This window comes from Anomaloglossus baeobatrachus, chromosome 1 (assembly GCF_048569485.1).
Source record: "Anomaloglossus baeobatrachus isolate aAnoBae1 chromosome 1, aAnoBae1.hap1, whole genome shotgun sequence".
Lineage (NCBI taxonomy): Eukaryota > Metazoa > Chordata > Amphibia > Anura > Aromobatidae > Anomaloglossus > Anomaloglossus baeobatrachus.
Window position 1 is genome coordinate 199,827,923 of NC_134353.1, and position 60,948 is coordinate 199,888,870.

At 43.2% G+C, this 60,948-nt stretch overlaps 1 protein-coding gene across 2 annotated transcripts; it reads left to right on the forward strand.

The window, feature by feature from the left end:
• Positions 1-6,447: 6,447 nt before the first annotated feature.
• On the forward strand, positions 6,448-52,194 carry LOC142310185 (lecithin retinol acyltransferase-like). Of its 2 annotated transcripts, none has more exons than XM_075347676.1 (2): positions 6,448-7,011; positions 49,273-52,194. In XM_075347676.1, exons 1-2 carry the CDS (start codon positions 6,481-6,483, stop codon positions 49,423-49,425), a joined length of 684 nt encoding a protein of 227 aa, XP_075203791.1. In that variant the 5' UTR covers positions 6,448-6,480; the 3' UTR covers positions 49,426-52,194. The 2 variants fall into 2 exon arrangements, with proteins under 2 accessions (XP_075203791.1, XP_075203786.1); XM_075347671.1 differs by lacking the exon at positions 6,448-7,011 and adding an exon at positions 47,542-48,116.
• Positions 52,195-60,948: the final 8,754 nt, after the last annotated feature.

Sequence of the window (60,948 nt, forward strand, 5' to 3'; positions counted from 1 at the left end):
ACATTGACGATATTGCACATACGCGCTCACTCACAACATCCAGAGATACCACATGCTTCTGGCGATGTGATCCTCCGGCAGGTCCTGGAAGCTCACAGCACAGTATCGCGGCCGAGAAGCAAGCGATATCTCCGGATGCTGTGAGTGTGTGGATGCGATGTGATGTGTGTGTGAGGTGTGAGTGAGAGTGAGTGTGATCTGATGTGTGTGTGTATGTGTGTGTGTGTGTGTCTGTTGTTATGTGTGTGCGTGTTGATGTTCCGCCGCTGCAGGACCTTGATGCGCTGGTAACTATGCTACCATGGTTACCAGCGCATCCCGTCCCCCACTCACACGGGAGCCCACACCAGCATACGGCGGCAAACCCCAGCAATGCGAGGGTTTGTGTCGGCTGGGTTGGCGGCGTATGCTGGTGTGGGCTCCCGGGGGTACAGTACTCACCTGGGAGTCGTGTCTCCGTGTCAGTTCGGGGGATGCGTGCGGGGGGCGGGGCCAGAGCGAGCGTGCATTGCGTGATGGGGGCGGGGCGTGGCAGAGTTGCCAATACGTGCAGGGTGCCGGGGCGAAAGGCCAATCCGTGTGGGGGGCGGAGCCTGTGCGAGCGACCGGCCAATCCGTGTGGGGGGGGAGCCAGGGCGAGCGACCAATCCGTGCGGGGGGGCGGGGCAATGGCGAGGCCAGCGGCCAATCCGCTTTGTGTCACCGTAAGGACACAATTTTGGAGCAAGACAGACAGACAGACAGAATAAGGCAATTATATATATAGATATGGGCTGAAAGTGCACACTCCCAGCTGCAATATGAGAGTTTTCACATCCAAATCGGAGAAAGGGTTTAGGAATCATAGCTCTGTAATGCATAGCCTCCTCTTTTTCAAGGGACCAAAAGTAATTGGACAAGGGACTCTAAGGGCTGCAATTAACTCTGAAGGTGTCTCCCTCGTTAACCTGTAATCAATGAAGTAGTTAAAAGGTCTGGGGTTGATTACAGGTGTGTGATTTTGCATTTGGAAGCTGTTGCTGTGACCAGACAACATGCGGTCTAAGGAACTCTCAATTGAGGTGAAGCAGAACATCCTGAGGCTGAAAAAAAAGAAAAAATCCATCAGAGAGATAGCAGACATGCTTGGAGTAGCAAAATCAACAGTCGGGTACATTCTGAGAAAAAAGGAATTGACTGGTGAGCTTGGGAACTCAAAAAGGCCTGGGCGTCCACGGATGACAACAGTGGTGGATGATCGCCGCATACTTTCTTTGGTGAAGAAAACTCGTTCACAACATCAACTGAAGTCCAGAACACTCTCAGTGAAGTAGGTGTATCTGTCTCTAAGTCAACAGTAAAGAGAAGACTCCATGAAAGTAAATACAAAGGGTTCACATCTAGATGCAAACCATTCATCAATTCCAAAAATAGACAGGCCAGAGTTAAATTTGCTGAAAAACACCTCATGAAGCCAGCTCAGTTCTGGAAAAGTATTCTATGGACAGATGAGACAAAGATCAACCTGTACCAGAATGATGGGAAGAAAAAAGTTTGGAGAAGAAAGGGAACGGCACATGATCCAAGGCATACCACATCCTCTGTAAAAAATGGTGGAGGCAACGTGATGGCATGGGCATGCATGGCTTTCAATGGCACTGGGTCACTTGTGTTTATTGATGACATAACAGCAGACAAGAGTAGCCGGATGAATTCTGAAGTGTACCGGGATATACTTTCAGCCCAGATTCAGCCAAATGCCGCAAAGTTGATCGGATGGCGCTTCATAGTACAGATGGACAATGACCCCAAGCATACAGCCAAAGCAACCCAGGAGTTCATGAGTGCAAAAAAGTGGAACATTCTGCAATGGCCAAGTCAATCACCAGATCTTAACCCAATTGAGCATGCATTTCACTTGCTCAAATCCAGACTTAAGACGGAAAGACCCACAAACAAGCAAGACCTGAAGGCTGCGGCTGTAAAGGCCTGGCAAATCATTAAGAAGGAGGAAACCCAGCGTTTGGTGATGTCCATGGGTTCCAGACTTAAGGCAGTGATTGCCTCCAAAGGATTCGCAACAAAATATTGAAAATAAAAATATTTTGTTTGGGTTTGGTTTATTTGTCCAATTACTTTTGACCTCCTAAAATGTGGAGTGTTTGTAAAGAAATGTGTACAATTCCTACAATTTCTATCAGACATTTTTGTTCAAACCTTCAAATTAAACGTTACAATCTGCACTTGAATTCTGTTGTAGAGATTTCATTTCAAATCCAATGTGGTGGCATGCAGAGCCCAACTCGCGAAAATTGTGTCACTGTCCAAATATTTCTGGACCTAACTGTATCTATCATTCTTTTGTTTATGCACTGCATCTCTATTTAATTATTGTTATACCCATTTTTGGGGACTTATAATTGAGATGTGATATACAATTACATCTTTACATAAACTATTGTCTATCTGTTTGCAATCCACTTGCTGAGCCTTGTGGTGCTTCGGGACTTTTTCATTGCTATCCCTTGCTTTATTGTTTTTAATATGTTTCTCAATAAAAATTTTATATTTTATTAATGTATTGTCTTTAAGGCTACATTTCTTTTGGTTTTGTTTTGACACAGTAGCCTGACTCCATTCTGGAGAGTACTATATATTTATGCGCACATCTCCGAGTGGCGACACAAATTGGTATTGAAAGTGAGGAAAGCCTAACACTGTTCCTCACTTGAGCCATATCCTGGCCTAGGCTAGTCAGAGCACAATGGAGATGCCACCCATGATCCTGCGGTTATACAGGCTGAGTCACGTGGTGTGCCAACAAATCACAGCCAAGCCAACATTCCACATGGTTGTGATGGCTGAGGAAGTGCCCATCGTCGAAAAGCTTGTTGTTTGGCTGCGCTGCAGCTTTTCAACAAATTTTATTCGGCATCCGAACTACAAACTCAAAAACGGACTTCCAAGAGTCACTTAATTAGTAAATTGAGTCCACCTGTGTGCAATTTATTCTCAGTATGACTATAAATGTTCTGTGAAGGCTAAAGGAATAAAATTATGGAGAAGTGTAAAGCAGGGTTAGGTTATAAACAAAATTGACCAAGTTCTGAAAATCTCATGGAGCACTGTTCAATCCAGCATTCAAACATTTAAGGATTATGGCACAACTATAAACCTACGAAAATATGGCCATCTACCTAATTTGACATCCCAAGCAAATAGAGCATTAATTAGAGAAGCAGCCAAGAGGTCTCTCTGGAGGAGCTGTAGAGATATACAGCTCAGGTGGGAGAATCTGTCCACAGGACAACTATTAGTCATATACTCCGCCATGCTGGCCTTTACTGGCTCTTTTCATCCGATTGCCTGATTTTATATGTAAATCATGTCATTTTCCTAATCTTCACTGTGAACACACATCATAACATTGCTAATGATCTTGAGTGCTCCCCCTCCCTTCTGAGATGCTACATCAAAGATTAGGGGTCATTGCTTACATCTTGCTGTTTATGCAAGCCAGCCCCCTGATCATGTTTTTTTGCCAGTTTCATGTTGTATGTTCTCCTTTCTTCTTACTGTCATTCTGCCATGCTTGCTGTACATTCAAAGTTTGTATATGGCCTATCAAGGAGTGTGGAGTGAGAGCTGGAGAAACAGGGTGAGGGACATAACAGATCACATACAAGCTGTGAAGGTGCAGGCAAACAGTTCACTTTGCACATATACACATATACAAGCTGTGAAGGGGCTGGTCCGACACTGCCTCTCTGCTACTGCTCCAGCCTGTTTAATTTCTGTAATAATGAAGAAACTACAGCAAACATTACCATTAGCTCAGTGTCCCCGGCTGACTTCATTGGCAGAGCTGCTAAGCTCAATGATTGGCTGCAGCAGTGATGTGCACTATAGTTGTGATGTCAGCGCTGCAGCCAATAAACCTAGACTGCTGCAGCCGCTGAGAACCCGGGGAGGGTCAATATCAGTATGTTTACTGTTCTAAATATGTGCAAAAATTTAGAATAAAAAAAGTTGTATTCCCAAACACCTGTAACTAACTTTAGTGAAACAAAATAGGCAGATCATCTGATCATTTTTATTATATCTGAGTAAAAAACAAAGTCCACTATCCTGACATAACATGAATATCTGCTTTATTTTAGTTTTAGTTGGCAGTCATACAGTATACAGTATATTTACTTGCATTTATGTAACCTATCCAATATGGAAAAATTAAAACTATAGATTGGTTTCAATAATTTAATATTTGCTCAACTTTAATTTAATTTAATTTTTTTAAACCTGACCATAATATTTTAATGAATACATAGCTAAAGTGTGGGGTGTACAGTGAATGATGATCCAGTATCTTAGAATCTGCATACTGATAGCCCTAATATAATATGATGGTATCTGATATGATTTATGGTATGAAGCAAAGTCCAACTATTACACTGCAAAATATGTCCTTATAAAGAAGCTGCAAACACAAAGCAAGAAGAGACACGGAGAAGGAAGAGACGTGTGGTCAGCAACACAGCCAGCTCCTTGGTAATATAATGTCTCGAACTTTGGGGCATTAAAGGGAGGGTACACTAGGAGGTACTTTAAAGCGTAACACCCATGGTCATATTGCAGCCCTGTATTATGCCTGAATTGTATGGAGCCATAATACAGCACCATTAGATTTAATCTACTGTGCACTTCTGTCCTGATGTCATGTGGTGCCATATTAAGATTTGGCTGATGGCGCATGCCATGATTTTATTTCTTGCATATTCATATTTCATGCTCCCATGAGTAGCCTAACACTGATCTATCCTGCTTTCAGATGAAAGTACCTCCTGATATGGTGCCAACCACTTTGTCTCTGTACAGCCTTGTCACATATCGGAGTCTGAGTAAGGCAAAGTTCGGACAGCTATATTTCACGGTCCGTATACAGCCCATATATGCACTTGGTCAGTCCATGCATTCCAGGGGTGGACATACCATTGGTGCAACCTGTGCAGCCATACATGGAAACAAGAAGCAAGGGGGCTACTACCACCTCCAAAGCAGGTACAATTTTGCTTTTTTAATGAGCGCTTGGGCTCAAAAGCAGACATAGACAGAAAAGGCCCATTTGCAGCCCAAGAGTTCATCAAAATTCACAATTCCACCTGCCCACCTAACCTCTTGGGCCTTTATGCTGCTGCACATGTTGCACCAATGATATGACTGCATCTCCTTGGGCTACAAAGTGCCCATATATTCTTCTTGCACATGGGCCCTTTTCTGTCTGTGTCCGCCAGTGGTGTATTCCATTTCTAATTGTGATACATTTCTATCCGTTTACCCACAGGCTCCTTTAGCGGAATCTTTGGTCTGTGAATGGAGCTTCTCTGATAAAATTGGCACTAGTTTATATACAAATGCCATTTACAAAATAATCTTTCCCAGCAATACATAGGAATAGAGCAGTTGAACATTAAGAGATTGCAGCTTTATTAAAGTGCTCTTGGATTTATTTCAGTAGCTACTGTTGAATACAAGTTTTTATATTTTGTGAATACTCTGTGTGTACATCTAGAACATAAATTTACCAGGTAGGAGTTCTTGATTTGTAATGCTCCCTGGTCAATGCTTCTTGATTTTAGATGAACAGTTGCGAGATAATGGCTTTATATGACAAGAAGCACTGTCCTGCTACTATTATATTATGTGCCTTGATATAAGTTGATTTTATTTAAAGGGAACCTGTCACCTTGTAAAACTCTATTTACCCGCAGTTCTAGAATTAATATTGTTAGAATGCTACCCGGCTACCTTTCTGAAAATGCAGGTGCCAGGGAAAAATAAACTTATGTCCTCCTGGAAGCTATCGGAGTGATTACCATCCCCACTCAGAGCACGCTCCCCACTCACTTTAAGCACACCCCGGCATGTTGCTACAGCTTACTGTACACATACTGTATGTGCTTTAGAGCTGGTGGCTCTAGGAGGAAATATGTTTATTTTCTCCCAGAAGCCTACAGGTTTACCCTATATCTGCATGTAAATAGTGTTTTCCTAGGTGACAAGATCAATTTAAGAGGCGTTATAGGACACACTTGTTTCACTCGTGATATGTATTATTATACTTAATAACTGGTATCTAACCTGAAATTTGTAGTGTTTATGTCTAATATAGTTTTATTTATTAGGGATGAAGATTTCTTTTTGTCTACACATTTATTCTAAAGATGGTGGACAGAGACCGACTATAAAATATGGCATCTACTATTTTACTTTCATAGCTTTTGAAGTGTTAATTGTACACTAGGCATAGGCGTATATTAATTCCTTAATTAACAATGCAGCACTTAGTAAGTGTCAGTCTTGTAAGAGCTGCCTACATTTTAACCAATCCTACAAAGCTGTATAAAGCACAGCTCCCAACCCACATGCCTTCATAAAGTACTGGACTTGCTAAGAATGTGAGCTCATTAAGGCCACTGATAAATCAGCAAGCAACTACTGAAGATGAAAAATCCACTGTTTGGTCTCCTATCTTTTCTGTTGGACAAGATATTATTTTTTATGAGATCAACTCCAAAGTGCATTTCCGTAACTGATAAAAATGGTACAGTGTATGAAACATCGCTCTTTAGAAGAGGTGATCTTCTCGAAGTTCCACGTACCCTCTTTGTCCATTTTGGCATCTACCTTGGAAGCAATCGAGTTGCCCATTTAATTCCAGACATTCTTCCAGCTTTGACTGGCAAAAAGGCTCGCGTTGAAAAAGTTGTGACCAACAAGAGATTGATAGCTGGAGTGCTAGCCAAAATGGCTAGTGTGAGAGTGGACAATGTGCACGATTTTGCTTATGGTTCAATAATATTAATTAATGATATGGACCGACATTTTAAAAATGATCCTCTCTCCAACGAAGAAGTGGCTCAGAGGGCTGAGAAACTGGTGGGAACCACATCTTATAGTTTGCTGTGGGACAACTGTGAGCACTTTGTGACTTACTGCAGATATGGTACTGCTGTGAGCTTACAGACGGACAAGGTAAATACATAAGAAAAATGTAAGAAGCTGGCACAATGTATGTGGGCGTATGGGTCATGTGCGGATGTAGCTGAATGACCATTAACGATATCTGAGCAACAACATGTACTTGTTTTAGGTCCAATATGTGCTATGAGAAATGATCAAAAATTATCTTACGAACTAAGGAGAACCACAACATTTCTCATAGGAGTCCCCAAAACTTGTTTCTCTTTGTATGTTATTGTAGATATATAAATAATATCTCAAATTTCAGAATGCCTTTCTGTTCTGCTTGCTTATATGGGGCAGAATTTACTGGTATGAGTGTTGATTACTTACTTAAGTAGCATTTAGGGTGGAGGCACCTAATAGATGTTCACCTGCATTCTTCTTTACAGACTCACTGTTTGCATTGCTAACATGCACCACAGGATGCTAAGCAGAGATGCTTTTTGTAATGTGAAGAAGCTCTTTTTAGTCTGTCAATCAGCTTTCCAGGGTATACCCTGCCCTGTGCTCTGATGCTATTTCCTAAACATGCCTGCATAATCCAATAGTAGATAAAAGTAAACATTCCCTAATTGCGTTCAAATCCTAATCACTGTATGCTTTCAAGCTAAAGGCACCAAAAACAAGCACTGGTCCAAGAGACTAAACATTCGGGTTAAGTTAGTTAAGCCTAATGTGACTAGAGGAAAACTGATGTTTCTCATTGATACGCGTCAGGCAGGAAACTTCCCAGTTCTATAAAAAAAATGTGCATGCCAGCAAAATTGTAAGGAGTCACATAGTGATTTACCATTTATAAGAAATGTATTCAAACTTTAGTAATAGGTTGAAAAGAGGTTGTGTCATATAGCCCCAACATATAAAGAAATCTCAGTTTTCTCATACCCAACTACCCATGTGGGGTACAACATTTTATTCTATCGTAATATTTCACTTATAAAAGTATTAATCATAAAAATGCAATAGAACACAATTCAAATGACTAAGTAATAACAATATTAAGGGGATTCTCAAAGTGTTATTTTACTTTTTGTCACATAAACAGATAAGTAAATAAGATCAGTAGGCGACTAGGACCCTTTCCATGGATAGATTTTCATGCTTGGGAGTGAGAGGTAAGCAATACAGAAGAAAGTGTGGTACAGAGGCATGCCATGAGTACAGGATAGGCCACTCATGTATCATCACCTAAGGATTTATACTCATCTATGATCCAGGGGAGTTAATTTAAAAAACACACTTATTGCATCAATCTGACAATGAAGAAAAAATAAATAAAACATATATATATACATATATATATATATTTATATGCAGACTTATTAGACAAATGAGTATTTTGATCACATGATCATTTTTATACATGTTGTCCTACTCCAAGCTGTATAGGCTTAAGAGCCAACTGCCAATTAAGTAAATCAGGTGATGTGCATCTCTGTAATGAGGAGGGGTGTGGTGTAATGATATCAACACCCTATATAAGGTGTGCTTAATTATTAGGCAACTTCCTTTCCTTTGGCAAAATGGGTCAGAAGAGAGATTTGACGGGCTCTGAAAAGTCCAAAATTCTGAGATGTCTTGCAGAGGGATGCAGCAGTCTTGAAATTGTCAAACTTTTAAAGCGTGATCACCGAACTATCAAGCGTTTAATGACAAATAGCCAACAGGGTTGCAAGAAGCGTGTTGGCAAAAAAAGCGCAAAATAACTGCCCATGAATTGAGGAAACTCAAGCGTGAAGCTGCCAAGATGCCATTTGCCACCAGTTTGGCCATATTTCTGAGCTGCAACGTTACTGGAGTATCAAAAAGCACAAGGTGTGCCATACTCAGGGACATGGCCAAGGTAAGGAAGGCTGAAAAACGACCACCTTTGAACAAGAAACATAAGATAAAATGTCAAGACTGGGCCAAGAAATATCTTAAGACTGATTTTTCAAAGGTTTTATGGACTGATGAAATGAGAGTGACTCTTCATGGGCCAGATGGATGGGCCAGAGGCTGGATCAGTTAAAGGCAGAGAGCTCCACTCTGACTCAGATACCAGCAAGGTGGAGGTGGGGTACTGGTATAGGCTGGTATCATCAAAGATGATCTTGTGGAACCTTTTTGGGTTGAGGATGGAGTGAAGCTCAACTCCCAGACTTATTGCCAGTTTCTGGAAGACAACTTCTTCAAGCAGTGGTACAGGAAGAAGTTGGTATCGTTCAAGAAAAACATGATTTTCATGCAGGACAATGATCCATCACAAACATCCAACTACACAGCGTGGCTGGCCAGTAAAGGTCTAATAGATGAAAAAATAATGACATGGCCCCCTTGTTCACCTGATCTGAATCCCATAGAGAACCTGTGGTCCCTCATAAAATGTGAGATAAACAGGGAGGTAAAACAGTACACCTCTCGGAACAGTGTCTGGGAGGCTGTGGTGGCTGCTGCATGCAATGTTGATCGTAAACAGATCAAGCAACTGACAGGATCTATGGATGGTAGGCTGTTGAGTGTCATCATAGAGAAAGGTGGCTATATTGGTCACTAATTTGTTTGGGTTTTGTTTTTGCATGTCAGAAATGTTTATTTCTAAATTTTGTGCAGTTATAATGGTTTACATGGTGAAAATAAACAAGTGAGATGGGAATATACTGTATTTTGTTTTTATTAAGTTGCCTAATAATTCTGCACAGTAATAGTTACCTGCAAAAACAGATATCCTCCTAAGATAGCCAAATGTAAAAAAAACCCCACTCCAACTTCCAAAAATATTAAAGGGAACCTGTCATCAGAAATTTAGCTTGAAACCTAAACGTTTCCCCCTCTGTAGCTCCTGGGCTGCATTCTAGCAATGTTCCTGTTGTTTATGTGCCCCCTTTCTGACCAAAATAAAGACTTTATAAAGTGGTACCTTTTTGTATTGAAATCTTGATAATGGTACACGGGGGCGGGCCCCTCTGGTGGCCGTTAGTCTGCCTCCTGTCGCTTTAGGCCGTCCCCCATCACTCCATTCCATACTTCAGGACGCCGCCCACTGCGCCCGAGGTGCCGCGCACGCGAGGACTGCTGGTCACGTGTGTCGCAGGCACGAGATTATGGGCGGCGCTGTGATTGCATCACAAGTGCCCACCCATCATCTCGTGCCTGCCCTTTCCCCTCTGCCTCCAGTGTTCCCCGTAAGCGCTGGCCAGATGACCCGACGTCATCTCTCGTAATCGGTGGTGTCCTGCTCCGCTCCTCCCATCTATTTTCTGCTGCAGGGTAAAATGGGAAAGAGGTGACGTCGGGTCATCTGGCCAGCGCTTGCGCAGAACGCTGGTGTCAGAGGGGAGAGCGTGGCCACGAGGTGATGGGCGGGCACTTGCGATGCAATCTCAGTGCCGCCCATAACCTCGTGCCTGCGCACATGTGACCTGCGGTCCTTGCGTGCGCAGCACCTCGGGCGCAGTGGGCGGCGTCCTGAGATATGAAATGGAGCAATGGGGGACGGCCTAAAGCGACAGGAGGCAGACTAACGGCCACCAGACAGCCCGCCCCCGTGTACCATTATCAAGATTTCAATACAAAAAGGTACCACTTTATAAAGTCTTTATTTTGGTCAGAATGGGGGCATATAAACAACAGGACCCTTGCTAGAATGCAGCCCATGAGCTGCAGAGGGGGAAACATTTAGGTTTCAAGCTAAATTTCTGATGACAGGTTCCCTTTAAGCTTTGATATTTATGAGTCTTTTGGGTTGATTGAGAACATAGTTGTTGATCAATAATAAAAAAGTCCTCTAAAATACAACTTGCCTAATAATTCTGCATACGGTATATATACCGTGTTTCCCTGAAAAAAAGACGTCCCCCGAAAATAAGACATAGCAGAAGTTTTCAGGGATGCCTTAATATAAGACATCCCCTGAAAATAAGACATAGCTGCGGTCAATAATGAAGTGTCATGCAGTGGTGAAAGAGTTAAAGACACTGCAGGACACTTCATTATAGGCAGCGGGCACCCCCAGAAGAGAGAAGACAGAAGAAAGAAGACCCCCGATCATACTCACCAGACGCCGACTGGGAGCAGGTGAGCGCATCAAGGTCCTGCAGCGGTGGAACACACACACACACACACACACACACATAAGAACAGACACACACACATAAGAACAGACACATAAACACACACACACACACCACACACACACACATCAGATAGCATCCACACACTCACAACATCCAGTGATATCGCTTGCTTCTCGGCAGCGATACTGTGCGTTCAGTGACCTTCCAGGACCTGCCGGAGGATCACATGGCCGGAAACATGTGGTATCTCCGGATGTTGTGATTGTGTGAGCGCGTATGTGCGATATCGTCAGTGTGTGTGTGAGTGTATGCGATCGGATGTGTGAGTGTGTTCTGATGTGTGAGTGTGTGTGTGTGTGAGTGTATGCGATCGGATCTGTGAGTGTCGGCAGAGGAGCACGGCGTGCAGCACAGCTGCTGGGACCGCCCACCGGAGAAGTGGGGTGTGTGTGTGAGTGTATGCAATCAGATGTGTGCATGTATACTGTCTGATGTGTGACTGTGTGTGAATTGTAAGCGATCGGATCTGTGAGTGTCGGCAGGAGGCAGAGGAGCACGGCATGCAGCACAGCTGCTGGGATCGTGGGGTGGGTGGGAAGAAGTGGGGTGGGTGTTTGTTTGTGTGAGTGAGTGTGATCTGATGTGTGTGTGTGTGTGTGTGTGTGTGTGAGAGATCTGATGTGTGTGTGAGAGATCTGATGTGTGTGTGAGATCTGATGTCAGCCAGACGCAGGGGAGCACAGCTGCAGGGAGATCACAGGGAGAAGTGTTTGTGTGTGATCTGATGTCGGCCAGACGCAGGGGAGGCATGCAGCACACCTGCTGGGAGATCACAGGAGGATCTAGGACCCATACAGACGCCCTGGGCTTGTAAATATGACGATCCTGGGATGGGGGGGTCTGCTTTTTGTGGGGGGTAAACTTACCCCCAACCATGTCTCCTTGAGAATAAGACACCCCCTGAAAATAAGACATAGTGGTTTTTTCAGGGCAAAAAATAATATAAGTGTCTTATTTTCGGGGAAACAGGGTATATATATATATATATATATATATATATATATACACTTCCATCCATTTCTGGGTGCTTCTTGAAGTATGTTTGGGGTCATTGTCCTTCTTGACGATGTATGACCTAGGACACAGACCCGGCTTTTTGATACTGGGTGCTATATTGTGACCCAAAATCATTTGGTAATCTTCAGATTGCACAAAGTCAAGGCACTCAGTGCCTTGTCAGCAAATCAACCCCAAAGCATTTTTGAACCTTTACCATATTTGACTGTATGTACTGTGTTCTTGTCTTAGTAAGTCTCATTCCATTTTCAGTAAACAGGAGAATAATGTGCTTTACCAAAACGTTTGGTCTCATCTGTCCACAAGACACTCTCCTAGAATGATTTTGGTTTACTCATGTACATATTGGTAAACTGCAGTGTAGCGTTTTTATGTCTCTGTGTCATCAGTGAGGTCCTCCTGGGTAGCCTGGCATAGTATTTCATTTCATGCAAATGTCAATTTATGGATAACGTTGACACTGATGCACCCTGAGCCTGCAGGACAGCCTAAATTTCTTTGGAACTTGATTGGGGCTGCTTATCCACCATCTGGATTATCCTGCGTTGCAACCTTCATCAATTTTTCTATGCCATCCATGTCCAGGGAGATTAGCTATAGTACCACGGGTTGTAAACTTCTTGATTATGTTGCGCTCCGTGGACAAAGGAACATCAAGATCTTTGAAGATGGACTTGTAACCTTGAGATTGTTCATATTTTTTAACAATTTTGTTTCTCATGTCCTCAGACTGTTCCCTTCACCGCTTTCTGTTCTCCATCCTAAATGTGGCACACAGTGTGGCCGAAAGTGTCGGCACCTTACTGTCCAAAAAATAAAGTATTTCTCTCAGAAAGTTATTGAAATTACACATGTTTTCTTATACACTTGTTTATGTCCTTTGTCTGTACTGGAACAACACAAAACAAAGAGCGAAAAAAAGGCAAATTGGACATAATTTCACACAAACCCCAAAAACAGACAGATAAAATTGTTGGAATCTTTCCAAAACTGAGGATAAACAACTTTGTTTCAAGCATGTGATGCTTGTTCAAACACTCCTATGGCAAGTAACAGGTGTGAGCAATATAAGGCGCACTAGGTGTTTTTTTACCGTGTTTTTGCGCATTTTTCGGGTGCGTTTTTGTTCAGAAAACTGCATGACTTTGCTTCACCTGCAAAGTCTATGCGTTTTCATTTGTGCTGTCTGCACACAGCATTTTTTTTAGCTGCGTTTTGTGGTGCCCACAAAAATGCAGCATGTCAATTATTCCTGCGTTTTTCACTGGGTTTTTCACCCATTGAGTTCAATGAGATGTTCAAAAACGCAATGAAAAATGCAAATTGCAAATATAGCTGCGTTTCTATGACTAAAAATGCAGCTATAAACGCAAGGGGTGGGTTGTACAGTCACATGTACAGGAAGAGGATTGTACTCAACCAGCATTCCTTGTGTTGGTAAACACAGAAGAGTGAATTCTCCTGGTACCGCCACCCCTGCTTCCAACTCCCATCTGGCGCCATGTCCGCTCCCAGCTCCTCTCCCGGTACCCGGCTGTATGCAGACTCCCGGGACATGTCCGATCGCTCCAGGACCTGGCTGTGATCAGCTGATTTGGTTACCTGACAGCATCAGCTGACAGTTTAAGTCCAGCGGTGAGGCCGGCTTTTTACCGCCCAGCCAGTTTAAACGATCAGCTGATACTGTCAGGTGACCGCATCAGCTGACTACCGGCAGCTCCTACAGCGATCGGACAGGAGTCTGCACAGAAGTGTGTCATTTTATTTCTACTGATGCATCAGCTGATTGTAAAAAACGGCTTTTAAACAATCAGCTGATGTGTCATGTGATTCAGGTCTTTTAATCTGTCACATCTTCTGATCGCTTTGCCTTCCAGCAAACCGATCAGATGATATTGGATCCGAATTGGACATTGCGGGACCCTCGACCCAGGACTACGACGGAGGGGGGTTCTTTAGTTCATTAAAGATGAAGTCACTAATTGTGTTGTGTTTTATTTCTAAGAAAAATATTTTTCTATGTGTTGTGTTTTTTTTTTATCTTTACTAGAAATTCATGGTGGCCATGTCTAATATTGGCATGACACCATGAATTTCGGGCTGTGTATTATCAGCTAGCCCTAACCCCATTATTACCCAGCGACCCACCCAGCACCAGGGCAGCTGGAGAGTTGTATACAGCACAAGAAGATGGCGCTTCGATAAAAGCGCCATTTTCTGGGGCGGCTGCGAACTGCAATTCGCAGCAAGGGTGCCCAGAAAGCTTGGGTACCCTGCGCTGAAGATTCCAATCCCTAGCTGCCTAGTTGTACCTGGTTGGACTCAAAAATTGAGCGAAGCCCACCTCGTTTTTTGTTTTTTTTTTAATTATTTCATGAAATTCATGAAATAATTAAAAAATGGGCTTCCCTAAATTTTTAGTTCCCAGCCGGGTACAAATAGCCAGCTGGGGGTTGGAGCAGCCGTACCTGCCTGCTGTACCTGGCGAGCATACAAAAATATGGCGAAGCCAACGTCATATTTTGTTTACGTTTTACGTTATTGGACAAAAAACTCCTGCATACAGTCTGGATGGAGGATGTTGAAGCTTGCAGTTCTGCACCCCCTGCCTCTCCCTCCAGCATACAGTCATGGATGGAGCATGCTGAACCTTGTAGTTCTGCAGCTGCTGTCTGCTCTCCTGTATACACTAGTGGATGGAGTATGCTGAGCCTTGTAGTTCTGCTTCCACTGCCTCTCCCTCCTGCATACAGTCCAGGGTGGAGCATGCTGAGCCTTGTAGTTCTGCAGCTGTCTGCTCTACTGCATTTTTTTTTTCTTCACCAATCTTTAATGACATGACATTGTTCACTGCTAAAAAAAACACATAAAAACGCAGTGAACAAAAACGCACCAAAATGCAATATAACACCTGCGTTTTTTTATGCATTTTTGCCACGGATGCATTTTTGTGCATTTTTAGCGGCCAGAAATGCAGCGTTTTTGATGCCACAAAAATGGTTAGGTGCGCACATACCCTAAAAATTACCTCTGAAACCAGATAAAAAGTGGTGCGTTGACCAAAATTTTGCTTTCTGTGTGTGTGTGTGTAACAAGCATGAAGAGCAGAAACAAGACAAGAGAACTGCCTGAGGACTTGAAAACCCTAATTGTTTAAATGTATCAATTAATCTCAAGGTTACAAGTTTATCTCCAGCGCTTTTGATGTTTCTCTGTCCACAGTGCGCAGCATAATCAAAAAGGTTACAATCCATGGCCCTGTAGCTAATCTCCCTGATTGTGGACAGCAGTGAAATATTGATGAAAGGTTGGAAAGCAGGATAGTTGGGCTGGTGGATAAGCAGCCCCAATCAAGTTCCAAGGAAACTCAAGCTGCCTTAAAGACTCAGGGTACATCAATACCAGCACAAACTATCCATCAACATTTGAATTAAATTAAATTAAATACTATGGCAGGAGACCCAGGCTGACACAAAGGGATAAAGGCTAGACTGCAGTTTTCCAAACTGCATGTGAATAAGGGTGCCTTCACACTTTAGCGATGCAGCAGCGATCCGACCAGCGATCTGACCTGGTCAGGATCGCTGCTGCATCGCTACATGGTCGCTGGTGAGCTGTCAAACAGGCAGATCTCACCAGCGACCAGTGACCAGCCCCCAGCCAGCAGCGACGTGCAAGCGACGCTGCGCTTGCACGGAGCCGGCGTCTGGAAGCTGCGGACACTGGTAACTAAGGTAAACATCGGGTATGGTTACCCGATGTTTACATTAGTTACCAGCGCACACCGCTTAGCTTTGCTCTCCTAGCTACAGTACACATCGGGTTAATTAACCCGATGTGTAATGCAGCTACATGTGCAGAGAGCAGGGAGCCGCGCACACTGTTTAGCGCTGGCTCCTTGCTCTCCTAGCTACAGTACACATCGGGTTAATTAACCCGATGTGTAATGCAGCTACATGTGCAGAGAGCCGGAGCCGGCAGCACAGGCAGCGTGAGAGCTGCGGAGGCTGGTAACTAAGGTAAATATCGGGTAACCACCTTGGTTACCCCATGTTTATCTTGGATACAGCTTACCGCAGCTGCCAGACGCCGCCTCCTGCTCCCCTGCTCGCTTCATTTGTCGCTCTCTCGCTGTCACACACAGCGATCTGTGTGTCACAGTGGGAGAGCGCCTTTGAAGAAAACGAACCAGGGCTGTGTGTAACAAGCAGCGATCTCGCAGCAGGGGCCAGATCGCTGCTCAGTGTCACACACAGCGAGATCGCTAATGAGGTCACTGCTGTGTCACAAAAAGCGTGACTCAGCAGCGATCTCGGCAGCGAGCTCGCTGTGTGTGAAGCACCCCTAAGCCGAAATCCTTCTAGGAAAGTGTCTTGTTGACAGATGAGATCAAAATAGAGCTTTTTAATAAAGCATATCATTCTGTTGTTTAACAAAAATGGAATGAGGCCTACAAAGAATAGAGCGTAGTACCTATAGTCATAGGCCAGAGTCACACTTGTGAGTGCCTCGCGTGTATCTCGAGCGAGTCTCTCATTGAATCACCCGGCACGGACTTGCACTCTCCTGACAGGAGCAGGTCGGTTGCATGTATGTCTATGCAGCTGAGATGCTCCTGTCCAGAGAGTGTGAGTCCATTCCGGGTAACTCAATGAGAGACTCGCGCGAGTTACACACGAGGCACTCGCAAGTGTGACTCTGGCCTTATATGGATATATGGTGGAGGTTCAAAGATGTTTTGGGGTTGTTCAAACTGTGGGCAAGGCATCATGAGATCTGAAGATTACCAAAGGATTTTGGGTTGCAATGTAGTGCTCAGTCTCAGAAAGCGGGTTTGCGTTCTAGGTCATGGCTATTTCAGCAGGACAATGACCCAAAACGTCAAGAAGCACCTAGACCCCAGCTTCAAGAAGCACCTAGAAATGGATGGAAACAAAGCTCTAGAGAGCTCTGAAGTGGCCAGCAAAGAGTTTAGATCTAAAGACCCCGTTACACGCAACGACATTGCTAACGAGATATCGCTGGGGTCACGGAATTCGTGACGCACATCCAGCGTCGTTAGCGACGTCGTTGCGTGTGACACCTACGAGCAACCACTAACGATCTGAAAAACGGCAAAAATCGTTGATTGTTGACACGTCGTTCCTTTCCCAAATATCGTTGCTCATTTTGGACGCAGGCTGTTCATTGTTCCTGAGGCTACGTGTGACACCCCGGGAACGACAAAAAACAGCGTTCCTGTGTCCTCCGGCAACGAGGTGGGAGTGACGTTAATGCGGCTGCTCTCCGCCCCTCCGCTTCTATTGGTGGCCCGCTGTGTAACGTAGCTGTGACGCCGCACGAACCTCCACCTTAAAAAAGAATTTATTCGCCGGCCACAGCGATGTCGTTAGGAAGGTATGTGCGTGTGACGCGTACTAGCGATATTGTTCACCACGGGCAGCGATTTGCCCATCACGCACGCACAACAGGGGCGGGTGCGATCGCTAGCGATGTTGCAGCATGTAAAGCGGCCTTAAATCCCATTGAACAACTGTGGACAAATCATAAAATTGCTTTTGGCTGAAGTTAGCCTTCAAATATGAAAGACCTGGAGCAGTTTGCAAAAGAAGAGTGTCCAAAATGGAAGTTGAGAGGTGTAAAGGCCCCGTTACACGCGTCGATTTATCTGGCGATATGTCGTCGGGGTCACGGATTCCGTGACGCACATCCGGCATCGTTCGCGACGTCGTTGCGTTTGACACCTATGAGCGACTATGAACGATCGCAAATAGCATGAAAATTGTGGATCGTTGACACGTCGTTCATTTTTAAAAAATTGTTCATTTTGGGGAAGCAGCCGACATATTGCTCCGTTTGACACCCTGCCAACATCGAACAGCATTCAAACGATCGCCTGGGTCCAACAATATATATCGTTGATCGCTGATGCATCGATTTTGAGATCGTTACATGTGACATCAAATAAACGACCAATAAAAAGCAATTTAGAGTGCACAGCCAGAGATTATATAACAAATTTGAAGAAAAGGGGGGGCACATGTCAAGCAAAACCAACCATGTAGTAAACGAGAAAAGCGCTTGACCAAAAGGCACTCACTCCAAAAATAAGTTTTATATGATTCAAATTTTATATATATATCAAAAAGTTTAAAAACACACATACAAGGTACAACACAGTGCAGACATGTTAAAAAACACCAAAAAACAGTAATAAATGAGACCCAATCTAGGACAATTCTTCCGAAAAATAGTAAATATTATGATGGGAAGAAAAAAGTTTGGAGAAGAAAGGGAACGGCACATGATCCAAGGCACACCACATCCTCTGTAAAACATGGTGGAGGCAACGTGATGTCATGGGCATGCATGGCTTTCAATGGCACTGGGTCACTTGTGTTTATTGATGACATAACAGCAGACAAGAGTACCCGGATGGATTCTGAAGTGTACAGGGATATACTTTCAGCCCAGATTCAGCCAAATGCCGCAAAGTTGATCGGACGGCGCTTCATAGTACAGATGGACAATGACCCCAAGCATACAGCCAAAGCTACCCAGGAGTTCATGAGTGCAAAAAAGTGGAACATTCTGCAATGGCCAAGTCAATCACCAGATCTTAACCCAATTGAGCATGCATTTCACTTGCTCAAATCCAGACTTAAGACGGAAAGACCCACAAACAAGCAAGACCTGAAGGCTGCGGCTGTAAAGGCCTGGCAAAGCATTAAGAAGGAGGAAACCCAGCGTTTGGTGATGTCCATGGGTTCCAGACTTAAGGCAGTGATTGCCTCCAAAGGATTCGCAACAAAATATTGAAAATAAAAATATTTTTTTTTGGGTTTGGTTTATTTGTCCAATTACTTTTGACCTCCTAAAATGTGGAGTGTTTGTAAAGAAATGTGTACAAGTCCTACAATTTCTATCAGATATTTTTGTTCAAACCTTCAAATTAAATGTTACAATCTGCACTTGAATTCTGTTGTAGAGGTTTAATTTCAAATCCAATGTGGTGGCATGCAGAGCCCAACTCGCGAAAATTGTGTCACTGTCCAAATATTTCTTGACCAAACTGTATGTTCTCAATCAACCCAAAAGACTCATAAATATCAAAGCTTAATATTTTTGGAAGTTGGAGTGGGTTTTTGTTAGATTTGGCTATCTTAGGAGGATATTTATTTGCACAGGTAACTTACTGTGCAGAATTATTAGGCAACTTAATAAAAACCAAATATATTTCCATCTCACTTGTTTATTTTCACCAGGTAAACCAATATAACTGCACAAAATTTAGAAATAAACATTTCTGACATGCAAAAACAAAACCCCCAAAAATTTGTGACCATTATAGCCACCTTTCTTTATGATGACACTCAACAGACTACCATCCATAGATTCTGTCACTTGCATGGTCTGTTTATGATCAACATTGCGTGCAGCAGCCACCACAGCCTCCTAGACACTGTTCCGAGAGGTGTACTGTTTTCCCTCCCTGTGGATATCACATTTTGTGAGGGACCACAGGTTCTCTATGGGGTTCAGATCAGGTGAACAAGGGGGCCATGTCATTATTTTTTCATCTTTTAGACCCTTATTGGCCAGCCACGCTGTGGAGTAGTTGGATGCATGTGATGGAGCATTGTCCTGCAAGAAAATCATGTTTTTCTTGAACGATACCAACTTCTTCCTGTACCACTGCTTGAAGAAGTTGTCTTCCAGAAACTAGCAGTAGGTCTGGGAGTTGAGCTTCACTCCATCCTCAACCCGAAAAGGTTCCACAAGTTCATCTTTGATGATACCAGCCTATACCAGTAGCCCACCTCCACCTTGCTGGCGTCTGAGTTGGAGTGGAGTACTCTGCCCTTTACTGATCCAGCCTGTGGCCCATCCATCTGGCCCATGAAGAGTCACTCTCATTTCATCAGTCCATAAAACCTTTGAAAAATCAGTCTTAAGATATTTTATTGGCCCAGTCTTGACGTTTTATCTTATGTTTCTTGTTCAAAGGTGGTCGTTTTTCAGCCTCCCTTACCTTGGCCATGTCCCTGAGTATGGCACACCTTGTGCTTTTTGATACTCCAGTAACATTGCAGCTCTGAAATATGGCCAAACTGGTGGCAAATGGCATCTTGGCAGCTTCACGCTTGAGTTTCCTCAATTCATGGGCAGTTATTTTGTGCTTTTTTTGCCCAACACGCTTCTTGCAACCCTGTTGGCTATTTGTCATTAAACGCTTGATAGTTCGGTGATCACGCTTCAAAAGTTTGACAATTTCAAGACTGCTGCATCCCTCTGCAAGACATCTCCCAATTTTGGACTTTTCAGAGCCCGTCAAATCTCTCTTCTGACCCATTTTGCCAAAGGAAAGGAAGTTTCCTAATAATTAAGCACACCTTATATAGGGTGCTGATGTCATTACACCACACCCCTCCTCATTACAGAGATGCACATCACCTGAATTTCTTATTTGGTAGTTGGCTGTCAAGCCTATACAGCTTGGAGTAGGACAACATGTATAAAAAGTATCATGTGCTCATTTGTACTCATTTGCCTAATAATTCTGCACACAGTGTATACATACTGTATAAGTCACAGGATGGATAGAACAGCAACAGCTCCCATTACAGTTGCAGACCAATCCTATCCCACATATGCTTAACGGGAGACAAGTCTGGAGACACTGCAGGCCATGGTAGCACTTTTAGGCCAGACAGGCTGCTCAAAGTATCATGAGCAAATGCAGCCTGATGTTGTCATGTTGAAAAACGACTCTTCAAAAACTTGGCGAAACAACCGTACCACGGTTTCCATGGGTTCTACGGTTGATCCATTTTGTACTGCTACTGAATTTGAACTTTACATAACCAAGCCTAAGACATCAAATAATGTCTACACAAACTATCACCTTGAGGCATTGGCTTATGAGATAGACCACCAGCTATAGTTTTTCCATTGACCTCATTCTGCCACTCTCAAAGGCTATGAGGATGAAGAACAAGAGAGTAATAGTGTCACAAGGAAGTTTTTACAAACATCACCAACTGTCATGGCAACATCAGGATCTGTAGAGATTACAGATTCTGGCACTCAGCACAGGTAGACTCGGCCGTTGATCCACAGACTTGTAGTTCATAGGCAGGCTAGCAAGAGTTAATCTCTACTGGGCTGCTTGTTAGTCACCTTTGATGATGTTCTGTGGGGGACCAGTCACATTTGCTCCTCTCCTATTTATAATGGCTGAACACTTCTTTTAATTCCAGCTATAGCTTATCTATACTGGTCTGGTGAGGTGTTGGGATCCAGACTTATTAATGGTTGTACTATTTCATTGCTGTGAGCAGTTGTGGTATTAACCCATGTTTGTCCTTTTGTTGCTGCCTTACTTATATTGCTTTTCTCCTTAGCATCTTACTGTTTGTTCCTGTGAGTTTGCATTGTGTTTGAGGGGTTTTTTTACCCTGTCTGTCTTTATCTGTGTTACCATCACACTCCTGCCCTTTCTTTTCCTGGGGGGAACAGAATAGTTCTGCTCAAGAAAATAGTAATTGACTGGACTCCGGCATCTCCACCATCAGGGGTAATCTGGAGGTTATAAATAGCCTATGGTCCCTTAGTGTGAGGGACAATATAGGAGCCCCTGTCCCTCACTATCTTACAGTCACATTGTAACAAATGGAGGCTGGAATTTAGGTCTAGCCACTTTTGCATGGATTCCCACATTTGTCTTGGATGCTATGAGCCTGAGACTGGGTCAGAGACCACATGGGCAACACCATTAAGAGGCCTTCACGAGGGAGCGTCACACTGGTACTACTCCCAGGATTATCATGTAGGTGACATAATGCATGACAGTTGGACCTCTCTAATCTTCATTCCTGGTACATGAACAGATCTAAGTTACATTGATTTTGTTGTGGAACCAGTGGTATCACCATTTTGCCAAAGTGCCTCAGGAGCCATTTTCTATATGAAAACACTAGGCCAATTGACGCAAGTGCTACTCTGAACATCCTACATGATCTAAACTTGCTAGTATGACCTATCGAATCTATGGATTTGTCTCCTATCATGCACAGCTGGGATGTCATTAGTCATTAATTAAACAGTGAGAAGCCAGCAGCAGATCTTGATGATTTGTGGGACCATATTCCTTCAGTGGGGCAGAACAAGACAGGCTCCACTCAGAACAGGCCTCGCCATGGTCAACCAAAGAAGTTGAGTGCACATGCCCAGCGTCATATCTAGAGATTGTCTTTTTCAAAAACGACAAAGTGTTGCCAGCTTTGCTGCAGAGGTTAAAGGGGTGGGGAATCCGCCTATCAGTGTGCAGATCATACGCCACACACTGCATCAGATTGGTCTGCATGGCTGTCATCGAAGAAGGAAGCATCTTCTAAAAATGATGCACTTGAAAACCCGCAAACTGTTTGCTGAAGACAAGCAGACTAAGGATATGGATTACTGGATGCAAGACCTTTGGACAGATGAGATCAAGTTAAACTTATTTAGTTCAAATGGTATCAAGTGTGTGTAGTGGCATCCAGGCGAGAAGTACAAAGACAGGTGGCATCCATGCACTGCACTGCTTCTCTCTCCTGGCAGGGACGCTGACAGACCCACCGCTGCGACCGCACACATGCTCCTTCTGTTTCGGGTCTCAACGCGGCTTCCAGCTCCCAGGGCCTGCTTCTAGCTCCTAGTCTTCTGGCAACGTGCTTAGGGTGCACACGCAGTCTTCCTGCTTCTTAAAGTGCCAGCATACCAATTCTGGAAGTGTCCCCAGCTTATGGCTAGGAGGCAATGGAGTGCACTGGCACTGTAGGGAAGTGCCTGAGCAATTTTAGTACCTAGTCAGTTTTTAACCAACTAGTATGATGCCAGGTCCCTGTTTCTGAGCCCGTCCAGAATCCTTATACCAGTACCTGTCCTGTGTCTCTGAACTAGTCCTGTCTGGGAACCCAACCCATCTTGTGACCCTGATCCTGTCTGTGTACCTGACCCCATTCTGTGACCCTAAACCAGCTTGTGTACCAGAACCTGTACTGTGACTCTGAACCAGCCTGTGATCCTGAACACAAAGGAAATAAACGTGTATAAGAAAACGTGTAATTGCAATAATTTTCTGGGAGAAATAATTCAATTTCTGAAGCAATTTAAAGGAACCTTCCTGATTGGGCAAGAGGGTGTCCAGTGCCCTGCAGCCCTCGAAGCATGTTATAGAATGTGCTGACAGACTGATGTATTTTAGTAATGTATTGTATATAATGAAGTGACCAGCCAGGGAGGCCTCTGGCTGTGTAGTCGTGGCAGCACTGCATTCAAGGCACATCCCTGGCTTCATCACTTCTTTAATGTTTAGAGAGTGTGTGTCGGTATCTTCATCGGCCGATGCACAAAGAGTCTGCAGGCAAAAGTCCAGATGCAATAAAAACGACATTTATTCACAAAGATAAAACACTCCGGTCAGCAGATTCCGGCAATATTGGTGGAGCTGGGGACAACCTGCCCAAACGCACCCTCTGGTGGGGATATGCCCTAGATACTCTTCTTCTCCGGGCTCCCACTCTCCGGCCAAGCACACACTGGACCCACACCAGCGGAATAGACCCTGAGGTTGCGTCCACCTCCTGTTCTCCGGTGTCCCTTGATGGTCCGCTCACACACACACTTGCCGCCGCAGATGTTCACTGTCTGCTGTCCCGGATCCTCTCTCCCACACACAAACAGACTTAGCCTAGATATCCGGCCGACTCCTCCTCCCCGGTGGCAACAGCCGTCCCACCCGGCCACTAGGGGGTGCCCTAACACATCACATAAAAATATAAAACACTTTTAATAATAACTTTTCCGGGACTATCAGTAGGGGTTATGGCCACCCACTACATGCCTCCCCTCTTAAAATCCGAGCCTCCCGGCAAGGCTCTAAACTTTAAACATTTTAACACATAAAAACCTTTTGGGTCAGTCCTCAACAGCGGCACCAGTTCAGCGGCGCTCCCGGTCTTTAGGGGCGCTTAATGGCGCAGCAGCACTCCCGGTCTCTGGATAGCGCCCGGAGGCTCAACAGCGCTCCCGGTCTTAGATGGGCGCCCGGAGGCTTCAATAGCGCTCCCGGTCTTTGCTGGAGGTGCCCGGAGGCTTCAAGAGCGCTCCCGGTCTTTGCTGGAGGTGCCCGGAGGCTTCAAGAGCGCTCCCGGTCTTTGCTGGAGGGCAACAGGCCCGTAAAACTTTTCAACAACAAGGAAACCTTCTGCCGGTTTGGGAACAACACCGGTCTTTAAAGGTGCTGGAGTAAACAACTTACTCTGGGGGCCAGGCTCTCTTCCATTCCTCCGCTTGAGCCTGGATATAGGCCCCCAGAGATTGTCCCGGCTGGCGGCGGATTCGCCTGAAAGACACAGGGGCGAAAGGCGGCTCCACCGGCACAGCTGCTGCAGCTCCTCTTGGGGGTGATGGCGTCTCTGCCCGAGATGGCGGTGGTGCGTCCAGCATGATGACCGGCTTGTTTGTAACATTTTGCGTTACCGCTACCACGGTTGGAACCTTCTCCGGGTCAGGGGCCGATGCAGTCGCTGTTTCCGGGACAGCAGCCATGATGCGCCGGGGTTGAGAGGGCGCGGGCGGTCTGGCATGGCTCCGGCGCCGCTCTTGCTGCTCCTCCCACTCAATCTCCTCCTGCCACTGCTCCGCTTCCCGGGTGGTTGGCATGTGGGAGACACAAACAGCAAACAGGCCGCGGCTACCTGCGTCCGGCAGGAACTGGACTTTCTCGCCCGGCCACAAAGTATGGAGTCGCTTGGGCAGTCCTTCCACGTCGAGATGAACTCTGTTATAAAAGTAATCATCCCCGGTCTCGACTTCTCGGATGAATCCATATCCGTCCTGCTGGTTGAACTTAACAACCACCCCGGTCACAAACTGCTGTGCCAGCTCCTCGCCACCGGAACCGGACAGCATTTCCCGGACAAGGGTCTCGGCCAGGAGACGTTCCTGGACGGGGTCAGGCTTCGGGGTCGGGACACTGGGGTGCGACTCCGCAGGCGGGGCGACGACTGGGTCCCAGAAGAAGCCCAGGTGATCTTTCTCCAAGCGCTCAGTGAACTCCTCAGCCGGCTCCGGCACAAATGGGGAAGCGGCGGCGTTAAGCTGCGGGGTCTCCCATGGGAAGACTGCAACCCCCGGACGGTTTGGCATGGGTGGGGTGGCATAGGTCGCCTTCACCTCTGTGATGGTGCTCCCGGTTTGAGCATCCCATGAGGTCTTCCAGGAAACTTTGTCCGGCCTGGTGGAACCTCCCGGTCCAATGGGAAGGTCCGCCAACGCGGCCTCACTAGCAGGGGCGAACCGGGGTCGACCTCGACCGAGGCTGATTAGGGCCATAGTCGTTGCCAACTCCGCGGGTTGCCCAAAGGTCTCCATCTCGGTCTCCGACAGTATCGCTGGTAATGGCGGTGATGTCGACGCTGAGACTGGGGAGAGTGGAGGCGGGTCTTCGTTTCCCGCTCTTAAACGGACTCCACCCCCAGCCTCACGCATCATCTTGACTCCTCCGTTGAGGTACTTCTTTTTCTTCTTCAATGCCCTGGAGCTGGCGCCTCCCCTCTTTGGGCGGAGTACTCCGTACTTTCTCTTCGGCGCCGGCCAGCCCCAGGCTCTTCTTTTGGCGCCAATTCTTCGCGCCTTTTCTTCCTTACAGATAACGGCCTCCTTGCCGCCATCTTGTACCCGGTCCAACGCTACGGGTACTGTGTTTTCTTCCCACCAGGGGACTGGAAACCTTGCATCATGGTCCGGGTCCTGTGTTCCAGGCACGACCTGATCTCCAGCTTTTTTGGTTCCTGGCAGGGGAATCGCATCCTGCCGACTACGCCACATGAAGTGACCAGCCAGGGAGGCCTCTGGCTGTGTAGTCGTGGCAGCACTGCATTCAAGGCACATCCCTGGCTTCATCACTTCTTTAATGTTTAGAGAGTGTGTGTCGGTATCTTCATCGGCCGATGCACAAAGAGTCTGCAGGCAAAAGTCCAGATGCAATAAAAACGACATTTATTCACAAAGATAAAACACTCCGGTCAGCAGATTCCGGCAATATTGGTGGAGCTGGGGACAACCTGCCCAAACGCACCCTCTGGTGGGGATATGCCCTAGATACTCTTCTTCTCCGGTCTCCCACTCTCCGGCCAAGCACACACTGGACCCACACCAGCGGAATAGACCCTGAGGTTGCGTCCACCTCCTGTTCTCCGGTGTCCCTTGATGGTCCGCTCACACACACACTTGCCGCCGCAGATGTTCACTGTCTGCTGTCCCGGATCCTCTCTCCCACACACAAACAGACTTAGCCTAGATATCCGGCCGACTCCTCCTCCCCGGTGGCAACAGCCGTCCCACCCGGCCACTAGGGGGTGCCCTAACACATCACATAAAAATATAAAACACTTTTAATAATAACTTTTCCGGGACTATCAGTAGGGGTTATGGCCACCCACTACATATAATGTGTATTCCCCTGTGCAATATAGCCAGCCACCAACAGGTGTCACTGGAGCCACTGGTCACTTAGCGTAAGGGAGTGTGTAGGAAGTGACAGGATGACATGGGTTAAAAGGTGAAGAATAGTCCCCAGCACAGAGGAGATATAGGGAAGACACTTCCTGGTACAAGGCAGTGTAGAAAGAGACAGAGAGTAGTGACAAGAAGATAAGACAGGCACAGAGCGAAGATTGAAAGCAGAAGGAGTAGAGGAGATTGAAGAGGAGAGTGAGCCCCTCAGCTATCGGGTATAATTCCAGTAAAAAGAAGTAGAGGAAAAGGGCGTCCCTTTCCTAGGCCGGCAGCATTGAGTACTCTGTAGGAAAACCAGCATAGTGGGGGCATCAAGAGTCCATCCTTTGATAAAAAGCCAAGCCGTCAGACCAGCCTCATGCTTAGTGACTGGGTCTGGAAGGAGAGGACAAATCGCCCCATGGTGTCCGTAGCTGGGAAGCCGGGTTCTGCGATGAAAGAAATGCTTGTAAATCATCTGGAAGTAAAAACTGCCTTTAAGAAAAGGAAACTGAGTGCTAAGAAAATGTTCAGTAACGTTTGAGAGTTTTAACCGGTGGTGGACTCGATTCTCATGGTCCTGGGTGCATAGCCGATTGTAGTGAACAGGGTCCTGAAAAGCCAGACAAAGTACAGAAGCGCAGCTGCAGGTAGCTGCCACCTCCACACCCATCCCGCACACTGCTCTGCCCCCAGTATCTGTAATGTGCCGGGGTGAGTGGAGGACCGCAACCCTCATCCACGTCTGCCCCTCTCCGGCACTTTACAATTGCAAGGATTAGTCCATGTTTTCAGTGGAGAGGTGGTCTCATGTGTGTTTACTAGTGATGAGCGGACCCGGACTGTAAAAGTCCGGATCCGCACAGTTTCAAATTTACCTGAGTGCCGGGTGTTGATCCGGATCCGGCAACTCAGGAAATAAAACAAAATAAAGGAAAAATAAAGAAAATAGGAATGAAGCAAGCGCTTCACACTTACCGAGGCTCCGGCGAGGCTGTAGCTGTTCCCGTGGCCGTCCATTCACTTCCAGGGTCGCTCATTACCTTCATTGCATATGCACTGCTTTCCCCACCCACCGGCCATCATTGCTCCATAGCCTGTGTAACAGCGTCTTCCTGCAACCAACCACAGGTGCTGTCTGTGGGTCTATATCATAGAGTAAAAATAAATAAATAAAATATTTGGCATAGGGTCCCTCATATTATGCTATCCAGCACAGAGAAAGTATATGGCTACAAGCATCAGGCCCCAGCTGTGTTCTTATCTTGGCTGTGTATCAAAAGGAGGAAACGCATGCAACTTTTTCTTAAAAATATTTAAATAAATAATTAAAAAAAACGGTGTGCAGTCCCCCCCCCCGTCCCCCCTCCGAATTTTGATACCCAGCCAAAATAAAGCTGGTAGCTGGGGGCTGGTATTCTCAGGCTGGGGAAATGCATGCTTATTGAGACACTCCCCCAGCCTAAAAATAGAAGCCTGCAGCCACACAGAATTATCGCATCCATTAGATGCGAAAGTCCCGAAGCTTTACCCGGCTTTTTCTGATCGCCCTGGTACATTGGCAATCGGAGTAATAAGTGGTTAATAACAGCCCACAGCTTCCACTAAGCCCTAGATTAGTAATGGGGAGGGTCTATGAGAAATTTGTAAGTGACAGTCAAAAATACAAACACCAAAAATTGCTTTATTTGAAATACAATGCAAAAAAACCCCTCTTTCACCTATTTATTAACCCCAAAAACACGTCTGCAGGTCCAACGTAATCCACATGAGGTCCCATGACGATTCCTGCTCTGCTACATATCTGAAGTCACAGAGCGCGATCACGGAACATGACTGTTCGCTGTAACTTCAGGCAGAGACTGAGCTGCGCGATCACTGGTGACGCCGCACCGGTGATTTGCGGTCACAGCTCGAGGTTCCCACAGTCCTCTACCTGTGATCACAGGTAACCTGACCTCAAGTGACCTCAGTGACCTCACCTCAGGTATAAAACTGCTTTTTTTTGCCAAGAGATGTATATTTGCAGCTGAAAGTTTGACACCATATTCTTTCACCCAATCTACACCTCCTTGCAAAAAAACGCACAACTACCGCATCTTACCATATGTAGTTTTGATGCATTTTTTTTTTGCCAGCAGGTATAGTTTGGGGGCATGAATATGATGTAAAACTTTCATCACCAAATCTACATTTCTTGTACTACAAATGCCCAAAATAAGTTTTCACAAATTAGTGCTTATATGTTGCAATATGCTGCACTACATTTCAGAACCAAATTTGTACCTTCTGGCAGAAAAAACATATTTGTTTTTGTATTTTTGGGTCAAGAGATGCAAATTTGGTGATGAATGTTTTATTCATATTCCATATTCATACACCTAATCTACATATTACATAATATATTACATGTTACATAATTCCATATCCCACCTAATCTACACCTCCTGGCAAAAAAATGTATCAAAACCGCATGTGTTATGATGTAGTAGTGATGCGATTTTTTTTTTGCTCCAGGAGGTGTAGAATGGGTGCAGGAATATGATGTAAAAATTTCAGCACCAAATCTGCATCTCTTGGCAAAAAAAATGTGTTTTCCTGCCAGGAGATCTAGTTGAGTTCATTGAGTTTAATGAGGTCACTTGATGTCAGGTTACCTGCGGTCACAGGTGGAGGACTTCAGATGTGACAGTAACTAACCTGAGTGACGTCACCGCTCATGGCTGTGGGTCATTCATTCTCTGTCTGAAGCTCACAGCAGGCAGTCATGTTCCATTATCAGGCACTGTCAGTTCAAATGCAGCAGTGCTGGAATCGTCGTGGGACCTCATGTGGATTATGTTGGACCTGCAGGGGTGTTTTTGGGTTAATAAAGTGGTGAAATAGGGTGTTTTATTGTATTTTATTTCAAATAAAGGATTTTTTCAGTGTTTGTTTTTATTTACTTTGACTTACAGCTTAGTAATGGGGGTCTCATAGACCCTCCCCATTGACGTTTTTCACGGACGTGTCAAAGGTGCGTATTGCCCTCGGTGTGCCGTGTGTATGACACACTTGTGTTCTCCGTGTGATATACGTGCTAACACACGGAGAACAGGAACTTTCTGCTCACCTGTCCCTAGCGTCACTGTCCGTGGTGCTGATCTCCGGTCCTGCCGACTCCCTGCTGCTGCTGCTTCCGGCCGCAGTGAAGTGAATATTCAATGAGCATAATGAGCGGCGGTCGGCAGCAATTGACAGCAGCGGCAGAGACAGCAGGGCAGGAGAAGGTGAGTAAGGGTTTGGGTTTTTTTTTCTCACAGACACGTCTTTTCTCCGCTGCATGTCACATGGAACACATCCGTGTGGTCTTTTTGCATTACGTGAGACAGGTTTGTGTTCCGTGTGACACCCGTGATGCCGGAGAGAAAACGGACATGTCGGCGTGAGAAACACACGAACACACGTAAGTACGGAACGGATACACGTTCCGTGCGCAAATACGTGTGTCCAAAATCATAGAAATACATAGGTCTACGTGTGTACGTGTCTCCGGTACGTGAGAAAAATCCCAAACACGTATCGGAGGCACGTACGTGTTAAAGAGACCTAAGAGTGGGATTTTGCTATACACTGCAATCCGATGGTTGTGCATCAAATGATCATATGTTCAAGTTCCCTAGGAAGACTAAAATATAAATTAAAAAGAAAATATAACAAAAGTAAAAAGTATGTAAACTTTTAAATCATGGCCCATAAACCCCTTTAAAGGGAATCTGTCAGCAGGGTTTTGCTATGTAATCTGAAGACTGCATGGTGTAAGGGTTAACACAGAGAATTCATCAATTCCTCACTTGTCAAGGTCAGTGCTGTTGTTTATTTGCAGTGTCTGTTCTAGCAGTAAGATCTTACCATTGCTGTGACTTGCTGACTTCTGCCATGTTGTACAACACACCCCTTCCTATGATTGGCACCTCACAGTCAATGTACAATGTCTATAGAAACCCTGGTGTGGGCGTGACAGCTTTCTCAGCTCTGCTGCATTGCTATATCATAAAACGGCTGCACCCAGTAATCTAAATGATACATCGTTGGATTCAGGGTCTCTTTGCCTACATCATGCTGTTCTCAGTTGAGGTGGCAAATACCTGCTGACAGATTACTTTTAATAAACTTTATGATTATGCATCGAGGTATGTTTTACTCTATTTCAGCATAAACATGAAAAGTCGGGCTATGTTTCTGGTGACTATTCTATGGCCTGTCCCGAGCAGTATGGCCTGTCCCAGGCAGTATTTTCCTGGCTTGTTAGAGTTGACTGACACTCCTTTCTCTATTTATGTACATAGGAAGAGACATGTCAGAACCGGCCTCGGAATAGTCATCTGTGATACATGGTCCCCAACTGACTTTTCAAAGTATTTTATATGAAACACTGCAGCATTTCAGTAAAAAACATACCTGACAGTAATCACAGAGGAAATGTGTTGATTCATTCTATCCCTGGTTCAGGCAGCATGAATCTGATGACAAGTTCCCTTTCATTCACAAAAGAACAGGTACAAAGCAGACAAGCTCTACATCCCATTATGCAGGACTTGAGCAATGATAAATAACTCAGGGAAGTAAAGGGAATCTGTCACCAGGTTTTGCTACCCCATCTGAGAGCAGGATAATGTAGAGACAGAGACCCTGATTCCATTGATGTGTCACTTACTGAGCTGTTTGCTGTCATTTTGATAAAATCAATGTTTTCTGTTCGGCAGATCTAGCAGTTATACAGAGCTTATGAATATGCTGGACTAACTGGCAGCACGCTAAGTAGTCCTCTAATGATAATCTACTACTGATCAAACAGTGATTTTATCAAAACTACACTAAGTATAGTGCCCAGGGAAGGGGGTACTCGGTCCTGGGCAGAATATACCGTTAGGGATGTCACTTTGGTGGCCGTTGCCCGGTTCCGAGCCCTGGGCCCCTTTTACAAAGAGGGATATTTACAGGGGAGAATAGAGTTAATGTCATCTGATGCCACCTGTGGGTTGCAGTTAAGGATGAGAACCGCCGCTGCTAAATGTGGGTACTCCCAGAGCTTGTGGTGATTACAGCAATGGTGTTTGGCCCTCCGCAGGTAGGGCCATGCCTGGGAGTTGATGAGGGGTAATAATGGAGACCACACCAGGTTGTCTTTAACAGTCTCTACTCACTCAGGCCCCTGGATTGCTGATTTAGGTCCCAGGAGTATCAGTGCCAATGTAGTGACCCAGGTTGCTCTGTCCCCGGCACTCTCCATTGGTTGGGTCCCCGTAGCGTAGAGTGTTTGGGGTCCGACTGTCCTTTTTGGAGTACAGTCTCCTTCTCCGTACGGCGGGCAGTGTGGACTCTGTAGGGAAGTAAGTGTCCAAACCCCAATCCCAGTTTACTGCTGATGCCCCCGGATTATTTGGTTCGGTTAAGTCCGTTAAGGTGTCCTCACCGAGCAGGTATTTATCAAGCCGTGTAGAACTGGCGCCTGATCTAGGGCCCTGTGCCCCGTGCATGCTCCGGTCCCAGCGGTATCTCCGGTACCCGTCCTGGCGACCTCTCTCCTGTGCCCCCGGGTCACCGCTGCACGGACGCAGCTCTGGGACGTCCGCACACCTCTCCCGTGTGCTGCACTCTCTCAACTCCACTGACTGACTGCTGACCCCTCCCACCAAGCTGGCTAATCCCAGGGACTTATTCCTTTCCATGGCGACCATGCCCATGCATGGTTAACCCTCTATGCCCGATGTGGAGTGGAGAACTTAGGATTTTGGTTGTGCTTTGGTGGTATCAGCACTGGTACTCCAGGTCCCAGGGGGTTGGTCCTGCACCCCCTAGAGGATGCAGTTCCCTGTAGTGCCCTGAGTGTCTCAGGGGCGCTACATTAGTAACCAGTAAGTGACACATTGCTGGAATCAGGATCTCTGCCCCTACGTTATACTGCTGTCAGATTAGGTGGCAAAAAGCTGGTGACAGATTCCCTTTAAAGAATGTAAATAAAAAATAATATCTATCATGCAGTGCCCCTCTCAGGCACTACGAATGTCACAATGTATTACCCAGAGAGTGAACTACATGTGGCTTTACATAATCTCATTACACAACAACAAAGTATGCAAGGACAGACCTAATTTTCTATATAAATCATAGACACACCTGGGTTTTAATCTTTACACTTTGACACATCAACAGCACTGATAAAGGATCAATTGTTTCCATGGAATAGCTCCAGTTAATCTACGGATTGAGGACAGCTTAGAACTGGAAAGCCGAGTTCCCAGTAGTCATACTTTCCATCAGTCAGTATATATGGACTATGATTTTATTTTCATGTAGATACTTTCAATTCAGAATTTGATACTTGAAGTAGTAAAGGTAAGTATGGTCAGATAGTTTTATATTCGTTAAAGTAACTGTATGCAGAATTGTTACAAACAAGAATACTTTGGGAATAAAAACCAGAGGTAACTGTGTGCCCCTTATTTCTCTCTCCTAAGTTATCTTAGGTATTGTAAGATAGTTATTATAATTAAATTCCTGCATTTTGTTTCCATGAATTTGGATGAAGGAATAAAACCACTCGATTAAAATCATTTCTGAAAACACTTGGATCGGCCAAGACTTCATGTGTTTTCAACAGAGAGAAAGAGGAGAAAGCCACTACCAGACTTGTGGAAGTGGTTTGTCTCCCTTAAATAAAAATAATTAGGGGGCTTTTTTGCCTTTTATTTCAAATAAAGAATTTTTGGGGTGTTTGTGTTTATTTACTTTCACTTACAGATTAATGATGGTAGGTGTCTCATAGATGCCTGCCATCAGTAATCTAGGACTTAGTGGCAGCTATGGGCTTCTATTAACTCTTTATTACTCTGATTGCCACTGCATGAGGGCAATCGGGATGAGTCGGGTAAGGTCCCGGGACTGTTGCATCTAACGGATGGGGCAAATGTGGGCGGCTGCAGGCTGAAATTTTTAGGCTGGGGGCAGCCTAATAACCATGGGCCTCCCCAGTCTGAGAATACCAGTCCCCAGCTGTGGGGCTTTATCTTGGCTGGGTTTCAAAATTAGGGGACCGTACGCCATTTTTCTTCAATTATTTATTTATGTATTTTACTGTATGATATAGTCCCGTCCACCGGCATCTGTGATTGGTTGGAGTCAGACAGCTGTCACTCAGCTTGGGGGCATGTTTGACTGCAATCAATCACAGTTGCCGGTGGTCAGGACAAGCAGTCAATATGTATGAGCCTGATGAGCAGCCGGCTGGAAGAACAAAGAGCTGCCGCAGGAGCAGTGTGACAGCCGCCCCGGTGATCGGTGAGTATGAAGCTCTTGCTCCTACACTTTTGAGTTGGATTCTGGTCCCCATGTGCTTTATAAGGGGAGGATCAACATCTGGCCAGATACCGTGGATTAATCCTCCACAGACCCCCAGTCAGCAGGGGATTAGATCTACCAGTCCTCTAAAACGCAGGGCCAAAACGCGGGAAAATGTGGATAACATGCAATGAAACGCAAAGAATTTGCTGTCTGCATTTTTCCCTGCATTTTTTCATGACATCTTTGAAGTCAATGGGTGAAAAACACAGGGAAAACTCAGAAAGTAGTGACATGCTGCTTCTTTTTTCTGTATGTAAAACTGCAGGCAAAAAAGAAGCAACGTGCACACAGCCTTTCTGAATTCTCATACACTTTGCTGGGGAGGAATGCATGCAGTTTAGGACCACAAACAGCACCCAAAAATGCCGCAAAAAAATGCAGTGTGTTCACAGGGCCTATGATAGCCAAGAAGATTGTCTATAAATTGATGGTAGTCTCACGTTTGAAGATGTAGTGGATGCTGAAATATAGAGACAAAAAGTCAAAACTTTAAAACATTGTTACTCTTTTGTTTGTCAATATATCTGCAGAATTTTGGAAGATTAAACTTAATTAAGTAACGTATGCTTTAATATGTCTTCCAGGTATCAAATTCTGACAGAAGTAAGCCGTGAATGACAACGATCTAAAGATAAATATCATATGTGGATAGTCAGCTTTAAGCCGGTCATGTAAAATCTGTTGACCAAATGCTCACTTGGCTAAATGATAGTGCCCCTAACTTCCCATTCACTTGCAAGTGTTATTAGAGGGAATAGCAGGCGACAGTCAGACATGTCTGGTGGGAGCTTATCTTCTATCTATATGAGAGCAAAAAGATTGAGCATGTTAAAATCCAGAAACCCAGTTGTTCTTACCTTTTTTGGCATTATGAGAACATTAGGACACTTCCATACACATTAGATATAGGCAGAAGCTGGACCAGACTGGAAAATAGCTTTGACCAAATTATCTCATCATGCTTGACACGTTAGAGAATGTTTCTTTTGTGCCAAAAGAAAAGTGCATGTTATTGATTAATCTGGTGCATTTACCAACATGTAGATGCTACCCCCTTTCTTAAACTCTTTTCTATGTTATGGAGGGAATATATTCAGGACTGTGTGCCGGAAAGCAGATGGAATAGAGTCCCAAATTTTGGCATTTTTATTTCTTAGTCCTAGTGAAGAGACTGCGCCTAGGTCCCTTAGCTCTGATTATGGGGAGGAATTTCCTTTGATCATGGTGAAGTCAATTTAAACTAACTGTTCCAATCTGCCAATCAAAAAAAATTAACAGCCATTACCATGGTATAAGAATTTTATTCCCTATAGTATCTAGACAGCTATAGGATAATAAAATTGAAAAGCTTTTATGATCTCGGGATCATTTTTTAACTATGTAATTATCATTTTCTATTTTTATAGCACCATTAATTCCATACTCTACATGTGATGAGGGTTTACATACAAAATATATATATAAATTCTAGTGAAAAAAATCCAAAAGGTCCGTGGAGCCTCTGTTCGGAGTCTCGACAGATAAAAGCCAGATACCCCTCCGGGAAGGACCTAGCCAAGGAGTGGCTTTTTTTAGGAGACCACCATAACCACCATATTAAGTGGCTCTTTTAGTCAATATCCAGCTCTTGACGAGTTTAAAGATATGACAAGGGAAATACCAAGGCCAGGTATCCATCCAAGGTTAGGTCCTTCGCGGAGGGATATCTGGCTATTTTCCATGTCGAGACTCCTAACAGAGGCTCCACGGACCTTTCTGATTTGCATACTTCTTAGGGGGCAATGCACCTAGGATTTCACTGTGTTGAGCGCCCTCGCTGGCTGCAAGCAGTGTTTCATCTGGCTGGTCTCCCCGAGATCAGTGATTGTTTTGTCTTGCTAGTGAAAAAAAAATAAGTGACCGATTGGTACAGAGGGGGAGACAACAATCTGCAGGGTATAGGGAAAAGAGACAGTATTTCTTGAGGTTCCAGTAGCTTTAATGGCGGTGGGGTGGCAGCAGAATTATTATAGGATGTAGGCTTTTCTGAAAAAATGAGTTTTCAGGCTGTGTTTGAAGGGAGACAATCAGACTTTCTAAGGCACTGAATTCTAGAGGATGGGGGATGCTCAGGAAAAGTCTTGAAGGCGATATGTATATAATGTATAAGGGACACAGATTATGGAGGGCCTTGTAAGTCATTGTGACACCCTGGACCCTCGAGCCACGAGTAACTATCACCCCCGGATCTGAGCGGTTCGACCGCTGCAGGGGCAGCACATCATTGTTAATAATTCACCTGGATTCACTTAGGAATTGTAACGGATTGGTGGAGGTGAGAGGTAGAAGAGTGGCGATGGGAGAGGTAAATTAATCGGACGGAAAGTATTAATAAAATGTAAAGGAAATGATACATGGTTTTCCAAATATCTAATATATAAAGCTAAATGTGTGTATGTGTGTGTGTGTGTGTATGTCCGGGATAGACATCTGCACCGTCGCAGCTACAGCCACAAAATTTTGCACACTCACACATCTGAACCCCTAGAGTGTCATAGGCTATGTTGTGAGGTGAAATTTTAACCCCGCGTGTTCCAATTTACCAATCAATTTTGCCCCTATCAACATAATGGGGAAAAAGTGAAACGTCTGTATCTTTTCCTGTCTGCCTGTCTCTGTCTGTCTCTTTCCTTGTCTGTCTCTATTTCTCTGTCTCTTTCTCCATCTGTCTCTATCAAGGTCTGTGTCTTTCCCGATCTATCTTTGTCTGTCTCTCTGGCTGTCTCCTTCTTTCCTGTCTGCCTGTCTCTGTCCCTGTCTGCATGTCTGTCTGTCTCTTTTCCCATCTGTCTCTTTTCCCATCTGTCTCTTTCCAGGTCTGTCTCTTTCCAGGTCTGTCTCTTTCCAGGTCTGTCTCTTTCCAGGTCTGTCTCTTTCCAGGTCAGTCTCTTTCTAGGTCAGTCTCTTTCCAGGTCAGTCTCTTTCCAGGTCTCTTTCTGTCTGTCTCTTTCCAGGTCTGTCTCTGTCTGTCTCTTTCACTGTCTGTCTCTGTCTGTCTCTCTCACCGTTTGTCTCTGTCTGTCTCTATCTCTCTGTCTCTTTCCCTGTTTGTGTCTCTGTCTCTCTGTCTGTCTCTCTGTCTGTCTCTCTGTATCTGTCTCCCCACCGACATCTTATTACCGCACATATAAGCTTCTTATACTATGAATGTCTTTTGTTCCTATAGCAACCAATCACAGCTCCTACTAATAACCTATAGTTCCAGGCTCCATTTACTTTAATGGAGGCATGTTTTTTGGAGAGTAACTGTAAAGCGCAGGGTTAAATTGGAATTGGTTAAAATTTCCCCTTACAACATAGCCTATGATGCTCTCAGAGTCCAGACGTGTGAGTGTGCAAAATTTTGTGGCTGTAGCTGCGACGATGCAGATGCCAATCCCGGACATACACACACACACACACACACACACTCACACACACACACACATTCAGCTTTATATATTAAATATAGTGCTATTAATTCTCCAGCACTTTACAGACGTGATTTTTGAAAGCAAGTCATTACAATTCCCGTTTCCTTACCAATAAAGGAACCTTGAGTTTATCTATTGTTATTATTATTTATTTATAGAGCACCATTAATTCCATGGTGCTGTACATGAGACGGGGGTTACATACAAAATACATATACAAGTTACAGTAGACAGACTAGTACAGAGGGAAGAGGGCCCTACCCTTGCGGGCTTACATTCTATAGGATTATGGGTAGGAGACAATAGGTGGGGTGTAGATTGGGCGTCAGCTCCGCACGGTGGTCGGGCGGCGGCTCCGCACGGTGGTCGGGCGGCGGCTCCGCACGGTGGTCGGGGGGCTGTGAGTTCATTGTAGATTGTAGGCATTTCTGAACAGGTGGGTTTTCAGGTTCCGTTTGAAGTTTGCAAGGGTAGGGGATAGTCTGACGTGTTGAGGCAGCGAGTTCCAGGAGACTGTGGATGCTCGGGAGTAGTCTTGGAGTCGATTGCTTGAGGATCGAATGAGAGAGGAGGAGCGAAGGAGGTCTTGGGAGGACCGGAGGTGATGTGTTGGAGTGTAGTGGGAGATTAGTTCAGAGATGTAGGAGGGAGACAGATTATGCACAGCTTTGTAGGTCAGAGTTAGTAGTTTGAAATGGATACGGTGGAAGATTGGGAGCCAGTGGAGGGACATGCAGAGAGGAGAAGCGGGGTGGTATTGAGGAGAGAGATGGATCTGTCGGGTAGCAGAATTAAGGATAGACTGGAGAGGGGCGAGCGTGTTGGCAGGAAGGCCACAGAGGAGGATGTTACAGTAGTCAAGGCGGGAGATTATGAGGGCATGCACTAGCATTTTTGTAGATTGCGAATTGAGGAAAGGGCGGATTCTGGAAATATTTTTGAGCTGAAGACGGCAGGAGGTGGTGAGGGATTGGATGTGTGGTATGAAGGACAAGGCAGAGTCAAAAGTCACTCCGAGGCAGTGAACTTTCGGTACTGGCGAGAGCATGGTGTTATTTATTGTGATAGATAGATCAGGTGGAGAGTGTAGGTGAGACGGAGGAAAGATGATTAGTTCAGTTTTGGCCACATTGAGCTTTAGGAAGCGAGAGGAGAAGGAGGATATAGCAGATAGACATTTCAGGATTTTGGACAGCAGAGATGTGGCATCTGGGTCAGAGAGGTAGATCTGGGTGTCGTCGGCATAAAGGTGGTATTGGAAGCCATGGGACTTTATGAGTTGTCCCAGGCCAAATGTGTAGATAGAAAAAAGTAAGGGTCCTAGGACAGAGCCTTGAGGGACGCCAACAGAGAGATGGCGGGATGAAGAGGTTGTTTGAGTGTGGGAGACACTGAAAGTGCGATTGGAAAGGTATGAAGAGATCCAAGAGATGGCAAGATCTCTGACACCAAGGGAAGAGAGGGTCTGTAATAGGAGGGAGTGGTCAACGGTATCGAAGGCTGAGGACAGGTCTAGAAGTAGGAGTATAGAGAAGTGCTTGTTAGCTTTGGCATCTATCTTTTGGACGGTGATTATCGGCAGCACCCACGTTCAATATTTCTTCTATATATTGTGGTGTATGCTGAGGTGTTTTTTGTCCACCATCGCTCGATAGTAGAGCATCAGCTGACAGAACACAATTCTACAAGCCTTTACCAGGATTCTGCCTGTAATTGCACAATTCCAGAATGTGAGCAGATCTCGAAATAATCTACTTTCATCTTCACCTTGTATTGGGTTTATTGCGCTAGGAGGGGCAGTTTTATCTTTTGCAGCTTATTTTCAAACAACAATAAAGCCCAAATCTAAAATATTGTAGTCTATGAAACATGGAGCAGGTTGGTCAAGCAGGAAACATATTTAGTGGCATCTATAATTATGAAAGTTATGCACATTTTTATTTAGGATTTTTGGATGGAAAATCTGCTGTGAAATACTGTATATTTACAACAAAATAAATGAGATTAGAAGAAAGAAACCTGCAGAGGATTTCTGAACTTAAATTTCCGTTGCGGCTTTGTTTTGGATTTTCACAGGCTGTCACAGGAGGTGGGGTGTATAGAGAATAGTGAGGGAGTAGAGATGCTTTCGAATGGGACCTCTGGGGGAGGTAAATATACTGTTTTGTTTTTGTTTTGTTTTTAATTTTACATGATCAGCTGTTTTCTGCAGGGAAATTATCATAAGAATATTCATGACTTGGAGTGGATTTGCATAGTTCTTTTCAGGTTTGGATGCATTATTGGCACTATTTTTTGTTTGATTTGTCAGAATGTAATTGGTTGCTTCTTGGTTTGTATTGACTTGAAGACTATGAAGTGTAAAGCCTATTAGTTATAGGCTGCAGGTACATACATCCTAACAATGAATACTAAACCTCCAATTGTTTTTACTGTCCAAAATATATCTCCCTAGATGAGTCGTGTGTGAGGTGTGTGTCTTCTGCACAGCGGCACGTTGGGTGTGGGCGCTGTTGCTACTGTGGCGATACTCCCTTGCAGGCCGCATATTGACATTGGCTGATCAGGACCAGATGTTAACCCCTTCACTGAGACTAAACACCAGTTCTTCAAACACAGTCCTTCAATGAACAGTATTGGAAGACAACTATGTAGATTGGACAGCTGGTACAGCACTTTTCAGACATATAATTCACACAAAGCTGGGGTCCCCAACCTGTGGCTCGGGAGCCATATGTGTCTCGTGGGCCCATGATGTGTGGCTCACGGCTGTCTACCACCAGGGTAGCAAACAGCCATGAAGAGCAGGTCTCAAGATGATGACATTTGTGAATAGCTCCGCACAGAAGAATAGATCTAGAGGGGATAAAGTAGAAACCCCTGGATCTTGGCATACTGCCTTGTTGTAGTTTCTGTGGAAGAGTTTTGGCTTTCATTATACCAGTAATGGGGGCTCTGAGTGCAACTATGATGAGGGTGGCGGGAGCTTTATGTGTCTAATGACCCTCTAATAAAGCTGAGTGTGGCTCACAACCCTTTTTCAAAGCTGAATGTGGCTCTCAAAGTCAGAAAGGTTGGGGAACTCTGACACAGAGCATCCCAAAAAACTCTCTTTACTTACTGCATTTCCCTCAGTTTGGCAATTGCAAGCCTCTTTTTCTTTACCACCAACCAGCTCAACACGACAGCGGAGTACATGAAAGTCATTTTCTTCCTTTTCCCCTTATAGGAGATACTTGGCTACTTTTGCCGTTAATGAGCCTCTCTGCTCAGTGAATCTTGGAACTACTGCCCAGGACACACACCTTGTCTCATGTACTATTCCATCCTGGCCCATTACCTTGTGAGATGTAAGATACTAGGGGCCACACAATCAAGCGTTCTGTCTCCAAACCCATTCTCACTCTATCACTCGGTTCCTCTATCTTTCTCTCTTCTTATTCTTGCTGTCCTCTTCTCCAGTCTTTCTATCTCTTCAGGGACACCCAACTAATGTGGTTCTGCTGTACAGGCAGAGGTCTGCTTCTGTCACATGGTGGTGGCCCTGTCTCATCTACTGGCCTTTCCCTGTTCACTTGCTCCTCCACTATGGGCTAGTCCCAACTGATAACCGTTTCTTACCCTACTCACTGTCTGTTGCTGGGCAGACTAGCTTCCTCACAATACAGTGCATTACAACACACATCCATTACTTCCACAATAGCGCAGGATATAATAATATGCTATTGATATCTTTAGAGATGAATGCGACAAGTTCATCTCCTTACATCGCCCCGCGCCACACTGCACTTGCCGTAGTTGGCAGGACTTGAAGACTCTAAAGCCTGCTTTACACACTTCAATAGATCTTTCAATCCGTCGTCGGGGTCAAGTTGTAAGTGACGCACATCCGGCATCGTTCGTGACGTATTTGCGTGTGAAACCTACGTGCGATCGATATTGAACGCAAATACGGTGATCGCATACACGTCGTTTATTCCTCATACATTGGACGTTTGGTAGTACGAAACTAGTCAATTGTAACGTGTGACATCCATCATACGATTGTGATGTCTGAGGCTATGTGCGCAGGTGTGCGCTCTGCACCGCAGCTTAAAAAAGGTCTGCTTCAGAGCGCAGCTGAAAAGCTGCGTTCTGAAGCGCCTCACAATGTCTGTCATTCACTAATCTCTGTCAGTCGGTCACTATCTCTGTCCCTCTCTCTCTGTCCATGTCAGTCTATCCCTCTTACCCCCTCTCTCATACTCACCGATCCCCGATCACCGGCGCGGCTCTGCACGGCATTCACACTGCTCCGGCGGCTTTTACTGTTTTGAAAAAGCCGGCCGCCCATTAAACAATCTCGTATTCCCTGCTTACCCCGCCCACCGGCGCCTATGATTGGTTACAGTGAGACACGCCCCCCACGCTGAGTGACAGGTGCCACACTGCACCCAATCACAGCAGCCTGTGGGCGTGTCTATACTGTGTAGTGAAATAAATAATTAAATAATTTAAAAAAACGGCATGCGGTCCCCCCCAATTTTAAAACCAGCCAGAAAAAGCCATACGGCTGAAGGCTGGTATTCTCAGGATGGGGAGCCCCACGTTATGGGGAGCCCCCCAGCCTAACAATATCAGCCAACAGCCGCCCAGAATTGCCGCATACATTATATGCGACAGTTCTGGGACTGTACCCGGCTCTTCCCGATTTGCCCTGGTGCGTTGGCAAATCGGGGTAATAAGGAGTTATTGGCAGCCCATAGCTGCCAATAAGTCCTAGATTAATCATGTCAGGCGTCTATGAGACACCTTCCATGATTAATCTGTAAATTACAGTAAATAAACACACACACCCAAAAAAAATAATTTATTAGGAATAAAAAACACAAACATATACCCTGGTTAACCACTTTAATCAGCCCCAAAAAGCCCTCCATGTCCGGCGTAATCCAGGATGCTCCAGCGTCGCTTCCAGCGCTGCTGCATGGAGGTGACCGGAGCTGCAGAATACACCGCCGCTCCGGTCACCTCCACACAGCAAATGAAAACAGCCACGCGATCAGCTGAGCTGTCACTGAGGTTACCCGCTGTCACTGGATGCAGCGGTGGCCGCGGGTAACCTCAGTGACAGCTCAGCTGATCGCGCTACTCACCTCAGTTGCTGACTGGAGCTGACCGGAGCGGCGGTGAGTAGCGCGATCAGCTGAGCTGTCACTGAGGTTACCCGCGGCCATCGCTGCATCCACCGCTGGATCCAGTGACAGCGGGTAACCTCAGTAACAGATCAGCTGATCGCGCGGCTGTCTTCAGTTGCTGTGGGGAGGTGACCGGAGCGGCTGTGTCTGCTGCAGCTCCGGTCACCTCCATGCAGCAGCGCTGGAAGCGACGCTGGAGCATCCTGGATTACGCCGGACATGGAGGGCTTTTTGGGGCTGATTAAAGTGGTTAACCAGGGTATATGTTTGTGTTTTTTATTCCTAATAAATGATTTTTTTCGGGTGTGTGTGTTTATTTACTGTAATTTACAGATTAATCATGGAAGGTGTCTCATAGACGCCTGACATGATTAATCTAGGACTTATTGCCAGCTATGGGCTGCCAATAACTCCTTATTACCCCGATTTGCCAACGCACCAGGGCAAATCGGGAAGAGCCGGGTTCAGTCCCAGAACTGTCGCATATAATGTATGCGGCAATTCTGGGCGGCTGTTGGCTGATATTGTTAGGCTGGGGGGTTCCCCATAACGTGGAGCTCCCCATCCTGAGAATAGCAGCCTTCAGCCGTATGGCTTTATCTTGCTGGTTTTAAAATGGGGGGGACCGCACGCCGTTTTTTTTAATTATTTAATTATTTATTTCACTACACAGTATAGACACGCCCACCGGCTGCTGTGATTGGGTGCAGTGTGACACCTGTCACTCAGCGTGGGGGGCGTGTCTCACTGTAACCAATCATAGGCGCCAGTGGGCGGGGTAAGCAGGGAATACGAGATTGTTTAATGGGCGGCCGGCTTTTTCAAAACAGTAAAAGCCGCCGGAGCAGTGTGAATGCCGTGCAGCGCCGGAGATCGGGGATCGGTGAGTATATGAGAGAGGGCTGCTCAATTCAGTTACTCAGGAGTTTAGCGGTCACCGGTGAGCCCTTCACAGGTGACCGCTAATCAGGACGCGGCACAGACAGAGCCGCAGCATGACCATGAAGTCGGGTGAAGTTCACCCGAGTTCATTCTGATCGTGCGGCTCTTTCTGTGTCTGCTGTCATCTGCCATTCAGCTCTGCTACACGGCTGTCTGTGTCTGCTGTCAGCGGCCATTCAGCTCTGCTACATGGCTGTCTATGTCTGCTGTCAGCGGCCATGTAGCAGAGCTAAATGGCAGATGACATAGTAAAAACGCATCCCTACACATTACACACGCTTGGCAAGTCAATAAATAAAAAAAAAAAGGTGCCCAATGCATACGTCACAGAACACATGATCTAAAGGATCGCACACAAAATTGATGAATTTAACATAGACTACTAACGCTCGTGTGACAGCAAATGAACGACCTACGTGTGATCTCATTCAATCGCATATGCGACCTGGGCGTGTCACATCGCATACAAGATCGCACACCTAATTGTAAGGTGTAAAGCTGGCTTTAATTGTAAAGTCTATTAGTTCTAGGGTACATTAATCCTAAAAACTAATACCAAACATCCATTTATTTTATTGTCAAAAACATATCTTTGTCTATGTGTATATAGAGTTTTGAGTTCTGAAGATTGTATAATTTTAGGTCTTCCTATGGCATGACGATAAACCTTTGCTTGCCCTGCTATACCAGACAGCCAGGAAGGAAGTATCCAGTTAAACGTCTTTTCTCTTTGATGAGTAAGAACAATTACATTCATAAGCAAAAACAAACCTGGAAAGTCAGGAAACTGGGCCATAAAGTTGTCAATTCACAAAGCACAGAGCAGTGTGAAAGGTGTATGCTCTCTGCCTGGTTTTATGCTGGGAGTAGGGATAAATTCTTGCCAAGTAGGCGTTATAAGGTAATCTTTTGTGATGCCTTGTTAAGATAGCACAAAAAAGCCTGGCTAATGGCTGATGACAGCGCGCTGGCAGGCTCCGAGGGAAAAGCTGCCTGTATACAACTGGATAAAGGATCAAGTTCTCTTTTCTCCAAGTCTCAATGGCTTAGTCATTTTTCAGGTAAGATGAATGTGTCTTCCCATCTATCATTACTCGCAGACTCTCTGGGAAGTTGAAGCCCTGTGGGTTCGTAATGCATTTACTTGGCTGCTGATGTTATTAGCTGCCGAATAAGGAGCTTTGTTGACCAGAAAGAGCTGCCCTTTTGTGAGGCTTTTTTCCTGGGGCTTCTTCATTTACATAATGGATTAGCATGTATCAAAATGCACTTTTAAAGGGTTGCTCCATTTTTGCTTCTTTTTTTACCTCAAACATAGACAACAAAAAAGGGCTAAATTTCCAAAACATTAGTATTGCTCCATAAACAGCCCTCTTTTTGTTACGGTAATGTATAGTGTCTTGTTAATTTACCAGTCCTGAGACCATGAATATTTTAACAGTTTTTCTTATACTGAAGATTTTCTTCACCTCTTACCTAAATTTGGCTCCTTTTTTCATTACATTTTTACTTGCATTTTTTTACGTTATCTTTTTTTTCTTGCTGATTTTATCACTTTTTGTTATGTCAAATTGTGGATAAAACTTTTTTTTTCTTGAAAACTTTCCGTTACTTAGCTATGATAAAACTTTCATAAAGTCATGTGCAGATCACATGCTGAAACGCAATAAAAACACGTGAGTTTTTTTCAATGCAGATTTTTTTTTTTCCATCTCATTCAAGTCTATGGGGAAAATCCATAATTAAAACACATGTATGTAAAGTGCTGTGGCATTAATGACGCTGTACAAGTATATATTGTTATTATTATATTATTATTATCTTCAAGAGAATTTGCCATGCTGTGGATTCCAAAAACTCACTGCAGATCAATTTCTGGATCAACAAACAAATAGCGCAGTGGGCACGAGATTTACATGAATCCTATTTATGTGGTTGAATGTGTTATTCAACATTCAACATTCATTGAATTGTTTTATGTGTACGAACATTTGCAGCAAAATGTACCAAACACTCATTGCAGGAACTTGGTATTCGCACTAGTATTTTCTTTATCACTTATTAGGACTCTTTATTTTTTTATATTTTTAAAATATTATTCAGGTAATATAACATTTGCTAGGTACAACTGTGCCACAAACACTACAGATATATTCACACTGTACAAGTATTCCATTTTGTAAACCAGTTCTGCTAATTAGGTTGACCTGATTCTTATGCTGTCACCAGTAAGACTGATTTGTAAGACTGGTTTGTAGCTACATACTGAAGGATCATAACACTGTTCATAATGCACTGGATACTTAAATTAACTAGGGAATAAAGATACTAGAATAAGTGGAGCCTTATTCGCTTTGCTCTTTCCCTCCATATCAGACACTTGTCTTTCTATAGCTGGGTGCTGTCACTAGCACAAGGATATACAGTGCGGAGGTGTCACCATCCATTACCCAAAGTACTCATCATCTATTTTACTAGATGTTCTGTGGCATTTGTCTCCAATGGATACAACAGTATAAACACAAAACAAAGAAAACAAAAGATAGAACTTCAGGCGTACAAATAACCCTAAATAGTAAAATATTTTGGTAAGAAGTAAATCACTCCATCATGAGGCACCCTAATAGTCCAAAAATTATCACCAATTTCTTTAAAGTTGAATACAGTAGATGACCAATAGCATATCGGTAGTGAAGCATATATAAATCTATAACTATTTCTCATATATATGTATATATACTGTATATATATATGTACATATATGTATATACACACGTGTCAGTAAATTCTCACAAACCTCTTTTATTTCAGCAACTTGAGCATGGGTTGAAAAAGCTTGAAAACAGTGCATGACCAACAGTATATATATATATATATATATATATATATATATATATACTGCCAGTCATGCACTGTTTTCAACCTTTTTTCAACCCATGCTCAAATTACTGACACCGAAGAGGTTGGTTACAATTTACTGAGAATGTGTGTACATATAAAATATGTATATAAACCACATATATATTTTTATATATATATATATATATATATATATATATATATATATATATATATATATATATATATATATATATACTGCCAGTCATCCACCATTTTCAACTGTATTCAACTCGTGCTCAAATTACTGAAATCAAGGGATCAAGGGGGTTGGTGACAATTTACTGACGTGTATATGTATATATTTATTTATATAAACGTACGTACAGTATATAAATATATATATATATATATATATATATATATACAGTATATACCTATATATAAGAAACAGTGATCGACTTATACATATTTCACTGCCATTATCATACTACTATTTTTCCACACTACCTTAACTGTGTTTTGAGATATTTTATGAATACCATGTTATGGAGATTTTAGATTTTAGGGAAACGATAAAAAAACACATTAACTTGTTTATTTTGCTATTTATTAGAGCACAATAATTACTAATTAAGAAAAATCATGGAAGGGATATATTAAATCTATGCAATTATATAAGTAACTGAAAATATTGTATATTGAATATTTTAAATTTTTACATCAACTATACTAAAATAGTTAATATAATGTAATAAAATAGTTAATATAATCGTTAGCATAGTTTTCTATTTTTTTTATTTAAAAAAAAATTGTGTGACATTATTGGACATGTCTTGGCATCTCTAAGAATGTAGTTTTAAATAACAAAAATAAAAGTAATACCAAAACTGAACAATGGCCATTTACATCTTTATAGCATTTGTTTCTCATGTTTAACATTTTTATTAGAATGGCAAGAAGGGTGACTCCCAGATAACTTTTGACCAATGCTTTCAGACTTTTCTCAGTGATGTCAAGAGATTCTCCCCCATGTGCCTAACAAAAAAACACAGATTAGCATGAAAGACAACTGAGCAGTTAATACACTCCTTGCAGTACTCAAGGTGAGCATCATGAAATCTCTTCTGGTAGGACTGATGGTCTTCATCTTTGAAAAAATCCTCATTTTTTCAAACTTAAAGAAGTTTAGATTGCAAAACAGGAACGTTGAAGCAAGAAGTGCTGAGTTTTGCACACTGAACAGAGGAGACTTGTTACAGGTTCCCAGGACTCTGTTTATTCATTTTGGGATCTACTTGGGAAATAACAAGGTTGCCCATCTGATGCCTGATATCCTTCCTGCTATTTTTGACAACAAGTGTCTGATTGGGAAAGTCGTTACCAACAAACGGCTGATCCTGGGCGTCCTGGCAAAGGTGGCCAGTATAAGGGTGGACACTGTGCAGGACTTTGCCTATGGTGGAAGTATAATAGTTAATCCCATGGACAAAAGTTTCAAGACAAAACCTCTTTCTAATGAAGAAGTGGCTCAGAGAGCTGAGAAACGTGTGGGGGCCACATCATACAGCCTGCTGTGGGATAACTGCGAGCACTTTGTAACTTATTGCAGATACGGCTCTCCGGTCAGCTTTCAGGCTAATAAGGTAAAGGCACATTAATAGGATTTGTGTAGACTATTGTCCATAGTATTCTTTCTGTACTTTGCTATTTTGATACAGTGAAAAGACTAAATATCAATGGATATTGGATCATTTATTCATATACTGATGCTGACCTGAAATTAGGATAAATTAGTTTTAGAATTGTTGATACAATTTCAATAAGACCACATAATATGCTTATTAATTCAAGGTTCTTAAGATATCTGAGGTTTTATGTCTGGATCTGTCCAGTATAATTGCACTCTGTAATTACAACCCCTTCAGTGCCGCAATTCCATTTACACATAAAACGAGTGGAAGTAACTTTTTTCTTTTCCTTTAAAGCTGGGTTTTATTCCCTTTTATTGCGGCGTGACGTATACCTGGTAGTGTGGATTGGCCTGAAACAATTCACTTTAATTGTTAATAACCTTTACCCTTTCTAATAGTTAAATAGTTCCTGAAGTAACAGCAGACATAAAACCCTGTCTGGGCCCTTGTGGTATCTAAGAGTCTGTGAAGGTGTTACTTCCATATAATTGTCCAATAAAATGATTACTGGGGTTTTTCTTCTTACTTTATTACGTGGAACAAATGCCTGCGATATGTGTATCGCGTGATTGATAGAAGAAATTAATCCGAGCAATAAGGAGCGGTGTGCGGTGCTAGATCTGACATTATATCTACATTTCTTTATGTTCTACCAGATTATTAGCAGAATTATTTGTATTCTTCTATATCTATATATTTTTTCATTATTTGTATTTTTTGAACCAATTATTTTGTTTTAATTCTAAACATTCTGATACCTTATTGAAACAAATAAGTAAATTAACCCTATTTAATATTTTCTCTTGTATAAGTTAATTTAATAGAATTACACATTTTTACCTTCTGTTTGAAATAACTTACAATAGTAAAGTTACTCAATATTGCATTTCATTCTTATTTGCGCTAAAGTTGTATATACCGATTTTATTTAATTTGTGTTAGGGAATAAAAAATATGACTTTATAATATGCAAAATATAATTATATATACAATTGTATAAGGATAAAGTACATTCAGTATCTAGAGATGCAATTTGCCCATACATAATGTATTGCCGTTACTTTTCCAGAATTGCCATTAATTTCTGATACATTTCTTTTTCTTATAGTTTTGCGATGTACTGAAGAAGATCATTCGAGACCAAAGGATTGTGGTGATTTCTGCTGCTGCGGGATTGGTATTGACGCTCTGTGTTGGACTAGGTCCATTCACCATCCTTCCCAGTTTTCTTATTACCTTCACCCTGTGGATGGCTAGCTGAGCTGGTACATGTGTGACAATACAGTATGTGGCCAAATATGGCATGTGCCTTCAGATTGTGCTACATGCATGCCCAGCAATGGAAAGTATCAGCCAAACCTGCGAGTGAAAACATGGACATCACTAGCATTTCACTACTTTAGTATTATAGCATATTTGGGAGAAGACTAAAATGTTCTGTAACTCTAGAATAATTTTTATCTTAAAGAGATAGGGTTAACGTGTATTAAACAGAATAGTAATGTTACCATTATTATATTAATACCATGTGGCCTGCTTAGAATATTGATGCATAGCTATCAGGTAGTAGATATACAGAGTACCAGACCCTGATGTGGATGCTCGTGCAATTGTTGTAAAATTGGTAATCATGTTACTCATGCTGGGCATCTAACATGTTTCCTGTCTGTACCAATTTCTTTTTAGTAGTTGCTGACCTTTGATTCACAATCTATTTATTTTTTGTTACTAATTCGATAACAATATTGAAGTAATTTTTATAGAGTTTTGATCATATTCACAACCTTGTCTCATAAAAAGTGTGCACATACAGCCTGTGATTTCCATTTCCTATGCAAACTAGATCTGTCATAAATTGTCTAGCGATCTAGTTATTTCCATCGATACACTACATTGAAACTGTGTTTTATGAAATATGATAAAGGCTAGGGTCTAGTGATGAATGTACACTATCATGTGCAGGTGCTGTTTACTTGTTAAGAGCAGTTGGATGCTGGGATGGGTGCGACTCGAAAACCCAAGTTTATTGGAAGATTTCCATGAAAAATGCTCAAGTCTCTCATTGACTTCCATTACACTTGGGTACTTGAGTTGCGCTCATCCGATCATCCAATGCTTTTTACGAGTATCCGAGTTTAATGGAAGATTTTATGGACAAATGCTTGAGTCCCCATTGACTTCAAATTGTACTCATGTACCTGAGTCATGTCCATCCAAGCATCCAACTGCTTGTTATTAGTACTAAGCACCCGAGCATGGTAGTGCTCACTCATCACTACTAGGGTCCCAATGACCGTATTTTCTCCATCCAAGAAAATGGTCCGATTATGCTGATCAGAGCCTGATGAAAGTGGGATCTATTTTTCTTGAATGTGGAGAGAAAACAATGTTCTTCACCTTCTCCTTTTTTTCAGTCCGTGATAATCGTACCGTACTCAGATGTCATCCCAATGCGGTCCAATGCATTCCACAAACCAATAGACTTGAATGGCCGAGTGCAATCCAATTCTCAAAGGCAAATCGAGCATGCTGACATTTTATTTTACTCAGACCACTTGGTCCTAGGAAAAATTAGACTTGTGTACTGCCTCATTGAATAACAGTGGTCTGAGCGCGATCTGACTTTTTGATGGATATCACTTGGACCCAAATATAGTCATCTGCACAAGCCCTAGTGCTTTTTAACAATTGCAGTTTCAAGGTAGAGAAAATGTTGCTATAAGGACTATAATCATAAGTTTGCTAACAAATATGTATGAAATGTATTTATTTTTTAAAAAACTCTTTCACTACTATGTACTTTTACTAATTCTATTCCATGGTTGGTGATAAAACGTCTGATTTGTTAAAATTCTATTTTTTAACTAACTAAAACATCAGTAAGGTTGTGTAAATCAGTCAAATAGTCATTGCTGTATAATAACTCTTTAAAAAATGGGTTGAAACCCTGAAGCCAATGTCTGATTTTCCATCGCTATATTTGTTATCTTACTGCTTCTCCCCTTAAAGTAATTCTAGATGTCCTTAAGTACATTCAGAAAATAAAGTAAATCTCCCAAAAAATATGCAACTTTCTAATATTCTTTGTGGCAATTCTGTGCAATTTTCAGAATCTCTGCTAGCTGTCAGTGAATTCAGTTATTGGATTTTAAACTGAAAACAAGTTCTGAGCGATTACCACAAGGAAACCAATATGGAAAGTCCTCTGTGAGCTGAATGAATCAGTAGCACAAGCTTCTGTCCTCTAAAAGTGGTTGTCCACTACATGGACAATCCCTTCTGATTCCACGTTTCCCCCATATAAAGCCTATACTCACCTCCCATACTGTGATGGAGCACTTTCAGCTTGCGATGCCAGGGCTCACATGGGGTTGTGATGTCACATTAGCCCCAAGTCCAATCAGTGCCTTTGGACCAAACGAACAATCAACAGGAAGTGAGCACAGCCGCAGCACTCACTTCCTGTTGATTAACTCATTTGGACCAAGAATACGGTCGTCTGCACGAGCCCTTACTGTTATAACTAATTGACCAGACTGGAGACAATTGTGAAAACATTGCATTGGTCTACAGCGGTTTGTAGACTCATTTGCGCAAAACTGTTCTCACTCAATGACAAGCTGACATATTTAATGGCAAGGTCTTAAAATGCAGATTATATCAGAAAGTTAGTGTTCAGTAATTAGGTTATATTTATAAAACCGGAAAACTAACTATTTTAAAGGGGTTGTCCCATCTCAGACATTTATGCCACATCAATAAGATATTGCAAACATGAGGCCCCAGGGATGAGAGATGGATGGAAGGCTCTCTCCATTCCATAAAATTGCCAAGCGCACTCACCAGTCACCAGTATTTGTTATTGTATATTTTGGCATATCTTATCAATATGCAGAAAATGTCCCAGATGGGACAACCCCCTAATACACTTGTAATATGTTTGTACCTGGTATTTTTTATAGTGAATAAATGTTTTACTTCTGTAACTTTATCTTATGTTTTATTCCATATACTGCAACGTGAAATAAAGGCAAACTTTGACTAATAGCCGTAATATAATAATTTTTTTACTATCTTAGTACTAAAAAGCCATTGTTAAGATATATTGTGAAAATTACGGCGGAAATACATCTGTTCAGAGTTTAGTCATTCAGTAAGAGACTTCTTACTGAAAATCAAGTTGTTTCCTGTTATTTCTCATTATTGATATTATGCCATCGAATACCACAACCTTAGATGCTGATTGTATTCATCAGTCCATGAGTTTACAATATGGCTTCTCCATATCAACCGTAATCTTCTATAGAGAAACAATTAGCAAAAAGCCAATTAGTGTATTTCTGGAATGCAGTAGAGTAGAAAATCTGTGTACCCATAAGAAACCAAGGGGAGAACATGGAGATATATAAACTCCTTTCAGATGTTGCCACTAGTCAGATTTAACACTAGTATGAATAAAAGGTTATCTACATAGAAAAAGCACATATACCATTGATTATCTGCATATGATAAATTGTGTACGTGAGCCACAAAATGACAAAAAGGATCTTACACTGTATGAAAGAGAGACAACTCTTCTCTTGGTGTCAGGGCCATGACCTTTGGTCAGACAGTAGTCAAGTGATGATGGACAGCACAACATTCAGTACAAGAGAGATCATCGTCAGCTGCACAGAACATGCCACCGAAGAAAGAATTCCAGGGAACTCGCAAAAAGTTGAAATGCTTAATTTGTGCACAATGACAAGAAAACTTATCCAGACGTAGATAATATGTAGAACATGCAGAATGAAGCTTAGTTAGCACTGGACATTTCATAATTCTTTCAATTGTATTGTAATCGTATAATATAATGTGGTAAAGGGTTTGCTCACTAATTTGAGGATGGGTCAACAATATCTCAACTCCAATGCTCTTTATCACTTTTAGGTTCAATATATCTTTATTAAACACAGAAACCAAGACTTCCAGGCAATCAAGTAGGCATGAACACAGTGCCAACTCCAGTTGAGTCAGGTTGGTGGTCACCCTGTCCGCCTGCTCAAAAATATGCCTACATAACACTCAACTATGATCAATAAATTGCCATGGCAAGAAATCTCTATACCATTTTCCATTATACTGTATAACCAACCAGAAACGAAAGAGAGAGAGAGTGAAGAGAAAAAGAGAAGGAAGAAAAGAGAAGAAAGAGAAAAGAAGAAAACAGAAGAAAGGAGAAAGGGGGAAATATCAGGGCAAGTATTCCAGTGATGAGTGTATAATCATCTCCCTCTGATTCCAGACCCGCGTTCCCAATATATTTAATAAAAGTCAGATCTCCAAGACCCTCTTTGTTAACCACTGTTGGAACCCTACAGACTCCTTAAAAAATATCCAGGAATGCCAGATCACAAACCATTTGGAGTCCAACCTTTCGTCTTATGCCCTTATTTCCTCCAGACGCTGGAGCGTGTTAACTGCTTCCACCCAATCTTTTTATCACTTTTAACCAATTTGTAACATGAGGATATGTAGTATTGTAAACCAATAACATCATCCTTTCGACAAAAAGAAAGTAATATGCACATAAAAAGATATGTCTGCAATAGTGGAATGTCTAGTCGGACTGGTCATTACTCTCATTACCATTAATGTTAATGATCAGTCTGACTAGTTAGATTACATACTGTACACACAGACACATCCTCCTCTAAAACCTGCTTATTTCAGTTCTAACCGGGTTTCTGTGATATTCTTTGCTTAATATTATTTATTATTGACTTTTGTGTGCATATTTCTTTTGCTTTTTCTAAGGGATCCTGTCTTGGGTTTTTTATATTATGGAGTTGATACATGAAGACTGGCAGAGCACATGGTGGAGGGCACCAACCTGGTTCATTAAGCAGCGTTGGAGCACGTCTGTTATCTGTCACTACTGTAGAGGGGACTGGAGTTAATTTCTGTAATAAGTTGCACCACTTAGTGGTTGAACATGATGAATTTAAAGAGTGGCTATACTGATGTTTCTTGATTCAGTTTGTGTATGCTTGAAAAAATGTCTGAATGAACATTACATGAAAAAAAATGTAGTTTTTGAGATAGCCTTTAATTTTTTTTATTTTTTTATAATATTAACTATAGAGTCTCCACTGGAACCTTTCTGTCCTCACAGAGTGCAGTACAAATTTGCTTTAGCTCTGAACATGGTATGTCCTACCTGCCGGTTGTGATTGGCACCATTCTCCAGCAGCACAGACTGCTTTTGTCTGCAATTCAGTGGCTTACACTGGTGTCAGGTTGACACATCTGATTATTCTCTGCTTTGCTGACGTGATGTGACTGACAACATCACGCTGATTGATAGCTGGCTTCCTGCTGTCTAACTGCTGGAAGTCGACTGTCAATCAACATGATGCCAGCAGTCACCGCCCACCGACAGAGGAGCTTAGAAGAAGAAGAGATGCTCTGTTGATGTGGAGCAGCTGAACCGCTTGCAGGAGTGGCCAAAAACTGCTCTGTGCCGATGCCTGGTACAACAGACAGGTAGCTGCCTCTGATTGCAACTACCTGTCTCATACATTTAGCCACATAAAAAGATCATGGAAAATCTCTTTAATACAGTGGTACTTGATTATTTATGAATAGTGATGAGCAATTGCTACCATGCTCGGGTGCTCGTTACACATAACGAACAGTTGGATGATCAGATGGGCGCAACTCGAGTACCCAAGCATAATGGAAGTCAATGGGGGACTTGAGTTGAGCCCATCCATGCATCAACTGCTCATTACGAGTACTGAGCACCTGAGTATGGTAGTGCTGATTCAACACTATTTGTGGACTCTTCAGGATTTTCTATATTTCTGCATACATTTGACTTACAACTATATCAAATATAGAATCAAGACCTAAAAGGCAGTAAAAAAACAAATGAATCAATAATATTAGACTTTGTATTTTTTTAATGAGGAAAATGTTAAAGTATCACATGTCTGTGAGTGGCAAAAGTATGTGAACCTTTACTTTTAGTATCTGGTGGGATCCCCTTGTGCAGTAATTACTTCAACCAAACATCCTGACAATTGTTGATTAGCCCTGCACATCACCTTGAAGGAATTTTAGCCCATTACGCCCTACAAAACAGCTTAAACTGTTAAGGTCCAGTCACACTAAGCAACTTACCAGCGATCCCAACAACGATAGGGATCGCTAGTAAGTTGCTAGGAGGTTGCTGGTGAGATGTCACACTGCGACACTCCAGTGATCCCACCAGCAACCTGACCTGGCAGGGATCGCTGGAGCGTGGCTACACGAGTTGCTGGTGAGCTCACCAGCAACCAGTGTCCAGCCACACGTGCAGAGAGCAGGGAGCAGCGCACACTGAGCGCTGGCTCCCTGCTCTCCTAGTACAGCACACATGGGGTTAATTACCCGATGTGTGCTGCAGCTAATGTGCACAGAGCAGGGAGCAGCGCACAATGCTTAGCGCTGGCTCCTTGCTCTCCTAGCTACAGCACACATCGGGTTAATTAACCCGATGTGTCCTGCAGCTACATGTTTACAGAGCAAGAGCCGGCACTGACAGTGAGAGCGGCTGAGGCTGGTATCAAAGGTAAATATCGGGTAACCAAGGACAGGGCTTCTTGGTTACCCGATGTTTACATTGGTTACCAGCCTCCGCAGAAGCCGGCTCCTGCTGCCTGCACATTTAGTTGTTGCTGTCTCGCTGTCACACACAGCGATCTGTGCTTCACAGCAGGACAGCAACAACTAAAAAATGGCCCAGGACATTCAGCAACAACCAACAACCTCACAGCAGGGGCCGGGTTGTTGCTGGATGTCACACACAGCAACATCGCTAGCAATGTCACAAAAGTTGTTCGTTAGCAGCGATGTTGCTAGCGATGTTGCTTAGTGTGACGGGGCCTTTATGTTGGTGGGTTTTGTCCCATGAGTTGCACACTTCAGGTTCTTCCACAACTTTTATATTGAGTTAAGTTTGGGGCTTTCTCTTGGCCATACCAAAACATTAACCTTATTCTTTTTCATTCTTTTGTAGAATGACTTGTGAGGCTTTGGGTTATTGCTTTATTGCATAACTCATGAACAGGTCATGAACAGATGTCCTGACATTCCCTTAGCTGGTATAATTCAGAATTCATTGTTCCATCAATGATGGTCTGGTCCCAATGCAGAAAAACAGGACCCAATCATGATACTCCCACCACTATATTTCACAGATGGTATGAGGTTTTGATGTAGTAATGCAATGTTTTCTGTCTCCAATCATAACAATTTTCATTTAAACCCAAAAGCTCTACTTTGGTCTCACTGTCCACAAAACATTATTCCAATAGCCTTCTGGCTTGTCTGGGTACATTTTAGCAAACTGCAGACAGACAGTAATGTTCTTTTCATATGTAAGTCTTTGCTATGCAAACAATTCTTGAGCAATGAACATTAACATTAGCAAATGCTAAAGAGGCCTTTATTTCCTTGGAGGTTGCCTTGGGTTCCTTTGTAATCCTTGAAGACTATTTTACGCCCTTCTTTTGGATTGATCTTTGTTAGTCAATTACTCCTGGGGAGTGTAATAATCGTCTTGAATTTCTTATATTTGTAAACATTGTCTGTGGATTGGTGGAGTCTAAACTGCTTGGAGATTTTTTTTAACCTTTTACAGCCTTATGCGCATCAACAACACTTTGTCTGAGGCCCTCAGCATTGTTCGTGTCTTCATACACTTCCACAAACATGTTGTAAAGAACAGACATTGATATGTCTTCTTTAAATAACACACCCACTCACACCTGATTGTCATCCCAATAAATGAAAACACCAGACTTTAATTTCAACTTCAAATTATTTTCTAATCCTAAAGGTTGACATACTTTTGACACATTGTAATTTTGCTTTAAATGAGGAAAATTAACCAAAGTCTTCTGTTTTCTAATAATTTGATTTTTTTTTTGTTCTCTTGATCTACTTTTAGGACTTGTGTGAAAATCTGATGGAGTTGACAAAATTTCAAGTAAAACTGTAGATTCGGTGATTTGGCTTATTTATTTAACTTGGAATTTTGTTCAAAAACATCTGATCTATGTGACATCATCCTTTATATCCACATTGTCCTTCGACTAAACATAGTGTGGAGAGGATTTCTAAGCATAGGTCTGGTTAAAGTTTAACCTCAGCCATTTATGTCTAGCCATTGCAGAATGATTATGTTTTAATTGAATATGACATCTCTTATTTGTCAAAGTCAAATGGCGTCTACTTGAAAGAAAAGTGCAGAGTATTGTATTTTCCTTTTCTTGTGATTGACAGAAGCTTATAGTTTTTATAAGGCAGTTGTATCAGTTGGCATACATAAGAAGATCTGAAGACCTCAGCGTACACAATGTTTAATTTAAGAGCACATGGAATTATTATTCTTTTTCTAAAGATATTGAAATAAAGATGGAATTATAGGCTTCACATTGGATTTAGTTCAGCTCGTTGTGACAAAACACTGTGTTTTATCCCTCGTTCAGTGGTCCCGTCAAGGCTTACATCTGATCCCCCTGCAAATTGGGATTCAGATGTATGTGCCGGCGAAGCCTTTGACTATAGTGACAAAGTCACCTTGTTCTCGGTCGTGTACCATTGTAAGTGTATATAGTTACTAGAGGCGGACACCTAGACACAGTAGTCTTCATATGGAAGTCCATCTCCAGTAGGCATTTAAGCTCAAAACTACTGGATGACAGAGAACATGGTGACTGTCTGCACCATTATAGTCAATTGCCCCATCATTGGTACCGTCGGGGGACAAAACATAGTGTGAAACCATCCTTACACTGGGGATATACAGTCGTGGCCAAAAGTTTTGAGTCTGACACAAATTTTGGAATTCCCAAAGTTTGCTACTTCCATGTTTTATATCTGTTAGTCATGTGTTTCTATGACTGCTGAAGTACAGTTATAAGTATTTCATAACTTTTTACACTATTATATACAAATGCATCAAGTTTATGTAAAGACTCGATATTTACTTTGTAGTCCCCTTTTTTCCAAGAATTCTGCCCTTCACCCTGACATGCTAATATCAGCTTTTTGGGCCAGATGTTGACTGATGACAACCCATTGTTACCTAATCAATGCCAGGAGTTTATCACAATTTCTGTGTTTTTGTTTGTCCAGGGTTGAGGGTTCTCAATGGAACGCAGATCTGGAGAGTTTCCTGAGCGTGGACCAAGAAAATTTCAATGTTTTGTTTATTCAGCCATTTAGTTATCACTTTTCATCACCATATTACTCTACGATCATTGGGAGAAGTTGCTTTTTATCCAAGGGACTGCACTCACCAAGAATTTTGCCTCAGAACACTTCCATGACTAAAAAATTATATATAGATATGAACTTCTACCAATGATCCAGGAGCAATTTGGTGATGAACAATGCTTTTTCCATGGCCAGGATACAAAAACTCAAGAATTGTGACAGACTCCAAACACTGCTTAGCTCAGAATGTGTTGTCAGTCAGGATTTGGTCTAGAAGCTGATATCCAGCATGTCAGGGCACTTGCAGAATTCTTGCAAACTATGAATCAACACTGTTAGGCCCGTTTCACACGTCAGTGGAAAACACTGACGTTTTTCACTGGCGTGTAAAACACGCACATGTCCCTCCGTGTGCCGTGAATTACGGCACACGTGGGTTGTCTAAGTGCAATCCGGGCTCCGTTCTCCGTGGCCCGTGATTGCACATAGAGATTAACTCACCTGTGCGCGCTCCCGCTCTCCATGGTGCTGATCGCTCCCGCGATGCAGCATCCGGCCGGCGCTGACCCCCGCAGCAGCTGCTTCCGGGTCGGCTGTGTTGTGCATCATGAATATGCGCGACAATAATGAGCCGGCTCAGAAGCAGCAGGGAGAACAGGCTGCAGAGAGCGTCACTGGAGCAAGGTGAGTAAAAATGATTTTTATTTTAGAAGCTCGCTTTTTTCTGGCACGTGTTTCACGGACTACACCACTGCGTGGTCCGTGGGACATCAGTGATGCCAGAAAAAAATGGACGTGTCTCCGTGCGGCAATCACGCACACTCGGGTACGCCGCACGGAGACACGTGCAGTGAAAAATCACTGATGTGTGAGCAGACCCATTCATTATAATGGGTCTGCGTATGTCAGTGATTTTGGTACGTTTAAAAAAAAGCACAAACGTACCAGAATCACTGACGTGTGAAAGGGGCCTTAGGCTCTGTTCACATGTTGCATGTTTGCCACGCTTTTTTGTTGCGCTTTTTCATGAAAATTAAAGTTGCTTTTTACAGCTCTAGCAAAATCATTGTGATTCCTGAAATCTCATGAACATAATTACTTATTTTGTGACTGAATTGGGAAACTGCTGTGTTTTTTAAAACTGCATCATATCAAGTCTTTCAGCTTTTTTCACCATAGAAGGCAATGAAAAAGTGCAAAAATGCTCTAAAAAAACGCAGCCATGCGTATTTGATGAATAAAACTAATTTTATCAAACATGCACTGTAAATGAATTACATATAATCTGCACCAAAAAACACACAATAAAAACGCAGCAATACCTGTTTTTTCTGTCAGCAGGTTCATTACTGCCAAGAGAGCAGAAAAGAAGCAGCAACAAAGCAATGTGTGAACACAGCCTGAATATTAATTCTTTGCATAAACTTGATGTATTTGGCGATAAATATGTAAAAACGTATAATTAAACTTCAGTAATCAGAGAAACATCACTAAAATATTTAAAAACACTGAAGTACCAAAAAACAATTTGAGAAAACAAAAATTTGTTTCTGACTCAAATCTTTTAGATACGATTTACATTGTGATCGGAGGTAATTACTTTTACTACAATTCTCTGTTTTGCTGGCATTGCTCTTACTGCAAGCTGGAGTGATGTGCGCATGAAGTCAATCAGTAAAGAAGAAATAATCATCATTATAGCTGTCCCACTACTGTGAAATCCTCAGTGAAAATCCCCAGCATAAATTGACATGCGGTGAATTTAAATCCCCAGCAGAGGTCAGGTTACTCTGTGGTTCTTTCTGCAGCTTGTTAAAGCAGATTTCTCATCCACTCAGCTAGTACTGTCATAGAAAATTTTCCACATTCAAATTGGCAGCATATCTGTCCCATGTGAATGTACCCTTATAGTGCCTGTAGCTTCATACAGACTTGTCATGCTCATACAGATTTCAAAGGGTTGTCCACTACTCAGAGAACGTCTGCTCAATCAGCATATTTGCCCCCATTAACGCCTCCAGTCCCGACACTGTTCCACTTGTGATCACGTGAGGTTGCTACGTTCCACGAGCCCTGCACCCAGGCAGCGTTGGCTTCACTCTCCCTGTTTTCAAATGTATCAAATATCAATGTGACATGAGCGGCCAGCCGCAGCTCTGACTTCATCATGATGTTCGATTTGTCTGAAGGTGAGGAGAGTGAAGCCGGTATTGATTGGGCACCGGGCTCGCATGACGAAACAGCCTCATGTGAGTCCAGGGAGAGCGAGTGCCAATGCAGCTGGTACAGCGCAGGCGAGTAGAAGTGTTATTATTTTAATGGGGCTAGCATGCTGATTGAGAAGGGATTGTCCGAGTAGTGGACAACCCCTATTAATTATTCAAGAGCATTTTTACAGAATTACCGACTTATATACTTCCAAACTGAAGGCACACATAAAGGAAGACCTTGACTTAAAAATATGTACCAGGCATATATAAATTCAATGAGTGAACATCACAATAGTTATTACTGTTTTCTATCTGCTGTATAGGCAAAG

Bases quoted from the DNA above. Each gene is read 5' to 3' on its own strand.
- LOC142310185 (XM_075347676.1), top strand. From the start codon at position 6,481: ATGAAAAATCCACTGTTTGGTCTCCTATCTTTTCTGTTGGACAAGATA. The intron at 7,012-49,272 runs GTAAATACATAA...TTTTTCTTATAG, and splicing joins TGAGCTTACAGACGGACAAG to TTTTGCGATGTACTGAAGAA.